Below are 71553 nucleotides of genomic sequence, written 5' to 3' on the forward strand. Positions count from 1 at the left end.
GACCTAAACCTTTATATCGATTTTGTTTGATATGCAGAGAAAGCATTTGATACCTTTTATGTTATATGTTGCTGAAGTAGAGTAGATCTTAGCCACCCACGCATTATTTGATTATATAGTTTTTATTGGTATAGTGAATTGTTATTGTATTTATTTTTGGGTTTAGAACTTGATGTAACGATTTTGTTTCTCATGTCTTAAATATGAATTCACAGTTTTGAATAAGTGCAAATAGAAAATTAGTTGGACCGTGCATAGCTAGGGGGATGGGGGAGACACTAGTTAAGTTAAAAATCGTCTTATTTCATTATTTTCATACAGTAAGTCATTATTTATTTTATAAATCGTCTTATTTCTTTTCTAAATTAATTCAATGTTTTTATTCTATGCATAAAAATTAAAATAGCTTTCCAAATATTAAGGTAAAATGATAAAAATAGTGATATAATTTTAAAAATGAATATATTTCTTTCCCTAAATTCATATGCTTTGAGAATTTCGCCCCCGCATAGAACAGAGAAAGAGTGTCGTTTGATCGTAGGCCTTTTATCAGCAACCACTTTGTAACATCCTTGACCAAAGTATATATCTTATTTTATATTTTTATATATTATTTTGTCATTAAAATGACATAACATTTATATGAAATGGCAACAAATATTTTTTGATAATTTAGTATAATTAAACTAACTACATGTAAAATATAAATGTGTATATTAATTTAGAAAGGTAATACACTTATGTTGTAATGTGTCCGGGACTTTTGTCCAATATTTTAATAGGATACATATTTATACATGTGTGTAGTTTATTTTATTTTAAAGTATATATATTAACTTGTTAAGTTATGTAATAGCCTAATAGGACACTTTTTCAAGTTGATATATATGAATTGGAATTAGGTAAGGATGAATAAGTTTATGTTATGGAGGATAATATAAACAGAAAAGAAAATGATAATAAATATAGGGAGGAATATTAGAGAAGGAGGAGGAAAAAAAATATGGTGGAGGGAGCGAAAGAAATGAGTTCGGCAAAGAAAGGAAAAGGAAGAAGGTTCGAGAGTAAGAAAAGCAAAATAAACTTGGGATTTATGGGTTGCAGAATGGGAAGAGGAATTTGAAGTTAAATGATATCTATCATGTAGATGTGTATAAATCACACTTTTAATTTTACATATTTTATGTGATTGATTACTATGTGTTAAATTTGAGTGAATATTTGAATTATATGAGGTAAGCCTGAAATGGGCATGTGTTATTTGATATTAATGGTGTAATATGATGTGGATATGTGATTTGTGCAATGAATATGTTTATCTATAGTATTGGAGTTAATTGATGGACTATATGAATTGTTTGACCTATGGTATAGGAATTATTCGAATCATGGGATTAAAGAGGATATGTGACGGTCTTGATATACAATGACAATGAACCTACGGGTCATATACAATGGCAATAGACCTACGGGTCATATACAATTATAATAGACCTATGGATCAATACAAAGAGCAAAGATGTGACTTCGTGGAAAGGTCAAATAAATAAAAGGGACCTACGGGTCGTATACAATGGAAATCTCGGGCAGATACCAGACCTGATCCGTTGCATAATAATAATAAAGAACAAAGAGGCATATATATGCATATGGATATGATATGTATATGAAATTGTTTATGATATATGTTGTATACATGTGTATGATTATATATATTGTTTTGTAAGAAAATGAAGAAAGAGTGAATCATGTATATTGTTTTGTAAGAAAATGAAGAAATAGTAGCGCAAGAGAGGGGAAAAAGTAGAGATGGTGTTGTTTCTATTTTAGGAAACGATTTTTTTTAGGGACAGAGAATATTAATAAATTATAAATGTATTCGTCCGAGGGGTTGTGGTGTGACACACTTGATCCAATCTCTCACCCACTTTTTCAATAATTAATTAATTTCTATCTCATCCACGTCATCTTCTCATCTTCGACATCATTAATATTCATCTAACCCAACCATATACTCTCTCCGTCCCACGTTACTTTAGGCGTTTCTTTTCGGCACAAGATTAAGAAAGTGATGTTTAGTGAGTTAAATAAAGTAAAATAAAGTGGAGGAGGGAATAAAATAAGAGAGAGAAGAGAGAGTAAAGTAAAAAAAGAATAAAGTATGTGTAATTAGATGTTTTGTTTTTAGCCAAAAAGAGAAATGACTTAAGTAACTTGGAACAACCTAAAGTGGAATATGACTCAAGTAACTTGGGACGGAGAGAGTATTTTTTTATGGTTTATCAAAAACCACCCAACCACACCATTATATATATAATTTTATATTATTTTTCATGATAATATTATTACATGAAATATTTATTATCACAATAAAATTTATATCAAAGAAGAATAATTACACGAAAAATAGTACCACTACTATATTACTCCGTATTTCATTTTTCATACTTTATTCTCTCAGTTATTTTTTTTTCACTCCTCTAGTTTTTTTCTCTCATACTTTACCTTTTACCATTAAATTATTTATATATCAATTTTTTAAATACTTTACCTTTTACCATTAAATTATTTATATATCAATTTTTTAAATGCCTTGTCTAAAAGAAGCATCTAATTTATGATGTCACATAGGGAGTACATTCTAATATAGCGACTCTAATTATGAAGCCACTATATCTAGAATTGTGTTTATTGTTTTAAAAAGATCCCAAGATTCCAATCGAATTTCTTGCATGAATCATCTTCGTCGTTTCTCTTCCTTCAACCTCGTAGCTTGGTCTATTTTCTAAATGTAAATGTAAACGTAAATGTAAATTAAACGTAAACGTAAATGTAAATTAAAAAAAAATAAAAGAAGCTGTTGTTTAGAGCATCTCCAATAACCGGCGTCACCACCGCGACGCCAATTTTTCGCCGACGCCGGTTTGACGCCGAACCATTGGAACCGGCGTCGGCGAAATCGGCGTCAAAATCGGCGTCGCCATGCCGATTCCCGCGCTGACGCCGGTTCCGACGCCGATCCTCACGGGCGCCATTGTGCGTCCCGGATCGGCGCCAAACCGGCGTCGGATTTAAATTTTTTTTTGTTTTTCGAAAACACTATATATACGCGCGTTGAACCTCATTTTCATTCGCACCACTTGTTTTAACGAGTATTCTCTCTACCTTACTTTCTGTTCAAGATCAATTTAAGAAATGAGTAATGCCGGTGGTAGTGGTGGGGATGCGGATGAGTACGAGCGTATGATGAACGAAGAGCTAGATGCCTATACGAGCCGTGAGGTTGATCGATGGATGCAGAGTTATATGCAGCCGGCGGCACCTCGCCCACGAACAGTTGTCCACCGTCGACAAGTGGTGCATCGTGATCATGAAGCTGCACATTAGCGCCTGTTCACAGATTACTTCGGGGTGGGGTACCGCACGATGAAGAAGCCCTCCTCCAGGCACATGCCGACATGCGTCAAACGGAGGCTCATATTCGACTGCAAAAGGATTTAGTTGAAGAGTTGTGGGCGCGGAGGATTGCAAGACGTTAGTTTTTATGTAAATTTATGTAATTTTTTAAATGTAATTTTTTTAATTATTGTACTTTTTTTTTAAAATTAATGTACTTTTAAAATTTTAATATTATTATTCGAATTTTCCGTATTTGTCTCGTAAATTAAATTATGTATGTTGATACGAGTGTAAATTAAATTATATAATTGTTATTAGTGATGTGGATATGTAGTGTGAAGGCTATTTGATGTCCAGTTGATGTGGCAAGCTGATGTGGCAGGAGAATTGTAGTGCTGATGATGTGGCAGTGTGAAGACTATTTGAGGGCTATTTGACATCCTAACCTATTGCAGATGCTCTTATGAGTAGTACATGTATATAGAATCCTTAATTAGTAGTAGAATATAAAATGAAAACTTTGAGACCACGACGTGATATGATATTTAATCCAAAGAGGAAACGTGGGGCCACGGCCACTATTCACGTGCTCGCATCCCTTGTCCAACTCTTGCACGTCATTCCCCCCAATGCCAATTAAACAGATCTCTCTAATTTTAATATGTCTCTCATTTTTTCTATATGGATAGTAAAACTACAATCGACATACTACATAGTTTGATTTTTGTTGTTTATTTACCTTAAGGAGTCGTTTGGTTACTATGTTTCACATAGATTAGGATTCGAAACCATGGTGAATCCTGTGTTTGGTTGCCAAATGAGTTTAGTTCAAAGCCCGTGTTTCCAAGCGAGGCCCGCACTGTTCAGTTGGTTTAGTCAAGATCCGGAACTCACTCCATACCCCCAGATTGAGTCCATCTAACCTCGATTTCTGCAACCAATAATTCAATTTCTTCTCTTTTCCCCATCTTCCTTCTCATTTTAAATTCAGCTTTCCCCTTCTTCCTTCTCATTTCAAATTAAAGCAAAGCTGAATTGACTTCAATGAAGAAGGCCCCTACACCACAAGCTTCCCTGAATCGGAGAAAGAAGAATTGACCAGCAACAGGCGACAACGACGGTCGAGGCGAGGTGCGACGGAGAAATCTACGGTTAGTTTTCATTTTTTTCTCTTGGGTGAATGTTTTGCTTCTCCCTTTGATTTTGTAGCTTCTAACTTCATTACTCTCTCCATCCAAAAAAAGTGAGTGCTGCCAGTTTCTACATTTTGTTGTTTTTTTTTTGTTTTTTTTCGCCTGCATGAATGATACACTTCGTTACAGAAGTGGGATGAAACAAGGTTAAAATTGAATAAATTCACATATGCATAGAACACTTTCCAGTTCTGATGTTGGTATTTGCGATGCCTGATGTGTGTGTACGAAGCAAATCTGTTATTTGTAGTGTGATGCTGTTGCTTTGTGTTTATGTTGTTGTTTTATACAATGGTTGGAACACTTGCGTTATCGCATTTGTAAATGGCACGGAAATGTACTTCCTTCGTTGTTCTTCAGGTACTTACCATAGGTTTGAATAGTGCTATGATTTATGTATCATTTTCCCTTTTTCTATACTTTTATTGGATGAATTGTCTGATAATTCTCAAATCAAATGAAGTAGTGAGGTGTTGAGGTGATAATGAACTCAAAGTCAGTCCTCCGAGTTGATTAGTTTGCCTTGCTATCTGAGTCTTTGGTGTTTGAATAGATAAATGTTGCAAATTCGTTCAGTCAGATATATGGTGGACATGCTTCTCTGATTGTGATGTTCAGATTCAGCTCAACTATGTTTAGAATAATGAATTTTATTTCATTTTTTCTGTGCAGAAAATATCACTCATCGACTTTGTATGTTTATCATTCATGGCACCTCCGTTATCTACCTCTACATCCATTTACCTTATGGTAGAAGACATAATGAATCTTTTCCATATGCAAACTACCATAATCTTGTATTTTTATTTGAGGCAAGGTAGACGCATGCGTAGACGTCATAGGCGGCACTTGATTAGGCATTACTATGTGGTGGGTGAAGATGGAAAAATGTCTAAGAAAGTGGAAAATGAACGTGACAATGGGTCGGGCTCTAGTCAGATGAAGTCGCGCATCCCACCAAAGGTTCCAACGTACTCTTCTGATTCCAATAGCCCCATCATATGGTGGAGGATGCCCTGTAAGCCGCAGATATAAGAGCTGTTGTATGTGGTCTGCGTCTATTTTGCTAGAAGCACAAACTGATGTTGTGTGTCTTGTGTGTCTCGCAGTAACTGAAAATATTGCGTATTATCTTTTTTGATACTTGAATATGTTCAAGTATGTAATATATCGTGTAATCTAGTTGTGGTTAGGGGGGATGTTATGCATGTAATTTCTAGGCTACAATTAAGTAATGAAGATATGAATGTGTAGTAGTTTGGTGACATTTTATCAAACAGATTCTGTGCGTGCATTTTATCAAATAGATTCTGTGCATGAGTGTGTTTCTGGAGCAGTTCTCTTGAGCAGGCCTTGTGCTCGAACAATTCCCGGCCTTTACTCTATCACAATTCCTATATCTACTTTAACTTGGGTAATTTGATTAACTTCATCTCTAGTTTTATGATTTCCAGTTTTATTTGATAGTGCAAAATCAAAAAAATATGAAGGGTTATATGATCGACTATATAGAACCAAGGTCCACAAATTGAATGATTTAGTGTGATAGTACAAATTCACACGAAAATGGAAGGTTGATATGATCAGGTGACATGAAGCATTTTCATGTGAAATTGCACCTGAAATTATAAGGAGTGGGATGGTTCATCAGATAGTATCTCATCCAAAAAACACATGATAATCACCATACCCCTCTGCATCACCAGCGAGTTCTTCTTGCACAAAGTTCTTGTCAGCCTCAGACACACCCTCAGCACCTCCACCTGAAGCCCTGTCCTTCCCGAAGATGTATTTCCAATCATTCCAATATGGCCAAGACTTCCATCGCATGCACCTTGCATTCTTATCTTGCTACATCGAAGTTTCAGTGAGCAGGTATTAGTACAATATGGTATAATTAGAGCCATAAGTGGATTGCATCGACAAATTAGATTAACAAAGATAGGTAGAGGATGTCCTTACTCTAACAATCTGATCCCATTGGTCATCATCACAATGAATTCTGAAATCACCCAGTTCGTTAAAACCAACACCGCTCCTCTCGAGGATCTGGGCAAGTGAGTAGTAGTTCTTCTTCCATGCCGATATCTTAGAAGTGATGTGCGGGCTAACCTTTAGATCAGTGTTGGGGAAGTCCGTCTTCAACCAATGCTCGAGCTTCTTCTGATACCCTGAACGGAATCCATTATCAGATTTCCATCCTTGAGCCACCAACTCCTTCAGTGCACCAATAAGAGCAACATCTTCACGGTCTGACCAACTCCGTCTTGCTCTGTCACACTTGCGGTAGCTGGTTCTTCGATATTGGTTGCTTCCTATAATAGGAGAATAAATATATAACACTTGTTCGAGTAAATTTGTTAACCAGACTGGCACAAAAATTAGTGGGGAATGTGGAGGTGAGCGGGGATGGATGACAACGGACTAACCTTGAGTGCCTTGGCTTAAATTAGCTGAAGGAACTGAAGGTGAAAATTGTCGATTGATGGATCCGCGAATTTCTGATGTGAGTAAATGCTGGTAGAGAATGAAGATTACGACACAAAGAATTTACGTGGTTCGATTTACTGAAGTAAATCTACGTCCACGGGAAGAAGGGAGGGCAAGATTGTATTGCTTGATCTGGGATTACAGCTTACAACACAGACTTGCTATATGGTATTTTATCTCTAGAGAGCTTAACCCTTTTCTATCAGATCTAAGTTCTATTTATACATTGAACTAGGATCGTGGTTTGCAGCCCCACTAACAAGATCGGGGGTGAGCAATAACTGCTCAATAACTGCTTCGTACCACTAAGTAGATCGTGGGTATAGCGGAGGTCGTGGAGGCCTTTCATGAGTCCACTAACTCCTAGTTCGGTCGAATGCTGAGACCGAACTGCTGGACTTTACCGATCAGCTCTTGCCGATCTGAGAGGAGAGCTTGACTGGTCGGCTTTTACCGAGCTGTAGGCTGAGTCCGAACTCTTTGGTCGTGCCGAACTCTTTGGTGCCGAACAGATACTCTTTCTTGGGCTCTGGGCTGATGGGCCGTCACTGTTATTGGGCTTGCCATTAGGGTTTAGTTCGTACCCCATCACTACCCCCCCCGAAAAGCGAAGTGAATCACTTCGGCGAGGTGAGTCACTTCGGCATTCTGGATAATGGTAAGGGGGAGGCTGACGTCAGGGGACGTGCCTTGCGTGTGCCTGCATTAAATGCGACAGTAAAATCCGGCCGTTGAATCCTGAAAAGGTGGGATTCGAAACGACGCAACGATCTCGAAATCTTTCCCGAATCTGATAAATATGCTCTTTCTTCCTCATTTGAACACCTTTGCTGTTGCGTCTTCTATACTCTTTCTCGAGAAATTTTCTTCCGCTTTCAAGAGCTTCTTCAGACTTTCTTCACCTTCAAAAAGTAAGAAAAATGTCTTCTTCTTCTTCGGAGTCGGGTAGCGTTAGGAGAGGCGGTAAGGGGTCTTCTGGCCGGAAAGAGTCCGGGGAGAAGACCGTAGAGTATTTCCATAGTATTTTGAGTAAGGATACTGTGGTATCCCTACCCGAAAAATACTTTTTTCCTGGGGGGAGGGCGGTGGTACCTGACGGTGATCATAGGGCTGACTCCCCGCCGGAGGGGTACGCCACCGTGTACGAGGCCTGCTTAGAATGCGGGCTTCGTTTCCCCCTCCCTTCTGCCTTTATAGATTTACTAGATTTTTTTCAGCTTCCTTTAGGCCAAGTGACTCCGAACTCTTGGAGGCACTTGTCGGCCTTCGCTGCCGAACTCCGTAGGTTAGGAAGGGATTTGTCTTTGAAGGCGATCCTTAAATTCTTTCAATTTAAGAGGAAGGGGTCTTGGTTTTACTTGATCCCTTTACAGCCCTTTAGGGCCTTTTGTAAAACGAAGTGGCCGAAGTGGCAAAATCGCTTCTTCTACTATGATAGGACCGCGGCTCCTAGTTTTCCCTGGAGAGGGCCGGAGTCCGTTATCCGTCATCCTCGGCCTGAACCGTTGGACGAGCTCGATGGCGAGCTCAACAAGATTCCCATAGTTAGGAAACAATACACGGAGTCTGAGCTCGTCAAGGGCGACGTCGTGTTCGACATCTCGTCTTCGGACGAAGAGGCCGAGGGTGAGGATTTCTCTTTATCTTTATGCTCTACTGCTTTAACGAAGAAAATCTGACTTTGCTTTCTTGCTTTTTGGCAGTGTACATGCTGAATAAGGCTAGCCGCAAATCTTCGGAGTCCAAGGAGCCGGAGAGGCCGAAAACCACCAGCTCGGCGTCTGATGCCGAGAGGACTCCGAAAAGGCAAAAAACCTCTTCGGATCCGAAGAAGCCGGAGTCGACTTCGGCAAAGGGGAAGGGGAAGGCCCAGAAGCCCCCGAGAGCGCCAGAGAAAGATGTGGTCTTGGCGCCTCCTTCGGAACATATCTGTGAGCCGTTTTTATGGCCCACGGACTTCGTCGAGGTGAATTCTCTTCTTGATTTTCTGGCCTTGCTTTTTTCCTGTATTTTTTGTGGCCCCTTTGTTGACTTTTTTCTTTATTCATTTTCAGAGGAACGATATGCTCTCCAAGCTCGTCGCCGTCGAACTCTCCAAAGCGTCCAATGACTATGCTGAGATGCAGAGGAAGTTGGCGGCTGCTTGTCATCGGGCCGAACAGGCTGAGGCTAACTTTGAGAAGGCCAGAGCTGCTAGGATTTCGGCCCAGGATGAAGCTCAGTTTGCCAAAAACCAGCTCGTCATCCAGCGGGAGCAGACGAAACGGAGGGATGCTGCTGCCGTGGTTGCCCAAGGGGAGGCTCTCCGTGTTTACACGGAGAAACTCTTTTTGAGCAGCCAGTTCTCGGCCTTTGTCGGTAGTCTGGTAAGGCTAATTGCCGATAAGGGCGAGCAGGGGGCCGACGTCGTGCTGCCTCTGTACAGCCGAGAGATAGCAGCTCGGCTTCAGAATCTGCCGCTCCTTGAGGAGCTCGCTTCATCCTCGGTCCTGCTTTCTGCAGACCGAGTCCGGAGTTGTCGAGCTGATCGGGACGAGAACCTGGAGGCTATCTTTGCCTCCGTGGGACCCGTTTCACCCGCTTCGACTTACAACGGAGAGGGTGAGGCCGAGCCGCTGGAGCTGGAGGCCGAAGTCGAGCGGGCCGGGAATCCGGAGAAGGAAGCCGATCAGGAGGCGGAGGCGAGGCCGGCAGGAGGCGAGGCCGAGGCTGAGGTAGCTCAGGAGAAAGAAGCTGAACCAGACCAAGGAGCCGGAGACGAAGCTGGCGGAGTATGATTTCGTCTCCCTTCTCTTAGTCTAGTTTCTTCCTTGTAAAATGGCCTTGAAGCCCTCCTAGTGTAAAAATTTTCCTTGTGAATGAAAAATTCTCTACACTTGTCTTCGTATAGCTTTTCGTACTCGCCTTTATTCCTGTTGTATTTTACTATCTGCTCGGTACAGCTGCCGAACTAATATAGCTGCTTTGTACTCAAGGAGATGGAGATACTTCACTGGAAACGGCTGTACTCTTCGGCTTTAGACGAAGCTGAGAAAAGAGCTATAGCCGATCAGACGAAGAATGACGAGCTTCTGGCTCGTTTAGTGAAGCTGGAGGCCGATAATAAGGACTTAGAGTCCGATAAGAAGGATCTGGAGGCCGAGCTGAATACGACCATTGCTGAGAGGACTGCGTACGAGGATTACATCCGTGTGCGCGGGGGAGTGACCATATCAGATGTTCAGAGTCGAGTTGACGAACTGTGGGAGGAATATCATGTACTCCGGAGGAACAATGCGCTGGAGAGCTCGGCTTGCCAACAAGTTGTGAAATCATTGCGGCGCTGGGCTTCTCGGTACAACATTGTTCTTTCTCGGCGCCCCTCCATAGAAAGATTCCTTCGGCATATCGTGCCAACAGATGCTCGCACTCCAGATCAAACCTCTGGTTCCCTTGTTCAAAATCCTACTCCCAGTCAACAACGAACTCCGGAACAGCCGGAAACGTCAAGACGAGAACGGGCTCAGGAGCAACCGGAATCGTCAAGACAGGGACGGACTGAAATTCGCCGAGGAGTTGTGACTATGAGCGAGCAAGATCAGCAGATGCTTATTGCAGAGACTCTTCATCGCCGAGGTGTTAGGACTTCTCGGGCTCGGGGAAGAGGCGTTGGGTCGAGGATAGCATCTCGTCGACCTGCTTATTCTTCATCGGCTCGGAACAACCGAACTCGGCTTCCAGAGGATTTTGCAGATAGGTGGCTTAACTTCAGCAACCCTGGACAGTAGAATAGTCCTTTGTAATAGCGTAACGCCATTTTGTAGGGTAGCGGAGTTGTATGCCGAACAAGATTTGAAAAATGAAATTTTGTTTTCGCTTCTAACACTGTATTTACAGCTTAGCGAAAAAATTTCATCGTACTTGTCCTCGGTCTTATGAAGTAAACTTCTTTGACCGGACTTGGTCCTTGGTCTTATGAAGTAAACTTCTTTGACCGGACTTGGTCCTTGGTCTGATGAAATAAACATCTTTGACCGGACTCATCTTTGGTCTGATGAAATAAACATCTTTGACCTGACTCGTCTTCGGTCTGATGAAATAAACATCTTTGACCGGACTCGTATTTGGTCTGATGAAGTAAACATCTTTGACCGGACTCGTCTTCGGTCTGATGAAATAAACATCTTTGACCGGACTCGTCTTTGGTCTGATGAAATAAACATCTTTGACCGGACTCGTCTTTGGTCTGATGAAATAAACATCTTTGACCGGACTCGTCTTTGGTCTGATGAAATAAACATCTTTGACCGGACTCGTCTTTGGTCTGATGAAATAAACATCTTTGACCGGACTCGTCTTTGGTCTGATGAAATAAACATCTTTGACCGAACTTGGTTTGTGTTCTAATTTGGCGATTTTTGTCGCCGGGATCGAACTTTCCCTTGTCCTAATTCGGCGAGTTTTATCGCGTGGATCGGACTTTCCCAGTTAACCGAAGTGGTCTTATGCAGTAAACCTCTTTGACTAGACGTGGTCGTCCCCGGTCTTATGAGGTAAACTTCTTTGACCGAACTTGGTCGTCCTAATTCGGCGAGGTTTATCGCGTGGATCGGACTTTCCCTTATTGCAGTTCGTTTCAGACGAAGTGCTTATTTCTTAAGCCGAATTGTGGTCTTGTATCTTCCTGAGAAGCTTGGACTCACAATCGTTGGCTTATTGCAGTTCGTTTCAGACGAAGTGCTTGTTAAGCTGAATTGCGGTCTTGTATCCTCCTTGGAAGCTTGGACTCACAATCGTTGGCTTATTGCAGTTCGTTTCAGACGGACTGCTTGTTAAGCTGAATTGTGGTCTTATATCCTCCTTAGAAGCTTGGACTCACAATAGTCTTTAATAATCGATCTAAAAAGGGGATCAGTCTTTAAAGAACGATATACCTTGGTACCATTTGTAAGAGACGACAAGCACATAGAGACAAAACACATAGAGAAAAAATGAAAAAGACGAAAGAAAAAAACTTTAAACTTTTTATAAAACGACAAGTAAAAGGTACAAGTAAAAACAAACAAATAAAAACATGTACCCCTATGACCGAACTAGACACAAGACAGACTGACCGGACTTTGTCTCTTACAAGTGGAACTTCTTGAGGTTGGAGACGTGCCATGTTCGGGGTACTTGTTCTCCTGACATGTGAGTCAATTTATAAGACCCTTTGCCGAGGACTTCTGACACCCGATACGGACCCTCCCATGTGGGCTCGAGTTTGCCCAGCTTTTCTGCTCGGCTTACTTCGTTGTTTCTCAAGACGAGATCTCCCACTTGAAATTGAAGCTTTTTCACCCTTTGGTTATAATACCGGGCTACTTGCTCCTTATACTTGGCTGCTTTTATGCACGCCAATTCTCTTCTTTCTTCGGCGAGATCTAATTCTGCTCTCAGTCCGTCGTCATTCATTTCTGAGGAGAAATTTAGAGTTCGGGGACTGGGTACGCCGATCTCTACCGGAATTACGGCTTCAGTGCCGTACACCAGACTATACGGAGTTTCACCGTTGGAGGTTTTGGGTGTAGTTCGGTAGGACCATAGGACTTGAGGGAGATTTTCTACCCATTGTCCTTTGGCTTGTTCTAACCGAGCTTTTAACCCTTTCACCAGAATCCGGTTCGTTACTTCCGTTTGTCCGTTTGCTTGGGGATGGGAGACCGAAGTGAACCGCTGTTGAATGTTCAGCTCTTGGCATCAATTCTTGAAAGTCTTGTCGGTGAACTGAGTCCCATTATCCGAGATGAGGATGTGGGGTATGCCAAATCGGCACACTATGTTCTTCCAGACGAAGTCCAATGCCTTTGAGCTCGTTATCGTAGCTAATGGTTCAGCCTCCACCCACTTCGTGAAGTATTCCACGGCAACGATAAGGAATTTCATTTGCCGAGGAGCTTGAGGAAGTGGTCCCACTATGTCTATGCCCCATTGCATGAAAGGCCAAGGGCTTTGCATAGTGTATAGATCGGTCTGCGGCATCCTTGGGACATTTGCATGAATTTGGCACTTCGTACACTTCTTGACGAGCTGCACTGCCTCTTGTACCATGGTTGGCCAATAATATCCCCATCTCAGAACTTTTTTAGCTAAAGCTCTGGCTCCGATGTGGCTACCGCACGATCCTTCATGAACTTCTCTGAGGATGTAGTCCGTCTCTTCTGGTCCTACGCACCGCAATAACGGCTGGAGGTAAGACTTTCTAAAGAGGACTCCTTCATGAAGTTCGTACCGAAGTGCTCGGCACGTGATCTTCCGAGCTTCTCTCTTATCCTCGGGCAATTGTCCTTGATCCAGATACTGCAAGATCGGCGTCATCCAGTTCGGCGAGCTGGATACTGAATGTACCTCGGCTTCATCAATGCTTCGATGCATTAATTCTTCCGCCTTTGAGCTCGGATCTGAGGCCAACTTACTTAAGGTATCTGCTCGGCTATTTTCCGCTCTAGGAATACGGATTATCCGAAAATAGGAGAAACTTCGGCTGATGCTTTGCGCTTTGTCCAAATACTTCTTCATTCTCTCGTCACGGGCTTCACTTGTACCCAACATGTGATTTACTATGACTTGTGAATCACAATGGACTTTGAGAGATTTGACGAGCAGACTTTGCGCTAACTGGAGTCCGGCCAGGAGGGCTTCGTACTCGGCTTCATTATTAGTAGTGGGGAATAGGAACCGAAGTGAGTAGGCTACCTCGTGTCCGTCGGGAGCGACAAGTAAAATACCAGCTCCACTTCCCATCTTGTTCGAAGCTCCATCTACGAACCCGCTCCAGCAGTCCGGCGGCTCTACTTCGGATTCCAAGGGCTGTGCTAGTTCGGCACTGGCAGAATTCTTCTGTTCGGCAATAACAGGAATTGCTTGATCGAACTTCGCTTCTGCAAGGAAATCTGCCAAGGCTTGTCCCTTGATGGCTTTCCGAGGTAGATATTCAATTGTGTGCTCTCCCAACTCTATAGCCCACTTGGCGATTCTGCCTGATGCTTCTGGTTTGGTCAACACTTGCCGAAGTGGCAGATCAGTTAAGACGCATACCTTGTGAGCATAGAAGTATGGCCGCAGTCTCCTTGCTGCATTTACTAATGCCAGAGCAATCTTTTCCAGAGGTTGATACCTGGTTTCTGGACCTCTTAATGCTCGGCTTGTAAAGTAGATGGGAAGCTGCTTTAGGCCTTCTTCTCGTACAAGCACCGCGCTGATGGTTTGATCCGATGCCGCTAAGTATAAGAATATTACTTCGGCTTCGGTTGGAGCAGAGAGAGTAGGAAGCTCGGCTAGATAACTTTTGAGCTCGTCAAAGGCCTTTTTCTGCTCGGCTCCCCACTCGAACTTTGGTGCCTTTTTCAACACCGTGAAGAACGGCAGTTGCTTTTCGGCTGCTTGGGAAAGGAATCGATTCAGTGCGGCTAGACATCCGGTTAGCCTTTGCACGTCATGTATGGACTTCGGCATTGCCATGTTCTGAACGACTTGAACTTTTGAGGGGTTTGCCTTGAGTCCGTCCTTTGAAACCCAACAACCCAGAAACTTTCCCGAATCTACCAAAAAGGTACACTTTTGGGGATTAAGTTTGAGGTTGGCTTTCTTGAGCACGTTGAGAGTGGACTTGAGGTTGTGCTCGTACTCCGAAGTGCTTTTGCTTTTGACGACTATATCGTCAACATACACTTCGACCTCCTTTCCAATCAGGTGCCGAAAAAGCTTGTCTACCATCCTTTGATAAGTGGCTCCGGCATTCTTTAAACCGAATGGCATCTTTTTATAAGCGAAAATGCCGAAATCAGTAATGAAGGCCGTTTTTGAAGCGTCAATCTCATCCATTAAAACTTGATGGTATCCTTTGTACAGATCAAGAAAACAAAAAATTTCAAAGCCTATCAAAGCTTCTACTTTTTTATCTATGCTCGGAAGGGGATAGCAATCTTTGGGACAGTGCTTATTTAGATCGGTGAAATCTATGCACATCCGCCATCCTCCTTCCTTTTTCTTGATCATGACAGGATTGGCCACCCACGAAGGATACTTCACTTCGAATAACACATCCGCCTTCAATAATTGACGGACTTCGTCATGGATGACTTGACTTCGTTCTGCCGCAAAGAGTCTTTGCTTCTGTTTTATCGGCCGGACTGAAGGATCAATATTTAACCGATGAGTGATTACCTCGGGGGGCACTCCGGTCATGTCCAACGGAGACCATGCAAAGACGTCTTTATACTCCTTGAGGAGCTGGATGGTTTTTTCCCGAAGTAGGGGCGTTCCCGCGAAGCCGATCTTAACCGTTCTGGATGGATCGTCTTCGTACAGCTGAACTGTCATCGAGTTCGGCTCCGGTATGACTTCGGTCATCGCCTCTGACTCCGGCTGCTGTGATTGCTATGCTTGGTGGTGCCGATCTGACTGCTCGGCACTTCTAAGCGCAATTTGCAGACATTCCTTTGCTCTCTTTTGGTCACCTCGGATGACCGCTATCCCTCCTTTAGTAGGGATCTTGATGGTGAGGTGATAAGTGGAGCAAACGGCCCGAACTGCGTTGAGCCAGTCTCTTCCCAGGATGATGTTGTACGGAGACCGAGCTTTCACCACGAAAAACTCAATCATCGTACTGGAGCTAGTAGGCGCTTTCCCCACCGTGATCGGAAGGCTGATAATACCTTCAGGGCGGGTGTCCTCCTGGGCGAAGCTCTTCAGGGGAAGCGGAGCCGGACTGAGCCGAGCTGGGTCCACTTCTAGTTTGTCGAAGCACTCTTTAAAAAGAATGCTGACTGACGCTCCTGTATCCACAAACACCCTGTGGATCAGTTTGTTTGCCACTCCGGCTTGGATGACAATGGCGTCTTGGTGAGGAGAGATGGCCGGGACGGGATCAGCAGCCGAGAACGTAATCACTTCGTCCTGCTTCAGCCTTTTATGCGTTGGCTCCTCTCGATTGGAGCCTCTGCGTTCTGACTTTAGGGACGACTTGGTCTTCCCGGCAGGGAGCGCGTCAATAGTCTGGATTACTCCATCATATTGCGGCTCGTCATCGTCTTCGGGATCCGGCTGCCTTTTCGGATCCTGAGGAGCGCAGTTCGCACCACTCTGCTTTTTATTCTTCTTTGGCTGCTTGCTTCGGTATTTTTTCAATGTCCCTGCCTTCACAAGAACATCGATACCTGCAGCCAAGTTTCTGCACTCCTCAGTATCGTGACCGTGGTCTTGATGGTAGGAGCAGTAGCTATCCTGTGGTCGGCGCGCAGCTGATTTCGTCATCCGCTTTGGCTTTTCGAATAGGTCAGAGTGCAGTTCGAAAATTTCCGCTCTCGGCTTGTTCAGCGGTACGAACTGGGCGGGCGGCTTCTCGGGATTGAGACGAGGTCCCAATCTGTCTTGCACCGGAGCCCTTTGAATTCTTTCAAATGGAGTCCGGCGAGGATGCCCGTGATCGCTATGATCGGGCTTCCTTCTGTCTCCTCGGGTCGATGAGCTGTCTAACGACCGTTTGCGACGGTCTGCCTCATCGGCCCGGGAGTACTGGTCCGCAATGTCCCACATTTCCTGAGCTGTCTGCGGACCGCACTCAACGAGCTTCCTGTAGAGAGCTCCGGGCAGGATTCCATTTTGGAATGCCGAGATGACAAGCAGATCGTTGAGATCGTCTACTTGCAGGCATTCCTTGTGGAATCTTGTCATAAAGTCGCTGATTTTTTCGTCGCGACCTTGACGAATGGAAAGCAGCTGAGCCGAAGTGATTCGGGCTTCCGCTTTCTGAAAAAACCTCCTGTGGAAGGCATCCATTAGATCTCGGTAAGATCTGATGCTGCCCTGGGGGAGGCTATCGAACCACCTTCTCGCGTTCCCGATGAGCAGCTCGGGAAACAGCTTGCACATGTGGACCTCGTTGAGACCCTGGTTCGCCATGTTATATTGATAGCGCCCCAAGAAATCGTGAGGGTCCACGAGCCCGTCGTAAGTCATCGACGGAGTTCGGTAGTTCTGTGGTAGGGGAGTTCGGGTGATGTCGTCCGAGAACGGAGTCTTCAGTGCTCCGTACACGGCGAATCCGATATCTCGTCGGTATGGAGGAGATTGAGTTCTCCTGTGATTCCGGTACCGAGGAAGAACTGGAACATGTGGGGGACGGGGATTCTTTCTCTTGGGAGATGCGACACTACTGCGGTAGTGACTTTCTTGTGCGGAGGGAGAAGGAGAATCCGCCGTTTTCGTCTCCGGCTGCTTTTGGCTTTTTCGCAGGAAGGTTAAAAATTCCTCCTGCTTCGCCTCCAAAAACTGCTTGACAGCCTCATTCAAATCGGGCTGCTGGGAAGACTCAGTGGGACGATTTTTGGAGCGGCTTGTTCCTTCGCCATGAGAACTGGTGGTGGATTTATCCCTAGGCTGTTTTCCAGACCTATGGGATGGATTGGCTTCCTCCTGGTTCTCACGGGCAGGAATACGGGTACTCTGCGATCTGGTATGCATTTTTTGGGCGGAAAAAATGGATCAAAAATTCGCTTTATCACAAATTTTGTTCTCTGTTTCCCACAGACGGCGCCAGTGATGGATCCGCGAATTTCTGATGTGAGTAAATGCTGGTAGAGAATGAAGATTACGACACAAAGAATTTACGTGGTTCGATTTACTGAAGTAAATCTACGTCCACGGGAAGAAGGGAGGGCAAGATTGTATTGCTTGATCTGGGATTACAGCTTACAACACAGACTTGCTATATGGTATTTTATCTCTAGAGAGCTTCACCCTTTTCTATCTGATCTAAGTTCTATTTATACATTGAACTAGGATCGTGGTTTGCAGCCCCACTAACAAGATCGTGGGTGAGCAATAACTGCTCAATAACTGCTTCGTACCACTAAGTAGATCGTGGGTATAGCGGAGGTCGTGGAGGCCTTTCATGAGTCCACTAACTCCTAGTTCGGTCGAATGCTGAGACCGAACTGCTGGACTTTACCGATCAGCTCTTGCCGATCTGAGAGGAGAGCTTGACTGGTCGGCTTTTACCGAGCTGTAGGCTGAGTCCGAACTCTTTGGTCGTGCCGAACTCTTTGGTGCCGAACAGATACTCTTTCTTGGGCTCTGGGCTGATGGGCCGTCACTGTTATTGGGCTTGCCATTAGGGTTTAGTTCGTACCCCATCATCGATGGTCTGCCATTGTCTATGAAAGGACCAAAGCAAATCAGATACATAGATACATAGTAAAACTGTTAGCAATATTTGGCAGTACAATATTGACAGTAACATAAGAGCATTTCGTTCATATTCCTCTCGCATAATAGGGTCTATTTTCGACTACCCAATGGCACGGCAAAATAATATACGATGCAAACAAATCCAACACAACAACAAAATGTAGATAACATCTTGCAACACGAGATGCACAGATGATGATTCACAAAATATCTAAAGCACCTCATTCGTGTAATTAAAGGCGACGACCATCTTCAAAATCTAAAATCTACCACATACCTTATCTATCTGTAGTTTAGGATCGGTAATACTTGCAGTGATTTATTGATGGCCAATCGCCACCGAGCGTTGAGGTCTCCGATGGCGCCAAAGTGTGAAAGCACTCCCGTCCAAATTTCAGCTTGGAGAGGGGAACGAAATGAAATTATTTGGGTTAGGTCTAAAAAAAGGCTGCAATTGTTTATATATGAGTCAATTAGATTGGTGTAAACTCACGTACACAACTCCTACCAAACATCAGATGGGCTTTTTATCTACATGCCAATATAAAACCAAACATTAGTTATGTTACCCCCATCTTGGCCCAAGTTCCCATCTAGTATGATAGGAAAATGTTAACCATCTAGTGAACCAAACGACTCCTAATAATACTGTTTGACAGTTGTATCCGTTACAAGACAATATTTTTCGCAATCTTTTCTAATTTAAATAATAGCCTGAGTTGTCACTTTTTTAAAATCAATTTCCCAACATAATTCAATTATCTGTTCTGTCCCTTTCTTCTCTTCTCACACACAGCTCTCTTCACCTCTACTCCACTGCTTCATTTGCCGGCGACGAAACCCTAATTCAATCACATCCCAACGCCGCGGAGAATTCCTAATTCAATCATGGTGTCGGACGACCCGGCGGTTATCTACCTGCACGGAGATCTGGAGCTCCACGTCCTCGAGGCGCGCTCGCTCCCGAACATGGACCTCTTCTCCGAGCGCCTCCGCCGCTGCTTCGCCCCCTGCGGAACCGCCTCCGACGGCGAAGTCTACGCCAGCGGCGGCAGCAAGGCCAGCAGCCGCCACGACCGGAAGCTCCACCACCACCGGAAGATCATCACCAGCGACCCCTACGTCACCGTCTCCGTCCCCCAGGCCACACTCGCCCGCACGCGCGTGATCTCCAACTCGCAGAACCCTAAGTGGAACGAGCGCTTCCACATCCCCTTAGCCCACCCCTTCGCCAATCTCGAGATCCGAGTGAAGGACAACGACGTCTTCGGCGCCGACACGATGGGGAAGATCCTCATCCCCGCGGAGAAGATCGCCACCGGCGACGAGCTCTGCGAATGGTACCCCCTCATTGGCGCGTCGGAGAAACCGCCCAAACCCGACTCCGCGCTGCAGCTTAAAATGAAATTCACTCCGTGTGATAAAAATCCGCTGTACAAGCACGGCGTCGCCGGCGATCCCAGCCACGGAGGGGTTAGGCACACTTATTTCCCTCTCCGGAAAGGGAGCGCCGTCACTCTGTACCAGGACGCTCATGTGTTTCCAGACAAAATGCCCAAAATCGAGCTAGACGAGGGCTCAATTCGGCAGCACGCCACGTGTTGGGAGGATATATGCTATGCCGTCGCCGAGGCGCACCATTTGATATACATTACCGGATGGTCTGTTTTCCATAAAGTTAGGCTGATTAGAGAGCCCACCAAACCCTTGCCGCGAGGCGGCGACCTGATGCTTGGGGACCTGTTGAAGTATAAGTCTCAGGAAGGAGTTAGAGTTCTGCTCTTGGTTTGGGATGATAAGACTTCGCATGATAAATTCCTCATCAACACGGTATGATTATGATTTCTTCTTCTTAATCTTACTTAATATACTTTCCGTGGTCGTTGGAGATAGGATTATGATTAGGTAGGATACCTTTTTTGAGCGTCTTTTATATTATGCTGCATATCATAAAATATGTCCACTGCAGTAAAGTAATTCAGTTATTTTATTCTTGTATTGATAAAGTCAGCTTAAAATTAATCTCTTTGGGCTGATTTTGCTCTCTACTTTAACTATTTCTGTCGGCATGTTTGCTGTGAGCATCAGCACCAAGTGTATGCTGCTTTGTTTATATTTTTAATGGACTAACTTTTATCATATATCCTTCTAAGCTCATATGTTTAGAATGTGTTGAGTCAACAACCAAGATGTGATTTTTTTTGGAGCGGAAGCTACTATCGAACTGTTAATATCTATCAAATATAACTACTACAACTACAATTATTTTAATGTAGCAGCCAACCAAGACCAGTAAAACATAGAATCCATAAACTTATAATTACTAAATGCATATAATCTATAGTTATTTTTAATTTCCTTTTAACTTCATCAACCTTGGTAACCTTACATGGGAGTTGGAAGACTGAAAATATCCATGCATTACCATATTACCATCAGAGATGTGCGCTTAATGTTTAAGAGCCCTATTTGTACTGTACTTTTTTTCCTTATCATAGTGAATTCTACATATGTACTTCCATGCATGCCTTCTCTTTAAGTACATATGATCCTGAACTGAAACATTAAGCATATTTGCTTCAGCATCACATTCATGCTACTATACACGGCCTGTGCCTGTTTTGACTCCACCTTTTTTAGGTTTCTGTTGTAAAAGTTGGCTCAAAGAGTTGATCTTTTATACAATCTTAATGAAACTTATGCTTTGATCAATAATTCGCTTATATTCTAACTTTCCGATATATGGCATGCTAACTTAGATATATATCTGTATGTGTTGATTCTTTTAATTGTGAGTTTCCTTATCTCTCTTCTGTCTGAATTGTTCTATTAGTGGTAATCAACAGGTAAGCTTCACTTACTAAGATTGAATGACTAATAGTTTGTTGTCTTTGGATGCAGACAGGTGTGATGGCAACTCATGATGAAGAGACAAAGAAGTTTTTTAAGCATTCATCTGTAATTTGTGTTCTGTCACCACGTTATGGGAGCAGTAAACTTAGCTTTATTAAACAGCAGGTAGAGTTTAACATAGCTGCTGTTTCTATCTGGGAGTGTCTTATTAGTCTTTCTTGTGTTTTAAGTTCATATAAATAGGTTAAGTATGATGCAATCAGACCTTGTTCTACTATTTTGAAATACAACCCTAGGGACCGTTTTCTTAGCATGTTTATATCTTTTCTGTAGATAAAAGAAACTATCAGATCGGGCTTTAAAGTTTAAACATGACAAGGGTGCTGAGGAAGCCTTATATGACAGTAAATATATGTAGAAACAACAAATTATGGGAAATTGTGATTAAGATAATCTATTTTGCATTGTCCTCGCTCCTCAGAGACCGTGGAGTGATTTGTTCTTAATTTCCTGCTAATTTTCTGAACCCCGTCTCCAGAAGCTTAGTAGCCTCATTTTCCCACAAGCTTCAATTTCTGCTGAATAACTTTTGTAATCTTGCTCCAGGTAGTTGGAAACGTATTTACACACCATCAGAAATGTGTTCTTGTTGATACTCAAGCACCTGGAAATAATCGAAAAATTACTGCCTTTATAGGAGGTCTTGATCTGTGTGATGGTCGGTATGATACACCTGACCATCGACTGTTTCGTGATCTTGACACTTGTTTTAAGGATGATTTTCATCAGCCTACGTTTCCGGTGAGTAGTGTATGCTTTCGTTGCTTTAATTTTTGATTGACATGAATGTCTGTTTCTTAAGTTGTAGTTTAAACTATGTACTATGATTGTGGAGCCGTGGTGGTGTGCACAAACATTGTGTATTTATATATATTACTTTTGCCTTCTTTATGAGTTCGTATGAGCTCAACTTTCCCAATCAATCCTAAATGGTCTACTATTTGAACTGTAATAGAGTGAAGTGTTTATCTAGATGAAAATAAAACCAAACTATGTGTAGAAAGGAATGAACCGAAAGAGAAGAAAAGGAACTTGCACAAGAACCTTCCCCAAGCATGAACACTGGTCAGGATAACATCAAATTCTAACTCAGCTAACTCAAGTAAAGCATAGAAATAGTCCTACTCGGGCCATGGTAAGGTCCAATAATCTAAAAGTTCGACAGACTTGATAATAAAATTAACTCGAACTTATAAAATAGGACTAATATCTAGCATCTAGAAAGGAATGAACCGAAAGAGAAGAAAAGGAATTTGCAGTCTTGCACAAGAACCTTCCCCAAGCATCAACACTGGTCAGGATGTAATCAAATTCTAACCCAGATAGCTCAAGTAAAACATGGAAATAGTCCTACTCTGCCCCATGCTAAGGTCCAACAATCTAAAAGCCCAACAGACTTGATAATAAAATTAACTCGAACTTATAAAATAGGACTAATATCTAGCATCAGAAATATGCAGTGAGTCTAGTTGGCCTTTGCTAGTTTTCCTGTTGATTCGATATCGTCTCTTCTGTTTTCAGGATAATTAGTTTGACCTTCAGGGTGTTGGTTTTGAGAAGAGAAGAATAAAACCTCATTCATGTGTTTGGTTTGTAGTAGGACAAAGTTGAAGTAAAATGTTAGACTGATTTACCTCATCTTATCACTGAATTAGCATACTACAAATAATTAAATAAGGAGAAACTTACTGGGTTCATGAACCAATGATGATAGTGTGATTCTACTCAGTTAAATCTTGAAAATTGTCAACCTTTCGTTAATCCCTGGAATTTTGGTTACTGCGAAAGCATTGATCATGTTTACTAGAGTCTTTATATAGTTTATACAAGGTATAAGAACATTAGTATTACTTATGGCTGGAGGGACCATAAAGGCATAAACGAGTTAACGAGGTTGTTGGTTCTCGCTGCTACCGCACAAGTTAAGGGATCTCCAGACTTTCCTTTGAATACCTACTTTAATCCCCTCTCTTCAGGTTGTAGCTTAAGCTTGATGAAAATCAATTGTTAGTTGAGCAAATATCAAATGCTGGGGAACATGAGACAGGATACTATTCTGTAGTCTGTATAGTAAGAAATGAAACTCAAAAGCATGAAATAAAGCTCAAGGAAAGAATATAATCTTTTAATAGCTACTGACTGTGAGGCGTGTATGCCATCTGGAAAATTTTTTAGATTTCTTATACAGCAGTCCTTTTGATTCATTTTTTGATATCATGATATGCTGTCTTACGGTCTGCAACACTAGGTTGGTGAATGTTTAAGTAACTTTGCTTTCATCCTTTTTATCATTTTACATACTTAGGCAGGAATGCAAGCTCCAAGGCAGCCATGGCATGATTTGCACTGCAAAATTGATGGACCTGCTGCATATGATGTTCTTATAAATTTCGCCCAACGTTGGCGCAAATCAACCAAGTGGAGAGAATTTAGTATACTGAAGAAAAAGATGTCCAATTGGGATGATGATGCCATGATAAAAATTGAGCGAATATCATGGATATTAAGCCCTGCCCTTACCGTAACTAAGGATGGAACTTACAGGTATTCTCAGGAGGACGATCCCAAGCTATATGTGTCTAGAGAAGAACTCCCTGAAAATTGGCATGTTCAGGTTGGAATCCCCTGGATTGGAAGATTGCAATTTATTGTTTGATAATTTTGGGATGATTGTATTTAGTATTATTTTCTTCTTTAGATATTCAGGTCCATTGATTCAGGCTCACTCAAAGGCTTTCCCAAATTCTATGATGAAGCTGAGGAACAGGTTAAAACACCCTCATACTTTTTTCCTGTGGCATCTTTTCTATATAAACTGCCAAGAGTCTGGGATATGTGCATTATTTACAGAAATAGGAGTATTTCCTTTTCACCCATCATTCATAATGGTTTCTCTTTCCTTTTCCTTTTTGTAAAAAATAATAAACTTTGTTTGATTGCAGAACCTTATTTTCTCCAAGAATATGGTGATTGACAAAAGCATTCAAACAGCATATATTCAGGCAATAAGATCCGCTCAGCATTTTATCTATATCGAAAATCAATACTTTCTTGGTTCTTCATATGCTTGGCCTTCATACAAAGATGCAGGTTAAGATCGATGTCCACATTTTCCTTAGATTAATTTTCTCTCTAGTTTTTACGTACTCCCTCTGTTCCATTAAAAATGAAACGTTTTCCTTTTTGGGTTCTATTAAAAATGAAACGTTTCTAAATATGGAAACAACACTCTCTCTACTTTTTCCTCTCTCTTACTTTACTCTTTCTTCATTCACTCACAAAACAACACTACATAAAATCCCGTGCCGAAAACCAAATGTTTCATATTTAATGGGACGGAGGGAGTAACTTTTGGTTGAATCTGCATTTAATAGACATTTATATGTAATGTGGAACTTTATTTTGTAAGGGTTTCGTGTAGTTTCAGTAGTTCTTCTGCTTCCAGGATAATTTCTCCTGTTTTTCATTCATGTATCAGTCTTGAGGCCACTTTAGTTTGTTGGATCTTGTGTAGGTTTGGAAAAAAATGCATATTATTTTCATACATGCTATCATAATACATAAGCTTCTATCTACTTATTCAATAGTATGATGAATAATATTTTCATTCTTGTGACCAAATGGCAGGGGCTGATCATCTAATCCCTATGGAGTTGGCTATGAAAATTGCTAGTAAAATAAGAGCTAACGAGAGATTCGCCGTGTACATTATTATACCAATGTGGCCCGAGGGAAATCCCAAGGACAATGTTGTGCAAGAAATTTTGTTCTGGCAGGTAATTTGCAGTTTATTTATTGTTGACGAATTGTACTGGGTTCACAAGTATCTTTATTAATATCATGCTCTGTGGATCATTGGTTCAATATGCATTAATTTGTTTCATATGGCAAACATTGATGCTATATTTTGCAGTGTAATAGAGGCTATATTTTTCTGCCTGTTTGCTTTAGTTCAAATAGGAGAAAGGGGAAGGTTTCTAGAAGCACTCAGTGATGTTAGGTTGAGAAGTTACTGTGACTGTTCGATGATTTGTTAGATATTGGTAATAAGTGAGGGTTGGAAATGAAAATATCTATGCATATCTAATTCTTGTAATCCGTAAACTGCAAGATTCATGTACGATAGTCAATAAATAGAACTGCATGTCAGTTTTATTAGTAGTATTATTTCTTTCTAGGCTCTTAAGTTGTATCTTGGCTACAAACTTATGATGTTATCAAGTGAAGTCTTTCAAATTCTCAGATACGAAGATTATAATCTTTAAATGCCTGTGTATACAACAGGGACAAACAATGCAAATGATGTATCAAGTTATTGCAAAAGAGATCAAATCAATGAAACTCGATGCACATCCACTAGACTATTTGAATTTCTACTGCATTGGAAACCGGGAACAGGTTACAGGTCCTGGTGCTGCCTCAGGGGATGCTGCTAAGGTTAGAACGAGATCCATCCTTTCTTGTGTTTAGAATAATGAGATGTATGAATCGACATTATTGTGATATAACAAATTGATCACCCAAATAGAGAGGAATGTGGAGAGCGAATTGTTGTATGTGCCTGAAATACGGTTGCCTGGCATGGAAGTAGTTCTAAGCAGGACAAAATGATCCATACATAGGCTGATTAGAAGAAAATAAACCAGCCTAGTCTATTGGTTATTGATTCCATTGATAGTACCCTTGTTAAGGTTCACTGAAAGAGAATAGTAACCCACTACTTAGTTTTTCTCTGGTTTGAAAATATGAGAAGATTTCTTTACATATTCGCTGATTGATAGAGTTAAAAAAGTGAAACACATAATATAGTACATCTGTATATGCATATTTCTTTAACCTTAGAATGTGCCTTTATATGTGATTCTCCTCCCTCATTCAGATTTCGGAGGCACAAAAGTTTCAGCGGTTCATGATTTATGTGCATGCCAAAGGAATGGTGGTGGATGACGAGTATGTAATAATAGGATCCGCCAATATAAATCAGAGATCAATGGCTGGCTCAAAAGACACAGAGATAGCAATGGGTGGATATCAACCTCATCATACCTGGGCAAAGAAGCAAAATCATCCACACGGCCAGGTTTGTTTTCCTTCGAGAGGTTTTTGCTGCTTTTAGCATCTATATATGGGTTTTCAGATTAGACACTTTCTTATTATTGTCTGATTATCAGCATGCTTTTACAATAATTATCATCTTGCAACTTGATATCATGCAGACATGGTGGTGTGTTAGCCTTGTAGCTTGGTATTTTTTGATGCACCGCAACTTCTAATTCTCACTCAAATATGCAGGTTTATGGATATAGAATGTCGCTATGGGCAGAGCATCTTGGTATGGTCGAAAAAGTTTACAACACGCCAGAGGATTTGGATTGCGTGAAGAGAGTGAACGAGGTTGCTGATGATAATTGGCAGAGATACACGTGCGACGAATTTAAAGAGCTGCAAGGTCATATTCTCAAGTATCCGGTGGCAGTTGATGCAGATGGCAATGTAAATCCGCTGAAAGGACATGAGAACTTCCCTGATGTTGGGGGCAGGGTTCTGGGAGCCCATTCTCCCACCATTCCCGATATCTTGACAACGTGATGCCAACCGTGTGTGTGTTCGGACCTTGAATCAACTGGTGTTTGTGTTTATGTAGAAGTTGATTGTTTGCATTTATTGGATTTGTGTTTGTGTAAATTTATTGTATTCATGTGTGAATATGTATGTATATGGAGAGAGCGGGTGTGTGGTTTATGAGCAAATGAAATGAGATTCAGGGACTAAGGAGTAATCTTAGCTCTTCATTATCTGCAATTTATTGAACTCTTTCTATGCAATTAATCTCGTATTCTAATTAATTATCATATTCTTATGTTGTGTCGACATCAAGTAACATAGTATATTCTTTATTCTTTAGTGTATATGATTTCATCTATGGTTTTATGTTCTTAGTGGACATTGACGTGACATCTATACATACATTTCCAAACTGACATAATTATGTTTCTACTATAAGATAAGAATGTTGTATTTGCCATTTACTAAAACATAAGCAATAAGGATATGGTACTAGACACCACTCTAAAATTGCAACGTTGCATGCAATCTGTGATGCATAGGTAAGTAATTGTGATACATATGCCAGCAACTCAGCATAAGGTTCCAAGCAACAACGATACGATATTAGAGCAGTATGTTGAAAGTTAAATGACAACCTAAGCAAACAATCTGCAAAATATAGGCAAGCAATCAGTGATACATAGACAATCAATTCGACATATGGTTCCAAGCAATTTGCAATACGAAATCACAAATAATCAAACAAGCTACGATACATAGGCAAACAAGCCTGCCACATGGCAGACTAATGTTGAATCTGTTTCTAAATCTAAAGATCCTTATTTGTGGTAGGTTGTCATTTTAGTATATCTCTATGTTACTGGTTACTACTTACTACACGAAGTTGTACAACTACTAATTCGTTAGGGTGTGTTTATTAATCTCTAGAAAGATAATATTATAATAATTATTTAAAGTGAAACCACATTTTTTATGTACTAGCATCTTATTTGTTTTAAAATATACTAGTACTAATTATTTATACCATTCAAGTGTTTGCTTCCTTGCATCTTATAGTATAAAATTATAGCAACACTCTCACTCCTTAAGTAAAATATTATGTTCCTTTCTTAAACGAAAATATATTGTCCGAATTTTACACGACAAGCTTGATTTTTCATTGCGTCGAAACAAACAATATAGTAGAAGATTGTAAATGAAGCTTATCACGTAAAAACCCCAAACCCAATATTTATAAATGCCCTACAAAATATTTACTTTCAAGCATTATTGCCCTACAAACAGGAAATCTCAAGTTACAAATGCAACATTTATACAAAATATTTCTCTATGTTGGAGTAAAATTCTGAGGTTTTATCTTTCCCTTAGGGCACCCACAATGGGGCGCCCGATGGCGTCCATCGTCCTCGGGCGCGGACGATGGCATCATTGTGGGTGCCTGCCATCGGGCGCGGCCGAAGCACACGCCCGATAGATAGTCTGCGGCGTATAGCGCGGACGATAGGCTATCGTCCGCGCCATCGTCCGCTCCATTGTGGGAGAGGCGGACGATGGCGCAGACGATGGCCTATCGTCCGCTCCATCGTCCGCCCCACTGTGGGATCGGCGGACGATGGTCGACGACGATGCCACGTTTTTTTTTATTTTCCTATTTAAACCTCGTTTCTCATTCACTTGTGCATACGAACATATCGCCTCTCTCATTTCGCTCATCTCTCACGATTCTATCTCTCTCGCATACGAAAATGAACCCCGGCGACGACACCAATAGTTCTAGTTCCTCGGAATCAAGCAGTTCGACATCTGAAGCCTTAGATGCAGCCGTTGAAGAGGCCATGTCGGCATGCTTTGTGGAAATGCAGCGCGAGGCGGCGGCGGCGGCAGCGGCCGAGCAGGTCCATAGGCCTATTCGACGTCGGACGTATGTCCCACGCGACCACGCAGCAGCTCACCAACGTCTGGTTGAAGACTATTTTGCCGATCGACCACGGTGGGGACCGACTGTTTTTCGCCACCGATTTAGAATGTCGCGGTAACTTTTTCTCAGCATTGTGCGGACGTTGTCGTCACGTGATGAATACTTCACGTATCGGGAAGACGGCATCGGCAAACCCGGCCTTACACCATTGCAGAAGTGCACGGCTGCAATCCGTCAGTTGGCCTACGACACCACGACGGATATATTCGACGAATACCTCCACGTCGGGGAAACAACAGGCCGCGAGTGCCTGGAGAACTTTTGTAGGGGGCTTGTGGTGGCCTACGACGACACTTATTTGCGCAAACCGACTGTCACTGATTGCCAGGGCCTGATGCAGATGCACAAGACGGTGCACGGCTTTCCTGGGATGCTAGGGAGCATCGACTGTATGCACTGGCAGTGGAAGAATTTTCCGACGGCTTGGAGAGGCCAATTCACTAGTGGATACAAGGGCAGCCACCCGACGATGATCCTCGAAGTCGTCGCTGACCATCGGCTCTGGATCTGGCATGCTTACTTCGGCGTAGCCGGGTCGAACAACGACATTAACGTCCTCAACTCATCCACCCTCTTCGCCGATCAATGTAACGGCAATGGCCCGACCATCGAGTTCACTGCCAACAGGCGCCAATACCACATGAGGTACTACTTGGCCGATGGTATCTACCCACGGCGGCCTATTTTTGTGAAGACGATCAGCTGCCCAATTGGTGAGAAGAGGGTTTTATTTGCGCAGAAGCAGGAGTCGGCGAGGAAGGATGTCGAGCGGGCATTTGGTATGCTTCAAACACGGTGGGCAATTGTGAAAGGGCCGGCTCGTTTCTGGTTCAAGGAAGTCATCACCGATGTCATGTACGCGTGCATAATCATGCACAACATGACAGTCGAGAATGAAGGCGGAAGCATCACCGATTGGAACGAAGATGACAGTGCATCTAGCTCGTCCAGCACGGCGACCGAGCCCCCCGCTAGAGGATTACCCCCGGGCTTCAATGATGTTCTAGTTAGACTGGCCTCAATGTGCAACCAACAAGACCATGCTCAGCTCATGAACGACATGGTTGAAGAAGTGTGGGCCCGTAACCACCGTCGCTGAGTTTGCGTATTTTTTTAATTCGTATTGTAATGTATTAATTTTTATAAATGAAATGAAAATTTTCATAATTTTTGTAGTTATTTAAATATTCAAAAAAAATGCATAAGGCGCGCGCCTTAGGGTGCACCTTAGGGCGCCCCACTGCAGGTGAGGGTTGGAGGATAAAACTGATGACGTGGCGCTTCTTAGGGCGCGCCTTAGGGCGCCCACTGCTAATGACCTTATAAAACTACCAAGCATGATGCATCGATACTGACTTATGATTATATCATCGAACTATAAACCGAACATAAAGCGCTATGCTTGGCAATTGGCATAATTGAGATTTTTTGAAGAATAAGTCATGCACATTTTTAAAAAATACTCCCTCCGTCCCACATAATTTGACTCATTTCACTTTTACCATTTTTGGTAGTGGACCCCACATTCCACTAACTCATTCCTACTCACATTTAATTATAAAACTAACACTCCCTCCGTCCCGGGCTACTCGCTCATTTCCTTTTCGGCTCGGAGATGAAGGAATGAGTGTATAGGAAAGTCAAAAATGACGGCTGTAGGTGAATTTTTTTACTAAAAATGGAAAGAGTGCAAGTAACTTGGGACGCCCAAAAAGGAAATAAGTGCGAGTCGCTCATTTCCTTTTCGGCTCGGAGATTAAGGAATGAGTGTATAGGAAAGTCAAAAATGACGGCTGTAGGTGAAATTTTTTACTAAAAATGGAAAGAGTGCAAGTAACTTGGGACGCCCAAAAAGGAAATAAGTGCGAGTAGTGCGGGACGGAGGGAGTATATAAAAGTAGGACTCACATTCCACTAACTTTTTCAACTCACTTTTCATTACATTTCTTAAAACCCGTGTCCGGTCAAAGTGTCCCAAATTATGTTGGACGGAGGGAGTAATCAAAATGGAGACAAGGATAATTGACTCTAAAATAAAAATAGATAATGCAAAATGATGGGAGTGGGTAGTTTTTTTGGGTTAGGGGAAATAAAAAAGTGTCGTATAGTAATACATCACGCCGACATGACAATGCACATAACTATTACAGGTACTATTTTCGGAGATGGAGACAAATATATTTAAATAAAAATCGACAAATTTTTATACCCTGTTCCTTCATCCACAAAATAATCTCAGTTGTACATAGAGTTTTAATGGTAAATTGACAAAATTAAAAGAAAAAGTAGGTAAAGTATGAGAGAAAGAAGAAAAAGTGGACAAAGTATGAGATAATAACTTTATATTTTATAAATGAGACTATTTTTTGTGGGCATTCTAGAATGATAAAATGTGACTATTTTTCGTAGACGGATGAAGTAAAAAATAACTTGAAAGGTTTGTATCAATCCTTGCATTTAGATTATCAATAAGAAGCGAAAATTATTTTTTTTTTAAATAATCATTACTTCCTCCATCTCATAAGAATATGTACTTTCTAATTTTAGATATTTTTTTTTCTCTTTAATAAAGTAAGACACATATTCCACTAATAATATTTTAATTTCTTTTTCTTTTTATCTCTTTCTTGCTTTATCAATAGAAACTTTGGAAACAGTACGAGGTTTAATCCAAAATTAGTAAAGTAAGAGACAAAAAGAGAAAAAGTGTTTAAAATAACATAAAAGAAGAGAAAAAATAGTGAAATTAATGTTAGTGGATAGTAGGTGCATGTACTAAAATGAAAAGTTTCTATTTTTAGGAAATAAACAAAAAATATATTTTTTTATTTTTTAAAAACAGGGAATATCCATTCATGATTTTGGATATGGAGTATTTAAAAAAGAATACAGTACATACAACTATGGCCTATGGTTAATCAATATCCGACAATATGAGATCAAATAGTAGTACCATTGCATCAATAGCATCGTACCGGTTTGCCAACAAAACAATAATAGTGCTACTAATAAGTAGGAGTAATAAGTAATGAACATTTACATCAGAATGATTTTTTTTTCTAAAAAATTACCAATGTTGGTTTTTTCATTTAACAGTGGTGACTGACTTATTGGTTAGAGAAGAAACGTTTGATTTGCATTTCGTCGTAATTCACATCACTGTCACATGGATGTAAGAAGCTATAAGTGTGCATAATTTAATGAGAATGATCAAGGAAGAACATTACCAACTAAATGTATGACATACTCCATCCGTTAGTAGTGGAATTATTTTGGTACGTTTCATAGTAGTTGATTCATTTACCTTTTTAGTAAAACTCAACACATTTCTTCTCACTTACTCCCTCCTGAAAAGAAGCTGCGGAAGCTATGAAGAAGAAAAGCATGCTAGTGATATGCTTGGAGAGAGCTCTCAATGCTGCATTTTTCATTGCATCAAAATGTAACAAGATACAATACATATATTCTTCATTAGAATGATCTAGAACATTGCACTAATCTACTTTTTATGCTAGACTAAAACATGCTTTACTTTCTTAATCAAAACAAACTCTGCAAACTCTCTCTCTTCTTCATTCCATTGAGCAACACGTCTCTCCAAGTACAATGGTGGTTCTCCACCTTAGCTGGCACCTTTTGCTCACTCACAGCTGCAGCTCGTGTGAGCTCCTTGATTGACTCTTCTCGTGCACCAGCCTTTGTCCTCTCTTTTGTCTTATCTATAACCTTGGCTCGTGTGGAGTTGGTGGCTTGTTTATGTAATAGTCGCGATCTAATTTCTCGAGAATTTTGAAATAAATTCTAGAAATTTAAAGACGAAAGATGAAAGAGTATTCATTTATATTCTTGAGAAAACAAAACATGGTATTTGGAATTTCCAAACTAAGTATAAATTTACAAATGCTTGACCACGAAAGGAAGTACATTAATTATAAGATGGGATTACAATAGAATAACTCTATTACATATGGAGAAAAGAAAAGAGAGGAAACTAGCATTGGCCCTCCCATCTTAGCTTGGGATTTCGGTCCAGTTGTGCCGATGGCCCGATGAGCTGAGTACATCAGGGTAATGAACCGTGTATAGGTCAGCCATTCCCTGCAGATTATAGCCTAAGCAATCAAGGGAAAAACGATTAACACCCTTAGTCGTGTGCCAACGAAACGAACAAGGAAAGGGGGCAACACCACCTTACTTAGAGGGGACCGAGAACCCTACCAAAATGAGAAAAAAGACGAATGCAATAAGTACCTGCAACTAAGCCTGTACCACCCCAGAGCTGCAGACCCGCTGCAAGGCTGCTCACGGCCGACTGTACTATATTGTACACTGCCAAGTCGAGCCAAAGAAAAGAGGGAACAGCCGTTGGAGCGTACACTCCAACCCAACAGCCTTTACCTATCCTTGCACCTGCAGATAACCTCTTTCATTCCAGTTGTGCACCTGCCAAAAGGAGATAAATCCCATGAATGAACCAGGGTACAAGGCAACACTAAGCACCAAAATCGGTTATGGTATCAGAACACAGCCAGGCGAATTGCTGCAGAGGAAACAACCAATACACTGTCCATCAAGGACTACTTTCCACCTAGAGATACCAGCCTTTTATAGGATTTCAGTTAGGCCACAAGTATAAGTAACCTCTCGGCCTCTTCCTCCCTCATCATCACAAATCAATCACAAAACAGTGAGTCAAAGAGAGAGAGGGACCGAGGCAGGGAGAGGAAGTGAGGGAGATCAAGGCCGGAAGTAGGAAAATAGCAGCACAAGTTCAGTGAAGGTAACCTCAAATCCTTCAAGCTCGGCTAACAAATCATACCATCATGAAGTAGAAACCCCACACTTAGTAGCAACCACAATAACACAAGATTTAGACGTGGCATGTTAGGTTCTAGCTACCCTCAATATACACAAATCACAACCAAGAACATGTTGATCATATTCAAGACCCTTGTCTTGAAGAAACGCTAAGATTTCAGAATTTACAATAGGCATACGGTGTGATAACAACAAGTATAAGATTTCTCCATGAATGCTAATCCACCAGCTTCTACTAAACATAAACGAGTAACGATTTAGACACAATGTTGAATAAGAAGAAGAGAGCGTAGCTACGCCAGGCCGGTGGAGCGGCGGAGCTCCAGCAACTGCCGAAAGCCGCTTGAAGAGGCATTTGATCCATAACAAAACTCTGATGGAGTTCCTACAGAGAAGGATGCTGAAGGAGACCTAGGCACTGATTGCACAAGATGAGCTGAAGGATTGAAGAATCCTTGATTATGCTGCTGTGGAGTACATCCTCTTAACTGGACTTGAGGTGGTGTGAAGTTTTGCTCGAACCTATGCCAACATTTTGCTGCAGAATGGCCAGGTTTCTCACACATCTGGCAAACAATTTTGTTATTTCCTCGGCCAAAGCCTCTTCCACCTCTTTCTCCTATCTGAAATCTTCCCCCAAAACCTCTTCCATTTGCTGCTTCAAATCTGTTGTTGTTGAAATTCTGAGACTCTCTCTTCTGTCCTGATTGATGTTGGACAAGATTCAATGATGGCTGAGATCCATCTGAGCTAATGGAATTAGCTCTTGTTGACTCCATTCTTGATTCAAAGCTGAGCAAGAAGGCACTAACATCTCCAAGACTCCAAGGATCTGACCTAGAAGTTACAACACATACTGCAGGATCATAATCCTGCCCAAATCCTCCCAGAATGTGGACTACTTGCTCAGCTTCTGAGATTCTGCAGCCTACTGAACCAAGCAAATCGAAATATGTTCTCATTTTGCCTAGATAATCAGTCATAGACATTCCATCTTTCTTCAAATTTTACATTTGCTGGCGATATTGCATCACCTTAGTTGTGGATCGACTTGCAAAGTTAGTCTCCAGTGCACACCATATGTCTCTGGCAGATCTGGGCCCTACTACCAAGGTTAGAGCATTTTCTGACAATGAAGACAAGAACCATCCAGCCACTCTCCTATCTTGTCTCTGCCAACTTATGTAGGCTGGATTTGAAACCATAGACTCTCCATCTTGATCTGAAATCATTTGTGGAGGGGGATCAGTGTCCCCTGTGATAAATCCTTCAAGGCCATAGCCATACACCGCTACATCAACTTGTTGCTGCCACATGAGGAAATTTCCATCAGTTAGTTTCACTAAGATTGGAGGCAATTGAGAGAAGATTGGTGGCAGTGTTGCCACTGGAATAGTTCCATTGGCTTCAACCATTTTTTAGGAGTGAAAGGCAAGATGAAAAGCAAGAGTAAGAGAGCCAGGATCAAAGAGATCCTGCTCTGATACCATGCAAAGAAGCTGCGGAAGCTATGAAGAAGAAAAGCATGCTAGTGATATGTTTGGAGAGAGCTCTCAATGCTGCATTTTTCATTGCTTCAAAATGTAACTAGATACAATACGTATATTTTTCATTCGAATGATCTATAATATTGCATTAATCTACTTTTTATGCTAGACTAAAACATGCTTTATATTCTTAATCAAAACAAACTCTGCAAGGTCTCTCTCTTCTTCATTCCATTGAGCAACGCGTCTCTTCAAGTACAATGGTTGTCCTCCACCTTAGCTGGCACCTTTTGCTCGCTCACAGCTGCAGCTCGTGTGAGCTCCTTGATTGGCTCTTCTCGTGCACCAGCCTTTGTCCTCTCTTTTGTCTTATCTATCACCTTGGCTCGTGTGGAGTTGGTGGCTTGTTTATCACGTGCATTACACTTTGCTCCCATACACTGATCACCATGGTCAACAACCTCAGCACTGCATGTTGCAGCTTGATCAACTTTGCATGCAGTGGCTTGATGAACTTTGTCATCACAATAATTGTCTCTCTTTTCCATTTCAGTCCGTCCCACAATAATTGTCACACTTCATTTTTATCATAAATAGTAAGTAGATCTCACATTCTACTAACTCAATTCATTCACATTTTATTATAAAACCAATATAAAAAAAATAGGTTCCACATTCCACTAACTAAATTCACTCACATTTTATTATAAAACCAATATAAAAATGGGTCTCACATTCCACAAACTTTTACAACAAACTTTTCTTTAAATTTCTTAATATCCGTGTTCACAGTAAGAGTGACAATTATTGTGGGACGGAAGGAGTACTTTATTATCTCTTAATTCATCCTCACTTAACATAAATTTTTTTTAATCACGTGTTGAAAAGAAACGCATTGGAATAATAGACTAGGTACTCCGGTATAATCCAACATTTGATTATTTCTTTCAAAAAGTGTGCAACTACTCTCAGTGTAAAAAAATGTGCAAACTTCCATTTTCCAAAAAAATGTGTAAAATATGACTAGAACATGGGCATTGCACCAAATATCGATCGAAACGTGGCGAGTGAAATTGTGCTCGAAATGTGGACATCTTCTTCTGACCCCAAAACCATGGAACAAGTCTGGAAAGACATAACCCTCGCCCCCTCCCATCTCCACCTCACCACCGCCGCCGCCGGAAAGAAGAGGTTACAGGGTTTCGACATCACTTCCGCCGACGACCGCCACCATAAGCGCATGATCAAGAACCGCGAGTCTGCTGCTCGCTCCAGAGCTAGAAAGCAGGAAAGTGGAAACCCTCTCTCTCTTTATAGAATTTTATACTCCTACTACTATTAAAAAAAATTAATCTTTGTGAAATTTAAAAGTAATCTTGCAAGAAATTATTTGCAGGCTTATACTACTGAGTTGGAGTTGGAAGTAGCCCATTTGCTTCAAGAGAATGCCATGCTCAGAAAGCAGCAACTACAGGTGTGTGTGTGTGTGTGTGTGTGTGTGTGTGTGTGTGTGTGTGTGAATTTCTATTATGAAAGCAAATCAACAGCAGAAGTTCAATTTTCTTCTCAAAATGGAAATACTTGCCTCTAAATCCCACTTGCTACTGCCTCTTTTGGTACTTATATGTTACATTTTGTATGCCATTTTTAACTGCTCTTCTATTGAGGGAAAGGCTAATGATTTAATTCAACCATTTGTTTCTTGTCAGTTTTATAGAGAAGAAGCAGCTGCTGAGGACCACAAAAGGAAGCCTCTCCATAGAACTTCAACTGCTCCATTTTGATTAAATCACTTCAATTATAGTATGTTGTATTTTTATGTCAAGATGTTACAATGGATTTTCTTTGGAGGGTCATTTTTCTCTTTTGTTGGAATCCATAACCAAGATATGAATATATCTTACTTTTTCAATGCTACCTGCAACTGTTGCTGCCTTTTTTTGCTGGAAAGGAGAGTGGTTTATTGATTGCAGCAGAGGCTTGTATTCTCAATCCACTTCTCTTCATCATTTTTAACCACTATTTTTATTAATTTGATTAGTCCATTAATTGTAATCTTTACCCCTTTCATATCACTAATTTCCACATTTTTAATTTCTTCCAGACTTCTTTCACTAAAATAATTCCTCATTTTCACTCCAACTTATTTATTTTATTAAAATTAAATTAATTATATGAACAAATTATAATGAAAATAAGGAAGTATTCTAGTAAAGAAGTCTGGAATAAAGAAAATAAATTATAGTACTGTATGATTGATATGACACTGTCAGAGTGAAACACTATAAAAGAAAATAGAGTGAACCGCACCAAATGACCCTAACTTTTCGCTGTGTAACGGCAGAGGCCTCTAACAAAATATGTAATCACAAATCGTGTATTTTCGGACCATAATACCCTCAGGGCTTGGAAGGGCAAAACCGGCCTTTTGTATGGCCGCCACTGCTGCATGGACTGTTGATGGGACATACGAAAAGATTTGATGTGACTGCAAAGCATGGTTCTTGTCCCCTATTATTTTCAAACTCTCGGACCTGCATTGTAATTTCCAATTTTGTAGCCATTTCGCCAAAACAATTAGGCGGTAGTTTCTCTTTCATTTTTCCCTCCAATCCACTTTAACTGCATCATTTTCGTCTGCATAACCGTATCTCACCACAATTTTCTACTAATTCTTGGAAAACGCCGCTGCCTTTCACGCCATTTTCATCAATGCCTCCAAAACGGAGACGAAGTTCCGGCCGTAGTTCTTCAAGGGGCAAAAAGAAGCCGCCAACGCCATCTTCTGCGTCACCATCACCTCCGGCATCACCTGGATACGGTAGAAGGGGTCGACCGGAGATAATCGACGTAGACCCAGAAATGTGGAGCCTTCGCGATCCTCGGTTGGATTTCTTTGTTCCGGAAGACGAATATAGTAAGTTTAAATTTAAAATTCCAAGCAAGCGATTTTGACTGTGATTTAGGGCTCCGAAAATTGGCTGTTTTGTGAAATTGTTTTGATGTCGTCGCGTTTGGGAAATTAGGACTTTATATGTGAAATTGTTTGGTTTAATTTTGGAAGTTTTCTAATTCTATACAAACCCCCTAACAGGGGACCATGTCGGGATGTTTTCTGTCGCTTTTCATCACGGAGGGTCAATCTTCGAAATCAATGGACAGAAGAAGTATGTTGGGGGCAATTGACATTCTTCGACTATTGTTGGATTCGCCAATTCGAGCTCTTAGATCTTTTCGCAATGGTGTTGCGGTTGGGGTACAATAGGAAAACCATAAGTGAGTTCTATTACGTTCATCCAATGTACAGTTATGGTTGTATGGGCGTGGACATAGGAGGTCCATTGCTGCCCATTACAGACGATCCACATCGGGCCCCTTTTCTCGAAGTCGCGGCTACTAGCACAAAGCTTGTTCACATTTATCTCGTGGAGCTAACAGAGGCGGCCGCCTTGCTCAAGAAGCGGAGGAGCTTCTAAAATTTGTGAACGCTTGTAAAAAAACCACTGTGGTCATTGAAGAGCTTGACGAACCAGACCCAATTGTGCCGAAGAGTAAGAGTAAACTGAAAAGGAAGAAACATCAGCACGAGGAGCAGAGGAAATCATCGGCACCATTATTGATGCTTGAGTGGTACCCCAGGGATATCGAGTTTGAAGAGTATTTGACCAAAAGCTTAGAAGACAAACGTCGTGAATGGAAGAGGGAAAAGGATGCAGCAAGTAAGAATTTGATGGATGCATTTGCATCATGTAGTGCAGAACAAACAGAAGCTGTTGTGGTGGAGGTTGAAGAGAATGATGCAGTCGATGGAGTTATTGGACAAGGAGATGTCCATGAATGCGAAGATGGAGATGAGATTGAGGTAGAAGATGGAGATGAAGGTAGCAAAGGTGAACACGTTAAACAACATGAGGTTGAGGTTTAAGCAGTTATAGACCATGCAGAGGTTAGTACACCACTGTGGAATATGTTTGTGATTTATTGTTTATGTTTGGTATTCATATGTGATTCATCTTTTGGTCAGATTCTCCTGCATGAAGATGAAGCAATTGTAGACCCTGATAGCGTGGCAGAGGTTAGTGCACACCTTTTGTAATATAGTTGTGATTTATGCTTGTATGTATGGTGTTCATTTGTGATTTTATGTTAAATTAGATGGGGCAATCTATTCATAGTGAAGATGTTCAGCATGTTGACGATAGTGTGTACAACCCGACCCTGGATTTTTCAGTCGAACTGCAATGTCAACTGCAGGCGGAAGTTCCCATTATAGAGGAGATTCCGGATGAATTGCTAATGCCCGGACTTGAACGTGATGTGGAACAAGCTGGACAGGAAGTGCATGATGGGCCTGAAGTGCATGTTGGACCGGAAGTGCAAGCTGGACCCGAGGTACAAGTTATTCCGGAAGTACATGATGTTCCGGGAGTAGAACCTCAAGAGGAGGTATACATTCCATCGTTTGAGTACGTTCCGGACGGCTGCCATCTACATAACGAGGGACCGCCGACTGATGATGAAGATGATGAGATGGACCATTTTATCTCGTTGGCACACATGTGCCGAGATGAGCAGCTTTTCACCTCATACTACGAATCCATTCTCCAACAACAGGCGAGACAGGAGCCAGAGAATGCAGACCAGCCGGGTCAAGGCGAAGCCCAGCCAGTTGAAGGCGAAAACCAGCCGGGTCAAGGTGGAGTTAAGAAGCCCAACATGACAGACAACCCACTTTTCGAGGAAGAAGCTGTGGATGAGTTACAAGATGTTGATGACCTCGAGGATTTGGAGGGTTTGGAGGGTTTGAAGAAGAGCGGCATAAAGTTTACCCCGTTCAAGCTCGAGAGTAATGAGCTTCCGGTGTGGAAGCCGGGTGATGTTTTTAAGCATAGGGATTTCTTCTATGACGTGTTGAGACAGTACGCAATAACGACAGAGTGAACACGACATAGATATGTTATAACAGTAGAAAAATTACAATACATAAGAACAAGATAGTGATTTTTAACCGTCGGAGAGTTTTTGCCGTTTTACCAATTGTTAGCGCCAAATCGTCACACTCTTCAGTTTTCATGCCCAGTTGTAACTTCAAGGTTTCAACCTCCTCAGTTTTCATGCACAATTTCTCCTGCAGAACACCTTCAAGTACCGATTTGGCTCGAACTTCAGATTTGAATTGGTCTCGCTAAAGTTTCACTCTCTGAAAGTAACTGTCTTGACTTGGGGATAGACTCGCATCAACCCATCGAAAAAACTTGCAATCATCTTCCTGCATAATACTTCCTCATTAATCTTTATGCCAAGAAAATTAATGGAAAAAGGACCAAAATACATGGTTTTAACCTTCCATATTGGGCAGCGATAGTAACGTCTACCCGGGTTAGCAGCCGTCCTAGATGTCACAAGCTCAGCATCAAGATCGTGATTACATTTCACAATTTCGGGACGAGGCCAATTCCAATTGAAGCTTGAGCCGAAAGATTGAGAAGAAGAAGAAGACATTGCAACACGACCTGAATTCAATTTGACAATATAAAATTCAAATCAGCAATGCAAGAATTCAACACGGCCTGAATTCAATTTCGTCGAAAAGATAGCACATAGCACAAAAACTAAAATTTCCGCCCAACTGTAAACTTCAACCAAAAACAGCAAAATTTTCCACATGCCCCGACTGTAACCCTACAACCATTAAATTCGACCAAGAATTGTAAATTAGTTTTTCAGATGCTAACCCTACAACAAAAAAATCAACCACCAATTGCAAAATAAAATTCCAGCTGAAATCGCTTAAACCCTTGTGGATACCTTAAATTCAGCGAAATCCAGATGAAAACCCGTAATTTCCAGATGCCGAACCAGATGCCGAACAAAATATAATCGCCTATTATGTTAGAGAGGGAAATATGAAAAGCGAAAATGAAACGGATAGGGAGGGAAAGGAGAAAGAAAATAGGAGAATTGAATTATGACGACTATACTGTTTGACAAGACAGCCCCTGCACATGCAGACTATGTGCAGGCATAGGGAGCAGGTGTAGTACGTAAAAGGTCTAAACTGCCCTTCAGTCCATTTGGGCATTTTCGTCCGAAAAATGGCAAAATATGCACGTTTTGTGATTACATATTTTGTTAGATCCCTCTGGTGGGATTTTTAAAAGTTAGGGGCCTCTGCCGTTACACAGCGAAAAGTTAGGGCCATTTGGTGCAGTTCACTCAAGAAAATAAATGTAACTAACAAGTAAATCAGATAAATAAAGAAAAGAGGAAAAAAAGAAACAAAAGTCAACATTAGTTGTAACACTTTGATTACTATCTCCTTTATTACACTAAAAACAGATTGTAAATTGACATTCAATTATGGTATAGTTGATGGTTAATATTAGTATAAAATTTGTATCCATAAAGATTAATATGTAGTCTTAAAGTGCTGCAATTAAATTTCAAATACCATCCAGATGACAAGTTAGTTTATTTTTTATAGCTAGATAAACTTAATTAAAAATAATTAAAGTTGGCACAAAATTAATTAAAAATAATTAAAGTTGGCATGTCACATGGCAATTGTACTGCACATCTACACACATATGGCGGCGAGCGGACAGGCTAGCCTATCCCTGGGGCTCGCCGGTCCGCTCGCCGAACCATTACAGCAGGCGAGCGCCAAATCGGCGAGCGCATGCCGATTCCCGAGCGCTAGCCGATGCGCTCGCCGATCGACTGACCGCCATTGCAGGCTCCCGATCGGTGAGCGATCGGCCAGCGGATTTTTTTTATTATTTAATTTTCGAAACACTATATATACGCGATTTGCACGTCATTTTCATTTGCACCACTTGTTTTAAAGAGTATTCTCTCTATCTTAATTTCTGTACAAGAGCAACAACGCTAAATGGAGTACAACAACGAGCCTACTCCAGGGACGAGCGGGTCTCAAACTCTCACGGTACCCGTGGGAGGTGGATGGGGTCCGATGGCCGGTACTACAACATGTACCCTTGGAAGCAGATGATGCCCGGGATGGCATCCGGGGGTAGTATGCCGGGATGGCAGGGGATGCCGGGCGGGCATGGGGTACCGGGGATGCAGATGATGCCGGGGTGGGCACCCGGGATGCAGATGATGTCGTGCTACCCGGGGATGCAGGGGACGCCGTGGGGAGGGGGGTGGGACAACGTCTATCGCCCCAGTTTTGATTTTGTGACTGCTTCTTCGCACACATCGACCGCATCGGAGACGCAGTTCACTGGGTGTGATACTTTCTCCTTAGAGGAGTTGGGGATAGATCTCGGGGATGCGGACACCCCCGTTCAAACGGAGGGAGTAGGGCGGGGTCGGGGCGCGCCAAAGAAGAAGAAAGGGAAGGGCAAGAGGGTGGTCGGCGAGTCATCGCAGCAGGCTGATGACGACAGCCCGGCACGGAGGAAGTGGACGGACGCGGAGAACGTCGCGCTGTCCAAGGCGTGGGTGAGTGTTTGCGATGATCCCCTCGCCTCGAACAATCAGAGGATCGTCAACTTGTGGGCTAAAATAGCAGCAGTCTACAAGGCATTTTGCCCGAAGGGGAGGCCACGCAGTGGGGAGGAGTGTCGGAAGGGGTGGGACCGAATCAGGGCAGGGGTCTCCCGATTTTCGGGCTTGTACACTAACTCCCTCCGCATGCAGACCAGTGGCCAAACTGAGGACGACTGCAGAAGGATAGCGGAGAAAGCCTTCCCCGTGCCCGGGCTTTATAAAGAGTTCACCTACTGGAACTGCTATGAGGTGCTGATGGACTCCGAGAAGTTTCGGGCAGGTGTCGATGCTGGCTGGCCGAAGAAGCAGCGCCTGAACTATACCGGTGATTACAGCGGCGGCAGCGGCGGCGGTTCCCACGACCTCCCCGAGGATGTACAGGAGTTCCCGTTCCCTCCCGCGTTTGCTCGCCGCACTCGCTTGGTTGGTCAAAGGCGGGCGCAACGGGCTCGCCAGGCCTCCCAGGAGGTCCAGTCGGCATCCCCCCTGTTGGCGGGTCGACAGCCGAGCTTCTCTTCTTCGCGCGTCAACTAACGCGAGCTCAGATGTACAAAATCTTAGCTGAATGGAGGGCGGCAACTGACCCCGAGGAGAAGAGTTTTCTTCACGCAATGCTCGTGAGTATGCGGGCCGATTTGAATCCCACCGCGGAACAGGTGGGGGACTCAGACGCGGGCTCAGATGCCGTAGATTTGGGGGTCCCGGATAGCGGCGGCGACGGCGAGGAGTGAGGCGGAGGCGGGGGGCTCGTGTGTGGCGGAGGAGTTTTTTTTAGATTAATGTAATTTTTTTAAATTAATGTACTTTTTTTAATTAATGTACTTTTTTAATTTTCAATATTATTATTGAGTTTTCTCGTATCTGTGTCGTAAATTTAATTCCGTATTTTGTGTGATTGTTAATTATTTGTTTTTATAATTTTGTTTATTGTGGCTAGGCTATGTCTGACCTATTGATTGTCCAGTTGCTTGTCCTAATGATTTGACTGGTTGAGTTTTTAGTGCTGATGATGTGGCAGGAGGAGTTTGTGGCTAGGCTATGGCTGAGCTATGATTGGGCTATTTCTATTGGAGATGCTCTAATAATGGAAGCGATGGTCCATTTAATATGTTGATACATGATATGTGCTCTACAACGGTAATATGTGACACATGCTTTACAATAATACGTGCTCTACAACAGTAATATGTGACACATGCTTTACAATAATGCATATGTGAATATGCATTGTCTTACAATAGGCCAAAATAAGAGATGTGTATTGTTCGATACCGATGGCGTATATGACAAATGCTCTCATCGGGCTACTTATATGTGACTGTGTACCAGTGTGCACAGTTTGATAGTTAAATAGCTCTGTCAAATCGGGTACCCGCAGATACCCGATCCGAAAATTATGGGTACCCGATCCCGAATTTCCCAAAATCTCATACTCGATACCCGATCCGAGGATTATTTCGGGTACCCAGTCCCAATTTTGGATTTTTATTTTTTTATTAGGAGTATTTTTTAAAAGAAAACTAACTACAAACTTTTAGAAATACAACTTGTAGTTCGAATTTTGATACAAACTTGAAGTAGTTCGAATTTAAGAGAGAAAAAAACTAACTACAAACTACTAAAATTTTTTTGAAATAAAAAATTCATAAGTCATAACATCCATCATTCATCCATAATAAACATCACAATTCATACATTTACCCTAAATGTGACTTAAGACTGAAAGATTTTGGGAGTACATTTAATTATTTAATTTTAAAAATAATAGAATAAATAAATAATTTATTAAATTTTAAAATAAAATTAAAAAATCGGGTAATTCGGGTAGTTTGGGTATACCCGATCGGATATCGGGTACCAATAATCCAAAAATCCTATACCCGAACCCGATCCCGAAACCCGAAAAATCGGGTATCGGATATCCAATTACCCGATATTTTGGGTTTGAATATCGGGTATCCAATACTCAATATCCATTTTGACACCCTTAGTTAAATATGTTATCTATTGATATTTTAAAGATTTTATGTGCTTCAAAATTATTCAAATTGAGTATATATTGTGTTAATTGATGAAATTAAGTATTAATAAAGTTTATACTAGGAGTATGTTATATTTGTACTATATGACAATATCGTTTTGATTGACAACTAGCATATTATCATTGAAAATTAAAAATATTAATATGATTATTCTTATTGTATCATTTGACAATAATTATTTAGAGGAATGATATGAATTGGTATAATGATTGATATCAGATTTTGAGATGAAATAACTAGATATTCTACTACATTCTAGATTCTAATTGATTGTTCGGTGTTGGTGATATCGATTGAAGTTTTATGAATTGGATTATGGAATGCAATTATACTACGGCTATGTTTGGTTGACATTAAAGTAAAGTTGGCAAGGAAAATGATTTCTGGGAAAATGAATCCCGAAAATATGATTCCTAGTAATTTTACTTTCATGTGTTTGAAAAATATCAAGATTTTAAATTTATATTTAATTTAAACATCAAACTAAAAATATACTTATTATATTTTTTATTTATAAAAAAATAGAAATATAAATTTTTAATAAATTATTAATTACAAAGTAATAATAATTATATTATTATATTTACAGTTTAAATATGAATTATCCATCATAATATATACTAATATAATTGTAATTATAATTACATAGAGTATTATACTCATTTATTATTATAATAAATATTATTATTATTATTATTATATTATTATTTACAGATATTATAATTGAATAAAATTTATAATTTAAAATTTACTACGACTTTATTGATTAATTATTAATTTATAAAATATAATTATTATTATTTATTATACTATTTATATAATATAATTATATTTTAATTATTTAATAAATTAATATTCTAAAATATTATAAAATATAGTTATAATTATGATAATTTTAATTGTAATTATTTATTATACTGAAATTAAGTATAATTTATAATTTTAAATTATTTTTAAAACATTGTAATTTATAATGATAATAATAAAACTATACTCCCCCCGCCCCCAATTAAGTTGAAACTTAACTTTTGGGTACGGGGATTAAGAAATTGTGTTGAAAAGTAAAAGAGGAGAATAAAGTAGGAAAGATAAAGAGAGTGTAAAGTAGATAATAAAATAAAGTAAGAGTGATTGAATGTTTTGTTTTTTTGTTAAAAATGGAAATGACTCAACTTAGTTTGGACATCTCAATAAGAAATACGACTCAACTTAGTTGAGACGGAGGAAGTACTATATTGCATTAAATATGTAAGAATACTAAAACTGGGAAATAGAATATCTAAGAAAAGTTTGGATTCAGAATTCTTGAAAGTTGCACTAACTTTCCTTGTTCTCGGGATTCTGATTACTTTCTCAGTTTGATTAAAAACCAAAACAATCACATAAATTTAAAATTTAAGGAATCAGATTACTTTCCCAGACAGAATCCTGACAATCAAACATGGCGTACAAACTTTTTGAAGCTTATCCTCTAATTTCTATTTCTCTCTTTTGCAGAGTAAGCAAAGTATCTCACATGTCTAAGTCACTACCTCTTTTACTAATAAAGTCAAAATGTTAATCGTAGCATGCTTAAGTGATTGAATGGAGTATTTTAATGTGGTGAAACAAGAGATGGGGCGATAAGCAATAGCTGATGGGTTGAAGCTGAATGTGTCAAGGGTGATGAAGAAACGTTATATACTGATAAATTCTTCACGTGGCTTCTACATCTTTACAAGTTAAAGAAATAGGAGTAATTTCTAAGTGGCTTTTTTTATATTCATGCAACAAATCAATCAGGGTTGGGTAAGTTGAAGAACACATTTTGTGTGCAGCAATGAGGATCAGTGACGGAATCAGAAATTTTAAAAAGCTGAGACTAAAATTTAACGAAAGCATAGCACAACATTCTTGCTATATGCAGAAGAGGCTAGTCTTTATCCCGACGTATCCATGATTATATTCGAAGTATATATTTATTCATTTTTGTATGAACATAAATACATACGAATTATAAGGATATACACAATTTAAAAGTTTCATTTATTTTATTTTTTTTCATTTTAGTTAGTGACCTCACACTCTATTAAATTCCTATACTCATGTTCTCCTATAATATAAAAAGTGGGATCTATATTTCAATAACTTTTTCCACTACTTTCTTTCACATTTTTTAAATCGTGGATAAATGAAGTATTATTAAAGTACTCCTTCTGTTCCCTTATAACTGATCAGGCGAACTTTTTGGCACGAAATTTAAGAAAATGAATGTTGAGTGTGTTAAATAAATAGATAAAAAAGTAAGAAAGAGAAAAATGTAGAGAGAATAAAATAAAAAAGTGAATAAAGTAGAGAGAGTAGCTCAACTGGTTGAGAAGGGAGGCAAGGATACCGCGTCATCCTAGAGGTCGCGTGTTTGACCCCTGGGAGGCGCATCTTGGGGATTAATTTCCCTGGGGCCTAGTGGATTCACTGGTGACTCCAAAGCTTCGGGAGGTCGGGAGGTGATTAAGCCTGTACCCGTGCCTGGACCCAGGAGCTGGGGGAGGTGAAAAATCTTGGACCCGTTCCTGCGGGGCTGGTGGACCCATTGGGTCCCACTTTGACAACGAAGCGCAACTTGGTAAGACGCTTCACCTCCGACCGTTAGGCCGGGGGTCCGAGTCACTTCGGGGGGTAGGTGGGGAACCACCGTCGATCCTCCTTAAAAAAGAAAAAAAAAGTAAGAATGAGAAAAAGTTACTCCTATATATGAAAATAACTCAATTATGAGGGAACTTCTCGAAATGAAAAAATGATTCAACTGTGAGGGGAAAAGAGGGGGGTACTATTTTATATATAAACTTAATACTAATAAATTACTATAGTACAAGAAATTTATGGAGTATTAAGAAGCAAAATTTTGAGTTATTAAAAAAATTATCTTAAAATCTTAAGAAATAGTAGTAATAAACGATATAATACGTACATTAAGAATTAGTGTAAATGTAAAAAATATTGAATAGTATTATTAAATTCCTAATCAAATGAATCCCAATGTTTACGGATTCCAATTCTGCCTCCTAACACTCACTCTTCTGCCCCAATTCTCCTCAACTACTCCCCTTTGTAAAATGGCGGACGGCACCGGCAAAGCCTTAGCTGGTTCCGTCAGTGGTGAGGATGATTAGAAGATCTCAAACAAATTAGAAATCGTCTAGGCATTTTGAGGATGGTGGCAGCAAGTGGCAATCAATATTAATTCAGATTTTAACTGATTCAAGTTTAATCAAATAAATTGGCATTTTATATTAATATTATTCAATATCTAGTGAATAAAGTTAACTTTTTAATTATTGGTCAAATCTATATTAGCGGTTAAAATTAACGGCTGCGATAAAAAGGTCTAATTTGAGAATAACTAAACCTTAGGGGTGTTATTGCAATTTACATTTCTTCAAAGCCGGGAAATGGAATAAAGCTCAACGAGAACCTTCTACTCCAATTCCCACCAGAGTTTTCTTCATTCGCTTTTCTCAATCCCTTGAATTTGCTCAATCCATTTCCCCCAATTTTTACATTAGATTTTGTTAGGGTTTCAGCAAATCACATCGCCTCCCAAGAATAAGAAAGGATCAAGATGCAGCCCCAATCCGGCACCACCTCTTCACCTCGTTACAACCAATATTATCAGCCCACCGATCTTCCGCCCTTCAATCCCGATCCCGCCGCCGCGTATGCCTCCGCGCCTCCTGTCATGACCTCGCCGCCCGATTACTCTTACCCCTCCAACTATACTCCTAATCATCAATTGTATAATCAGAATCAGCCCCCTGTGAATTATGATTACCACCAACAAAACCATTATCCGTATGATCCATCGCCTTATTTGTATGGCCCTTCTGATGTTCCGTATCATGCGAATTCGTACGAGGGCAACCTGAACTATGGCGGGGATCAGAGGAGTTATGATGATGGAGTTTACAAGTATAATGGGGGGCCGGTGGAGGCTCCTTATGGTGGGAAAGGAGGACGATCATCGGACACCGCCGGAGGCGAAGGTGCGGTCTTGTTTGATGATTATGGAAGGCCGATTACTGTTCCTGGAGGTAAAGTACTGAATAAATATGGGAATTCTTCGCCGAGGGCTGTGAAGGCGGTGCCAAAGATGGAGGATTCGGAGGATGTTAAGAGTGGCGTTCAGAAGTTCCGTGTTAAGTTACTGTCGGAAGGCTATGGTCAGACTGATATGGATTTACTTTGTCAGGTTGGTAATATAGTTATCTGCTGATTCTAGTTTTGCTTGTTAAACACAATCTGATCGGTTTGGTTTTTTCATGATTATTACTATATCTGGAAAGGAATGCGATTTTTAAATTTCTAGTTCATTTAGTGCTGCATAATTTTGAAATGGTAGCAGCAGCTATCTGTCTTTAATCTAGTTGAATATCAGTACAAAACAGAGATTATTCATTCCACGGCATGCACACCCCTTTTTCGTTGTGATTTTCTATGGTTAATTTCTTGCATTTGAGTTGTTTTAGGTTGGGCTTGATGGAATACGATTCTTGGATCCAGCAACCAGTCGAATGCTGAAAATATACCCACTTGACACGGTTACCAGATGTGATGTAAGTTCTCACTGCTGCATATGAGAGTCAAGTGCATTTTGTAATTATGCTATTATTTTTATCTGGAAATTTTATTAGCATAATCTTTTATCCAGGTGTTGGATTCACATATCTTTGCATTTTGGGCCAAATCCAGTGTTGAGCCTGAATCAAGACGGATTAGGCTCAAGTCAAATAGCTATACCACAAATAATATCCTGGATATAGTGACAGCAGCAAGCATACAGGTTAGGAGATGTTCCATATCTTATAATTCTGCTGTTGATGCACTTGCTAGTTGCTACAAATTCTTCAATCCTTGTTTTCTTGGCTTGCTAGTAACAGTGATGAACTATTTATGTTGTAGTCCTAGCTCTGTGATGGATTTATGTTGTGACTACACCTTTAACTCACTTTGTCACCTTCCTTAATGTAAAATAATATATGTCTTGATTCGGATGTTGATGTTGAGACTTCTGGAGTAAACTATTCTGGTGCTGTCCATTCAGTTACATACTGGCTTTCTAAGCTTCCTAACAACTCAAAAACGGGAAACTCCATGGTAGAAAGTGGTAGTACTAATGATCTCCAGGGGCTCTTCATTTCATTTTTAGTATTAGCATATGTCAACTTAGCAACTCAGATTATTCCACTATGTTGACCATGCATAAAGCAGTAGAGTGTATGTGTGATATTTATGGATCAACTCTTGTCATAATATGTTGCTGTTTACCTGTAATCCTGTATGATTATTAACTTATATGAGATTCAATCTTCCTTTCATATGCAGTCCAAGGAGATAGGTTCAAGCAGCACTCCATCAGATGTAGTTAAGGATACTGACCAATCATCAGAAAAGAAGAAAGGATTTATTGATTGGAGGAACTTGATAAAGCCAATGAACGAGGAGAAGGATCACTGGGTTAGATTAACATTTCTTAGATATTTTGTCACCCTTCTAAAAAGTACTATAAGGATAAAATTGTCCTGTGCGTTTGTGACTTATGGTTCTATATCCGACGTATAGGTCCCAGATGAAGCAGTAGTAAAGTGCACAGCTTGCGCAGCAGATTTTAATGCTTTTAATCGGAAGGTATGTTTTTAGCTGACTGGTTGCATGTGTCTAATTGTCACCGCCATTATGCGAAGCATGCAGGATAACTGATTAATTTTTGCAGCTTTTGGTTTCCATAGTTATAACCAAAAAATTATAACGAGATTGTGGAAGAGGAAGAGATGTCATGAATTTTTATTAGTCATAAAAAACGTTCAATAGGAGACATCAAATATAGTTCATGTGTTGATCTCTAGTATGATAGTAATGGTTAGGTTGCAGACTGGTTCTGGTAAATTAATAAAGATCTATCAGCATTTGGCCTCCTTTCGATTTCAGAGCAAGTCGCAAAATGATTCCAGATTTTTATTTTCAATTGAGAGGCACGAATTTTATTCCAATCTTATTGTCGATTTCTCTGCTTCTAGGCATAAGAAACTACATGCAACACCAAATGGCACAATATGATATACTACTCCTTCCGTCCCAGTTAAGATGACCCCTTTCGTTTTTCGCATGTGTTTTGTAAAAATCATAATAAATAGTTAAATTGAATGGAAAGTAAATTAAGAGAGAGAATAATATGGAAGAGACTCTCTTGTACATTATTCTCTCTCTTACTTTACTTTTACTCCACTTTAACTATTTATTATGATTTTTCCAAAATATGTGTGAAAAACGAAAGGGGTATCTTAAATGGGACAGAGTGAGTACTATAATTCCTAGGAATCTGCATCTCACCCTAATATAAATATTTCTGACATTTCTTTCCTGTTACTGTCTGCTAGTGCTATTGTTATCAGAATTCATGCAATTAGTACTTTTTCTCATCCTTGTTATTTGGTGTTATGTCAATTAATCTCATCAGCATCACTGCCGAAACTGTGGGGATATTTTCTGTGACAAGTGCACACAAGGGAGAATTGCACTCACTGCAGATGAGAATGCTCAACCAGTTCGAGTTTGTGATCGATGCATGGTATGTAGTATGTACCATTTTTACCAAGGTTCTTTTATTTTCTGGGGAGAAATAAACTGTTTCTGGAGGCATAAAATATAGACATACCTTCATTTGAGCAATGAGTTTCCATTGCTTTACCTTTCAGCAGTAATTTGGCATGTCTCTTCATTAATAGGGATGATTCTTAGTTGGTAGATCCTGGGAAACCTAGTATGTATGTAACATGAAACAAGCATCTGATGAATATACATGACAGAATATGTTGGTGCATTATTGATGATTATGGTTGACTATAACTGATAGATGTTCTTTTTAGCTTTATCCTTGTCAGAATATTTTGTGTTCTCTGTAATGCTGGATGGTGGATGTTTCTCTAGATTTTAGCCTCTTTTGAATCAACTTAGTCCGTTGTGGCCCTAACTGAAAAAATATATGATTGGAAACCTGTCATGGCTGTGTTGTCTGCATATGGCTGATTTAGGTTATCTGTTGATACTAGCAAGTTCCTGTTTGTACATTCTAGTTTACCCTTTCTCTGCCTTTCTCTGATCAATTGGAATTTTGTTATATCCTGCTTTTTGGCTGAAGCAAATCTAAGTTCCTAACTATATTGGCATATATCTGCTGACAGAAAGTTGCATGATATGGATATCTTCTCATGTAGTTGTCATACTCTCCTTTTATTTGCAGGCAGAGGTAACTCAAAGACTCAGCAATAAGGTAGCACCTGGTAGAGCTGCTGGGCTGCAGAGCCATGAAGACCTTGCTAGAAAACTTCAGGTACTGCAAATAAATAAATTGAGCCAGAATTTGCTTACAATAATTAAGGCATGAAGATATGCAGACCCATGATTGGCTAAACCCAATCACATATTTTGTAAGTTCAGTACTTGTTGTTTCGATGAAATAGTTAGGTTCTTTTTCGAAGTTTACCATTTCAGACATCCACTTGCTATTGATGTTACAGTCTTAATTTACTGCAGTGGATCAGTATTATGCAGACCCATGATTGGCTAAACCCAATCACAAATTTTGTAAATTTAGTGCCTGTTGTTTCGATGAAATAGTTAGGTTCTTTTCTGAACTTGCTACTGTTTTTCCATCTCAGACATCCACTTGCTATTGATGTACGGTCTAAATTTACTGCAATGGATGGAAATTTTTGTTGCATTTGTAAATATCATTCATAGGATATGATAGATATTTAAGATTTCTGATTTGCCATCTGGTTAATGTTCTGTTACAGGAGGAGATGGAGAAAAACCGCAAAACAGGTAATTATGCAAACTGAAATGTTTGCTTATTCACAGTCTTATTATAATGAGTCTGTTTTATAAGCAAAGTTATATTTGTAGGAGCAAAATCTGAAGCCTCTAGCAGGAGAATGAGAGAAGTTGAATGTCCAACGTGCACAGTCCACTTACAGGTTCTCGACTCCTTTGAATAATAACCTTTTACGGAGTTATTCATCACGAAAAAACTGATTGAAACTCTTGGGAATTTCGAATGTAGGTTCAGGTTCCAGCATCTGGTTCTGAAACCATAGAATGCAGTGTTTGCCAGCACCCGTTCCTTGTCAGCGCCCATTGATATGAAACATTAGACGCCGCTGCTGCTGAAGAAGCCTACTACTATACTAATCATAGGTGAGATAATATTTTGTTTGTGAACATGTGTACAGAAGAATGGCTTGAATTATGCAATCAGTGAAACATTGTTGTAAATGATAATATTTCCTAGCCTGCTGATTTGTAAAAAGCAGGAGGTGCTCTGTTTTATTGTTAGGGATGAAATATTACCATTTAATCTGTTGAAAACATCATTTATTACAGAAATATCTTCCTGAGGGTGAAGTTCCATAAAGCGTTACAAACAGCCTCTATACATCTTTCTGAATGTTTAAAGTTTCATTAATAATATAAGTACTATTTTTCTTTTGTAAATTTAATTAAGAATCGATAGATTATATCAAAATGTATTTAACCTTTAACATTCCTTAAGTAATTCTTAATCACCCCTGATTATAATTAATTACTTAAAAAAGTTTGCAGGACGACCACGAGCATACATTTTTTTACTAATTTAATTCAATGGGGTCTAAAGATAATGATATACACTTTTTTAGATAATAATTTGATTAATGAACTTTAATGAATACTATGACGAAATTAAGCAATCAACATAATCATTCAATTTGACTTTTCCCACAAACCAAACTGTCCTCATCACAGAAAAGATCATGTCTTATTTTTATATTCAAACATCTATAAAAATTACTCCGTAGTCATTTACTATCATAATAAATATTAGCACTCCATCTAACAACACTAACCTTTAATATATCATTTTATTTACATTTTATATACTTTATTCTGTCATTTTTAATACTTGCAATATTTATTAAACATTAGTAGTATATTACTAATACCATCCTTAAATTAAGATCATATCTCAATTCTTATATACTCCCTTCGTTCCATAGTAGTAGAGTCATTTTGCCATTTTGGTATGTTCCATATTAGTTGAGTCAATTTCCTTTTTAGTAAAAGTCAACATTTTTCTTCTCACGTATTTCTCTCTCTCTTACTTTATTCTCTCAACGTTTTCATCTCTTATGTTTTATTACTATTTTTTTATTTATTACATTACATATTTTTTTCTTAATCTCCGTGCCGAAAAGAAATGTTTCTATTACTATGGAAATGATGTAGTATTAAACAATAGATATTACTAATACCATACTAACTAACTTTTTAAAAAAGTTATGGCGCATTGTATTAACTAGTTCTTTTTGGGAACAAATTATAGTAGTAGTATTAATTATATCATAATACATTCTCTAGTCGGGAGAACGAGAAAGTTGTAAGACCAGCAGCTAATAACGTCAATTTTGGAATAATAATAATAATAATAATAATAATAATAATAATAATAATAATAATAATAATAATAATAATAATAATAATAATAATAATAACAATAATAATAATAATAACAATAATAATAATAATAATAATAATAATAATAATAATAATAATAATAATAATAATAATAATAATAATAATAATAATAATAATAATCGTTTTTCTATTTTGAGTTTTTATGTTTTACAGTTATCATGAATTCTGGGTTTTGCTGGTAACAAGTTAAATACTAATGCAACTTAAGACATAATCACATAAACCGATAACCATTTTTCCAAAAAGGACAAATTTTAACACCATTTTACACAATATTAGTAAAAAAAAATTGATAACAAATGAAAAATAACAAACCTAAATACGAGCTTTTCATATCACCATTAATACCTGCGTTAGTATAAAGAAAAAGGTACTACTCCTATACTGTTAACGGAAAAAAAAACAAAAGAAAAAGAAATACTAGTAATCTGGCGAGAGTATATTCTGGTGCGGTCACGGGATGCCCACTACACTCATACCGAACTGCTTCCCGACAAATCACACCGCAGAGGCCGGGAATTTCATTCAGAGACAAACCACCCTCACTCCCTTGACCTTCCCTTCCTCTCTCATACACACACACTCGCTACACTACACGAAGTCACAAACATGTGTATACACACACTGATGCTTATTGCTGTGTTGTCTGCATACACATCTCTGCTCACTTTTACTTCTCTTATGTCCTTTTCCTCTCAGTCACACTGAGCATCAAGATTCTGCCTTCACAATGCGCCACACCTGCTTCTTTTTTTCTCCCTCCATCTACATCCATTGTTTGACCCATAATGCTACGCTATTTCTTCAATCTTTCTAATAACTCTTCAATCTCCCTCGATTCCATCGATCTTTAAAGGTGGGTTTTCTAGATTTTGATCTTGCTAAAGTGATAAACAATCTGTTTTTTTTTTTTATTTCTTTTCTCGTTTTGACCCTTTTCCTTTGTCAGAAAAAATAAAGCGGGTTAATGGGATTTCTCATTTCTCCCTTTTAAAATTCATTTTTATGGGGTGCTTCTCTTCTTGAGAATGTGTGTTTAAATTATTGGAAATTGTTATCTTAATCGCCTCTTTTGGGCTTTGCTGCAGCCAGAATCAACATTTCGGAGTGAAAGCTGCATAAAGATATGATTTTTACCAATGGGAAGTAAATTCAGCTGAAATTGAACTCAATTCTTGAGAGTTTGAGGGTAAAAACGCTGAAAATTAAGAAATTTTCAGCGATCTGCGTCATTCTTGGGGTTGGTAATTATTATCTGAGGTTGAAAGACATTTTTTTGAAGTATATCATTATCAAAGAATGTCTACATGGGAGCAGTTTGGGGGGATCGCAAACATAGCCCAACTAGCCGGATTAGATGCGGTGATGCTGATTGGGATGATAGTGAAGTCTGCAAACACGGCAAGAATGCACAAGCAGAACTGCAGGAAGTTTGCTCGGCACCTCAAGCTGATTGGGAACTTGTTGGAGTCTCTCAAGATTTCGGAGATGAAGAGGTATCCAGAAACACGCGAGCCGTTGGAGCAGCTCGAGGATGCATTAAGGAGGTCCTACATTTTGGTTAACAGTTGCCAGGATAGGAGCTATTTCTACCTGCTGGCTATGGGGTGGAACATTGTCTATCAGTTCAGGAAGGCTCAGAGTGAGATTGATCAATATTTGAAGATCATACCCCTCATCACCCTCGTTGATAATGCTCGTGTTCGGGTATTAGTTCCCCTTTTCATATGAATTGTGCATTCATTTATTTGATCACTAACATGAAACTGCTGTTATGACTGTTTCTGTTTTGTTACGGTGTGGATTTTATGCTGCATTTGTGTAGTTATATCGATGAAAAGCGCTGGGCAGTCTCTGGTAATAATGTGGGGTAAAACCTTTGATGGGTGATTTTTGGGAATTTACTATGTGATTTGGTCCCTTTTCTTGGTTAATTGTGTTGTATGATGGTGTCGTGTATAACTCTTTGATAGCGATAGTTAGTTTTATTTCACTGTCGTTGTTTTCTGGTCCGACCCTTTATCACCAAACTTTCTGATGCAAAATTGTTGCTGCATTTGGAAATCCAACAGTTGTTTAAGGTTGATATGTCACTTTGAGAAACAGATGTCTTCCCAACAACTTTTGTTAGGTAGTTTTTAAGGCACCGGATATTATTTATGTTACAATCTGGCATTAATTGGTAGTCGACTCTGAGGAGAGAAAGTATCCTACTACTATTTATAAATATATTGCGATATGCTTATAGTACTAAATTTGTTGTGTCTATTGACTGACTAAAATTATTCTTGGAGTAAATACCACCTATACCAATGGCTGATTAACATAATATATGGGGTATCTCTGTATATCATGATGCGACAGCGTGATACTTTGATCGACGGCATTTGATGTCTATTTGATCTTATAAATGTTGGTTGGTTGATGTGGCGTGTTTCAATTTCTTATACTTCTAGGAACGAGTTGAAATGATCGAAATGGACCAACATGAGTATACACTTGACGAAGAGGATAGAAAGGTTCAAACTGTGATTCTCAAGCGCGGTCAATCACAACACGATGCCATTGTCTTGAAGAAAAACCTTTCCTGTTCCTACCCAAACATGCCTGTTGATGAGGCCATACGGAAGGAAAGCCAGAAGCTTCAAATAGAACTGCAACATTCACAAGCGAATTTGGATGTTGGCCAGTGTGAAGTGATCCAGCATCTGCTTGAAGTTACTGAAACTGTTGCAGCAACTTCTCTGCCAGATAAAAGTTCGTTTAAGAAAGAATTGAAGGTGGAGAAGGCTTATACAGATGCCAACAGTGAGAAGGAACATAGCTACTCTAATAACAGTGAAAAACCAGCACCTTCAAGGTTGCTTTTTTTGTCCTCACAAAAACAAGTTCTTTGGATTCTGTCTGTGATTATGTCTCTGTGGAAATACACATATATTGCCTGGTTCTTTTAGCCATAAAACCATCATTCATGTTCCCAAGATATGGCATTAATTTGCTTTTCAGTATGCATTAAAGTTCGACAATTTTACCTGTATTTTTGTTCCTGTTTACAGGAACACATCTTCCGTTTCCTCGACGCATGAGTTGCTGTCATCTAAAGGTTCACCTGGCGAATGGCATTCAGATTTACTCGGCTGCTGTTCAGAACCTCTGCTTTGTACGTACCTCCTCATCCACTTGCTCTTTTATATGGTAGTATAATGTGTTTTGTTTTTGCAGTTTTGCTCATTGCTTAATCCTTATAGAATCAATAGTGTATTGTATATGTATAGCAATTTAAGTAAATAAAGTAATTGTATAATTTAAGGTCTGAAATTTTTAGGAAACTATGCTTTATCTCATTCTTTTGGAATGATCATAATGACAGAAATGCAACAGTGTAATTCTTATTTTCCTAGTACCTCTGCACCTGTAAGGACGAAGATATCAGTTTTTCACCAGATAGGGTTAATCAACCAAACCTGTTTGCCACGAAGGAGATTGTCCTCTTCGACTCTATTAAAATTGAGTTATAATAAGAAGGGGGGTCATGCGAATGAGTTTTAAAACCTATTTGTAAATTCATGTGTCGTTACTTGGCAGAGTATTTGAGGTATAACTGAGTTGGCTGCACGAGATATGTGGTGCTCTTTCATATGTTAATATTCCCATTTCTTATTTTCACTAAAAAGTTTTTGCTTCAGAGAGCTATGTATAATCATGCTTGTTCTAGTATGTATGCTAAGTTTAACTTTTGAAATCTGCAGGCATGAAAACCTTATTTTTTCCTTGTGGCACATTGTCAAGAATTGCTTCAGTGGCAGCTAATAGAGACATATGTAAGTTGCTCATATCGATCTGCAATTATTGCATCTATTTCCTAATGTGTGTGGATTTTAATTTGGGCAAGCATCCCATTTTAGGATGCAACAACATAGAAGCCGATACAATCTTAACTATACACTTGACTAGTCGAGTTTGTCACCATTCTGGTTAAATTTCAAAAGGTTTCTGCTGCCTTGTGGTCACATGGTTTTGCTGGAATGATTTGAAGGAAGGAATTAAAACCCACGGTATCCTTCAATAACAACCTAAAATCTAATCTCAAATAATTATACTGCTAGTTTGGGATGCCCTTTCTTCATCCTAACACTGTAACACCGAACATTTTAGTATACTAACGATGATTGCACCAAGATGACTGTGATTCATTTTGTTAAAGTACTTTTTAAAATGATTTTGCTATATTTAAATGTAAATGTTAAAAAGAGATTCAATGGACAAGGTAACTGATATGGGTAAGTGTGCCAAGACAACTCGAATCTCGACTTGATCTTGATTCCATAATAAATTAGTGGAGCTTGAACTGATTACACCTCCAACTAACTGATTTGACCAGTCTTCCCATCTTTAAACTCACAGATGATAATTCTAGTTGCTAATGTGATTTGTTGGCTTCAGTTCCCGCCTTTCTGTAATAATGCTTTCGATCTGCAGCTGCTGCAGAGACATGCAACGACCTGCTGGCGTATTCTTTAATATTGTCATGCTGCTGCTATACTTGTTGCATCAGAAGGAAACTTCGCAAAATGCTCAACATCAAGGTAACTGCTCTCTAGCCTACCATCACGATTTATTATGACTGTTTCTTAGAATTCAACACTTAATCCGACTATAAAGTTCGAAACATTAGACAATGAGCTCTTTGAGCAGCAGGAAGGGGCTTAAGCCCCCGCCAATTTTTAAAATATTTTTTCATATATTTTTTTAAATCCTTGGTTTCTTGTTTTTCTTTTTTGTAAATTGGTTTATCAACATTTTGAAGGCAAAATTCAGAAAATCTAGCTCTTTGCAATGATTTTTTCCTTTCTATCTACATCCCTATTATCACAGAACTGCATGCATTTTTGCAAATATGCAGGGAGGCTTCGTTGATGATTTTCTCTCGCATCTAATGTGCTGCTGCTGCGCCCTCGTCCAAGAATGGCGAGAAGTGGAGGCTCGTGAAATCAAAGGTAGAAAAATCACTGATCAAGAATTTAGGAAACATAGCAGACTCATCTTTAAGATTAGATCAAACTTAAGTAACATGATCATTGATCAAAATCTGCAGGTTTCGAGAAGACTGAAACAAATCCACCGGCTATACAATACATAGAATACTAGACGAAAAGGGCTAAGTTTTTCGATCATGTGTGTGTGTGAAGGCAAAAACTTGTATGGATTAGAACCTCTTATTGTACAGGTAATTGGAATTTGCAGACAAATATTGTAGCTCTTCATCTTCTTCTTCTTCTAGTTGAGCTTGTTTTCACCATTCTGTACAGTGCTAGTTTGGTAGCGCCGTATAACCATTAATTTTTATGATCCTTTTAGCTCATGGAATTGTTGCTACAACAAATTTTTTGTTCCATTTTTTTCACAAAGCTGGAACTAATCACAGAGCCCATTTTTCCCAACTTTTTTTTTATATATTAGTCAATTTTAGGTGATTTTCTTTTGTATTTTAAAGTTTATAACTTGTAAATAAACAAAGTTTCGAATAATACTAGTATGATATTAATTTTTTGCATTAGATCATAAAGATTTACGATAAGTTCATCCGCCATTGAATTTGGATATATTGGAAGAAGCGAATTTCAGGGAATTTTGTACATTGACTGGTAGCCCTGAAAAGACACTGTTCACCATCTGTATCCTCTGTCTCGACCCCCCGGTAAAAAACAGGCGGGTTTCACACTCCCATATACTATTATCTTTGTGTGCAGTGTAATAACTCAATCAGGGGGGAAAGGCCCGCTCGTTTCTCCATTCTGCTGAAAACAAAATATTCTCCCATTTTTTCCCTCCAATTTGAAGCAGCTGTTGCCCACGTCTCCCTTTTGCTGCTCGTTTATTCAACTGACGATGACTCCGCCTGATTTCTAAATGTCCACCAAGTGTTTGTAGCTAACGGAAATGCAGCATCTCCGGCAGATCCACCGCTGGAATCGACGGACAGCCAAGCATCTCTACCGAATCCCCCAATTTTGCGCCGGTTTTGTAGTGAAATTACGGCCAGTATATCAGAGCGCAGACGCCTCGGTGGTGTTGCAGAAGTACACCGGGATGCTCAAACTCTCGCAAATATCAAACGCGTAATTGCAGAAGAAATCGAGAACTACATCTCTAATGTTTGATTTCAGCGAGATTTGAGCTAGGGCTTGTCAGAAATTGGTTTGTTGAGGCGAGGGGTTTCGAAGAAGAGCTCGATGGGGGTGAGATTGGGGCTAAATTCCACGAATGTACGTCATGGGGGAAGTTATCCGCCATTTGTACCCGGAAAAAAAAACATTTCCAGTGATGGGAAAGACGCGTGAGGCTCTCGCGTGTATCCATATTAAACACGCGTTAAGCTCATGCGTGTTTGAATTAAACACGCGTTACTCTCATGCGTGTTTTAATTAAACACGCGATTCTCTCATGCGTGTTTGAATTAAACACGTGATAAGCTGATGCGTGTTTGAATGAATGAAAAAACGAAGCTTCTGCCCTCTTCCTTCACTCCCAGCGCTCCCCCTCTCTGCACGGTGAAAATCGGCGTAAGCGTCATCTAGCCGACGAAAATCGAAGTGAATCCGACATATAGCTGCTCTCATTCCTCTTTTAAGTGTTGTTAGGTAAGTTTTTACCCTTAATTTCGATTTTAGTAGGTTATAGATTTAGGGTTCATGATTTGAAATTTATTGTTGAATCATTGAATTGGTCAATTATTGAAATTGGTGTTTATTATTGTTGAATTATTGAAATTGGTTTCGAATGTTTGGTGTTGGGATGAATTTGTGATGAATTTGGTGTTGAATTGTGATGAAAGACATATTGGGATGAATTTGGTGTTGAAATTGGGATGAATTTGGTGTTGAAATTTGTGATGAATTTGGTGTTGAAATTGGGATGAATTTGTGATGAATTTGGTGTCGAATGTTGTTAATTGTTGATTGATAAGGCTAATTTCATGCATGGGTCTAGGGATTTAATTCGTGATTTTACTAGGACTAACGCACGTTTTAAGCCAGGTGTGTGAAGGAATTCGCCAGGTCCAGGAAAGAAGACCAAAAAATCACAAGGTCGAGGAACTGGCGATTTAGTGAACAATTATGAAGAGAATTGCTCGACGGAGGAAGCTCCAGAGTTGAAGGGTAGAATAGGGATTTCTACGAAGACTCAAGGGCTATGTCCGCATCTATAAAAGGCAGAAGCATGCAAGCTGGAGGGATCTTCTCGGGGGAGACCTCACCACAGCCTGTTGCTTAGTTCACTTTCCCACACACACACTTGATACTAGTTTTGAGGAGATCTCAGTTCGCACGTTCGGGTTTCATCTTAGCTTCCGATATGGTGTAACACCGCTCTTGTTAGGAGCGAAGAAACAATTTATTTTCCGCTTTCCGCATTTTACTTACTCTGCCGAGCTTCGTTGTTCGAAGCTCGGTTCGCTGTTTTCACCGAATAGTTTCTGGTTTAAATGCAAGTTTGATTTTCCGTTATGGCGATTGTGTTGATTTCTGGTTTGATCGTTTCGCTTATTGAGATTTTGGAGTTTTAAATTGTCTGAGTTGGATGCGTTTCGCAGCTGTTTACTGAGTTATTGTAGGTTAATGGTCAGATCCGGGAGATTGGAGTTGGATTGTGGAAGAATTTTGGTTGGATTTGCTGGATTTGTTGGTTGTTGGGTTCGGATGTCTTGGATCCGGGTTATGGCGATTGTGTTGATTTCTGGTTTGATCGTTTCGCTTATTGAGATTTTGGAGTTTTAAATTGTCTGAGTTGGATGCGTTTCGCAGCTGTTTACTGAGTTATTGTAGGTTAATGGTCAGATCCGGGAGATTGGAGTTGGATTGTGGAAGAATTTTGGTTGGATTTGCTGGATTTGTTGGTTGTTGGGTTCGGATGTCTGGATCCGGAGTGATCAATTATTCTTACGTGAATCTGAGTAGTTTCCGATCTGATTTTCATGCTTAGTTTACGTGTTTTAACTTCATTCCGTCTCGTGTACTCAGATCTTAATGTTTTTTTCGATTGCACAAGATAACACACCAAATCTCTAATATTCTCTTCGAATCTCGTCTTTTTGCTCTGTTTTGTTCATCTGCAATTTAATTCGGTGAGGATGCATTTTTCTGGGCGAGCTAGTCGTCAGAGTTTGTTAATCTGCATGTTCTTTCCGGACTTGGCCATTATTTGGAATTATTGGTTCCCACTTTCAGTCATATTCTGTGTTATGTGCTATATTAGGTAGTTTTGTTTACACTGTCTAGGAATTGGTTATGTTTCTTGTTGTCGAAGTCTGAATTACAAGTTTAACATGTCCTAGTCTATCATTACTTTTCTGCCTAGGTCTAGAGTTAGTTTAAATTCTCAACCCTTATTGCTTTGCGTGGCATCGCCATTTGTCGTCCAAAGTCCCTCTGAGCACTCCTTTGCAGTCAATCTCTGTGGGATCGACCCCCTTCCTATACAATTCATAGTATTCTGGTTGAGGATTTATATTTGTTTTGAGGGGAGTCGATGTGTGTCCAACGACCAACACTTTATGTTCTCTTAAGTTCCTATACCTTGTGGCTCAGTGGATTTAAGGAGCGTGGTGTCCTTGACCAGCGCTTGCAGTGATACTATTTCTGTGCACACGTGTTAAAATATCCTCGTTTCAAATGGCGCCGTTGCCGGGGATGGATGGCGTACTTTGTGTTAGTGGCCTAGAGTTTTTGGTGTGAATAATTTTAATTTAACTTTTTCGTTCCGTTTTCTTTGTAGTATGAGCAGGACTCTTCCACGAAGTAACTCGTCTGGTTGGAAATACGTCAGTTCGTTTGAAGATCAAGGATCCAGCCTCCACCGTGACTACCAGATCAGGTTCACGACGGGAGAATCGTTCCCGACTGAGTTTTTGAGTGAGAATCCTTGGAATCTTCAGGACGAACAGATCCGGAGTCCCCACCATAATCGGAAACAGAGTCAGAACGGGGAGGAGAGAAGTTGAGATGGTCACACGTAGCGACCCGATCCAGAAATAGGGTCACTACGCTTCAATCTCGATGGAGAGCCAGCACACGCAATAGTGATGAACCCACGTCAGAGATCTCTTGAGATCACAACGAATGTGTTAGGTGTCTTGCCAACATTCTGGGCGAAGAGTGATGCCCGTACGAGTTTTTGAACAGTTTAGCAAGTATGTGGCTTCAAAAGAGCCTAATGATGGGCTACAAGAGACATCGCTTGCGCGGCGCTTCCTTTCTACTCTAAGGGGAGCATACATGGTTTGTTGAGATTCCCCGGATTCCTATCCGCACCTGGAAGGACTTAATTGGAGTTCCTAGATTACTTCTTTCCATCCAACGACGAACGCTCTGAAGAGGAGATAGTGGAATGCCAAGCAGGATTACGATGGAGTCATTGGCTCAATCACTGGTCAAGGTTCAAGGGATTGCTGGACCATGCCCTAATCATCGGATGATAGAGGCAGAGACCTACTCTCTGTTTTGAAGGGCACCTCCCGAGTCTAAGGATTTGATGAACGCCTCGAGCGGGGAATTTTACAAGAAAGAGATGAAGTGAGGGCAAGAGAGATTTTGGAAGATTAATCGACGCCAGAGGCCGTATGACAGTACGAGGAATGCTGTGATAAGAGGCTCTGTGTGCATTGAGGGAGCAGGAGGATGACAAAGTTGAGCAAGGATTGATAGACTGGAGAAAGCCTTGTCTGATGCTATCGAACAAACTAATACAGCCGCACCAAAGGAACGGCTAATTGTTAGGTCCAGTAATACTCAACTCCGCATATTACGGACCTCATGAGGTTATTACGCAGTCCCAGGCGAACCGCGATGGGAAGTTTGAATCCTGATGGACGTTGGAACCAAGGAAAGACACGAGATGCACCCTGGAGGAATCACCCGAACTTTAGATGGTCTGAAAACGATGCAAACCAGCCACACCCCAACTGAGTATACAGTCCGCACCGCAGCCCAGAGCAGGGAACTGGAGAAATCTGAGGGGCATGCGAACTTTGGGAACAACGTAATCAAGGGATCACTCGACCTGGGGGAACAAGAATCAAAATTATCAATGGAATTCTTATGTACCACCACCCACAGGAATTTCCAAGCACCTACCCCGGTCCAATGAAGTAAATTTCAACAACAATCCTAGGTCAAGGGCACATTCGCCATCAAGGAGTGGAACAAAACCAAAATATAGGCCAGGCCCTAGGCAAGCCAAGCTCTATAACCAATGAACCTTGATGAATGGTTCACAACCCTCGTTAGTTTCCCATCAGCACCTATCATAACAATTTCCGTCGAACAATGATGTGGTCCACAAGCTTCAGGATGCGCAGCAATTAACATAAGGCGCAAGTGGATATGTTGGCCAAAAAAAAAAAAAAAAAAACATTTGTCCTCAAATAGCTACTTCCTTGAGTTATATGCTGGGGAAACGAGGGCAAGATTCCTGCATCGGTAAGACCACCTGACAAAGCCATATTAGCCCGATCACGCTGAGATCCTTGGAGGAGTACGAAGGCCGGTCCATGAGGTAACATAGAGGTCACACCCCCATTAAGGATAAGGAAACAGAGGAAAAAACCCTGAAGCTAGAACTCGTTGAAAGCAACCCTGCATTTAGATATGAACTTCAGGCATGAGATTAGAGAAACGGCGGTCCCAGACAATCGACCATTTTTCCTGATCCAGAACCGGAATTGGTAGAGAAAAAAGGAGTCGATGAATCTTCAGCAGGTGAATGTTCCGGAACCGGAAACGACCAAAAGCCTTCCCAAACCGAGGATAGGCAAAGAAAAAGAAGGATTAGCCAGTGGAATCTTATGGATATTTGCGGAAACTGGAGATAAATCTACCCTTCTTACAGGCTTTGAAAATGCCATTTTTCAGCAATTCATCAAAAGTTTATAGGTGGGAAGGCTCGACCTAGGGAAAATCTTGATAGGCGAGAATGTGTCCGCGTTAATTCGAAGCCGGAGATGCCTTCGAAATGGCAATGACCCAGGTATGTTCACCTTGCCTATTTCCATCGGCGATGTAAAATGAGCATGCCTATGTGTGACTTGGGAGCATCCATAATGTGTTACCCTGTTCCATATACAAGAGGTTAGTGGGAGTAGGTATGGGGATACGAAGGTTGTGATCCAATTGGCGGACAGTCCATGCATCTGCCCTGAAGAGTTCTCGAGAACGGTACTAGTCAAGGTACACCACTTCCCTGTACCGGCTGACTTCCATGTGATTAAGAATGAGCGATAAATGAGTCCTGTAGAGTCTGGCGGAGTATATATTGGGGAGACCTTTCCTGCGAACTGCTAGACTATCATTGATGTCTTTGATGGTACTATCTGTCTCGATTACAATGGGGATAAATATCATCAGCATAGATGATGCATGAAGAAGCCCTTGATGTTGAAATTTGCCATTCTGTAGATTCATTAACCCCTTGGTCAGGATACCTCGAGACTGATTAATGCAGGGACCGATTGAGAACCAAGAGATGAGTCATGCTGTGGGATAGGGAGGTGGCCAGTTGGTGGTCCAAGCAATGAATACGAGCAAGTGCAGTGAAGAGGCGAGCAGAAGCAATTCTGATTTTGCGCCCATCCCGAGCTAGCCAGATCGAGGGTAGACACTGTTATGGGGCAAGCAAGGAGTTTTCCTGATCGACTAATGGGATGACGACTGGCAGCAGAAAGAACCCCTGCCCCAGGAAAAATGTCCCAGAAGGAGGAAACACTTACGCCAGGCCTAAGTGCTTACCTTGGGCGAATGAGACTTTTCCGGTGATTATCAACAGCAACTTGATCTAGGAACAGTAAGAAGGAGCTTCTGAATGGTCATCCGAAGTAACAAGAACGCTATTGGTTGGACACTTTCGACTTGGTAGGGATTAGCCCTGATCTTTGCATGCATCACATTCGATTAAATGAAGGAGCGAAACCCTGCAGAGACCCTCAACGCAAATTGAATCCCAATATGAGGGAAGAGGTATTGAAGGAGGTATTGAAGTTGTTATCCCTAGGAATCATTTATTCCATACCAGACAGTGAATGGTTAGCCCAGTACACTGGTAACACCAAAAAGTCGTGGAATCCAGGTTTGTCAAGAACGACCAGAATGAGTTGGTACCTGCCAGCAGTCACCGTTGGAGATGTGCAATTGACGACGAAAATTGAATTAGGTTCACACTCAAGAAGACCATTTATCCCCTTCCGTTCATTGACCAGAATTGCTGGAGAGATTCTCCCCCCGCAGGCAACAATATTTTCTGTTTCTTGGACGTATATCGTGTGTATTTCCAAATTTACGTGGACCCGAGACCATGAAAGACAACTTTCCCGTTCCGTGCGGAACGTCTGCATATCGGGGGGGGGGATGCCGTTTGCCTTGCAATGCACCAGGCACTTTTCAACGATGTATGATTAGTATTTTCTCAGACCTGCGGAAAATTGCATCGATGATCTTTTATGTACTAACTTCACTGTATACGGGGATTTCCTTTGCTTTCATGTCCTGGCGAGCTTGATGTATGCGAGAAAGATGTCAAGAGAAGCACTTGGTTTTGAATTTCGAGAAATGCCACTTCATGGTCCCTGAAGGAATTGTCCTGGGGCTGTATATCGAAAGGGCATACAGGTGGACTTCAAGCAAAAGGGCGTGATCCAAACTGCCCCACCCGAAAATCAAAAGGAAGTGCGGGATTCCTAGGTCACGCAGGATTCTACAGGAGATTTATAAAGGATTTGCCAATTGGCTCAGCCCTCACGCATCTGTTGCATAACGATGTTAGTTTGTTTTTAATTAGGGGTGCATAGGCTTTTTCAGCCTGCGGAAGACAGATTAGTATCTGCCCCCCATCATCAAGAGCACCTGATTGGGGGTTTGTCCGTTTGAAATCATGTGCGATGCGATTGACTATGCAGTATGGGCGGTGCTAGGTCAAAGAGTTGACGGAAAAAGTTACGTGATTTTCTATGCGTCACAAAACGCTAAGATCAAGCCAGAAAAATTACGACACCACGGAGAAGGAAATGTTGGCGTCGTTACTCTTTTGAAAATTCCGACCATATCTGCTCCGGGTCGAGGGTGATAGTCTTCACAGATCACGCGGCGATAAAGTACTTACTGGCAAAGAATGAGTCTAGCCAGGTTGATCCGATGGTTGTCTGTTACAGAGTTTAACTGGAAGTTCCCGAGACAAGAATGTGGACGGAGAACAAGGTGGCTGATCACTGACCGCATTTTCCAAGTGAGACGGATGAAGCAATACCGATGTCGTTCCCGGAAGAACATCTTTATTCTTTTTAACGATTCTCCTAGAACCTATATTGGAAAAGTAATGGCAGCAACAGGTCCAGGAATCTGAAAAAAGGAAATGCCAGGCGAATGGCAGAGCCATGGTTCGCTGTATCTACAAATTACTTGGTCACTAGAGAATTGCCGCAGTTCCGACGAAATTTCCCGGGCCCAGAAGATGAAATAAAAGTGAAGCCAAATACTACTTTTGTACGATCCGATTTGTGAAAATGGAGCTGACCAGTAATTAGGAGATGCATTCCGAGTGGAAGCAAGGGATTTGCGAATCATTGCCATGCTTTAGCTTGTGGGGGTTCACTTTTGGACCTAGAAGACTGCAAGTAAGTTCTAGACAGTGGGTTTTCTACTGGCCTACATTAATAATGATGCTTCGAATTCCGGCAGAATTGCGAAAGGTGTCAGCAGATTGTAGGATTGCTAGAAGGGACGAAATGCCACCAGTTCCGGTGATTGTTTGTGAGATTTCGATGTTTGGGGTATGGATTTATGTGGTCCATTTCCATCTCATAGGGGATACAGACATACTTGTGGTCGTGGGACTACTTTCGAATGGATAGAGGCAAATCTCGCCCTCCTGCAATCCTGTGGAAGAGCTCAAATTTCCGCGTCCTAACATTTCAACAGGTACGGGATCCTAGGGCTGTCATCTCAGACAAGGAAACTCCATTTTAAGAACGGACAATAAGAGGCTCTCATGAAGAAATACGGAGTCCACCATAGGTTGTCTACCCTTATCATCCTCAGTCCAACTGCCAGGCAAAATTCAAATAGGGAGAGAAAGGCCATTCTCGAAAAACTTGACCCCGTCTAGAGGATTGGAGTAATAGACTGTAGTGAGGTCATTATGGGCTTATAGGACACTTATAAGACACCTATTGGTATGTCACATATAGGTTGTATTCCGGAAAATGTGCCACTTACCCGTGGGATCGAACACAGAGAACTGGGCGGTCAAAGAGATCGAACATGAATCCGCATGCTTGTGAGAAGAGAGGAGATGCAGCTCGGAACTTTGAAGAGTTACGGCGTGAGTCTATGATCTGCCATTGGTATACTGAAAACTAGCTTTGGCATGTTAAAAATCTCCGGGTCAAGGAACTCAGGGTAGGACAGAAGTCCTTTGGTTTCAATCCAAGCTCGTTAATGCCTGGAAAGTTAAAGTCTAAATGGATTGGTCCTTACGTCATCATGGGACTCGAGCAAAGGAGCAGTTAAATCCCGGGAAGTGCACCAAATTCCATACCTTTTCTTGTCAATTGGACATAGGATAAAGGTCTTTAGGGATAGCTCAGTTTTGCGTGTAGTGGACGAAGTGCCACTACGCTCACTCTTTGATACACCTCAACCAGTCTATTAAGGAAGTGTTTTTACATATCTCTGGGTCTGTACTTAAAGTTTTGACATACCCTGATCCAGTAAATTTTGAACACTTACAACAATTTTTAAATATTAATTGCTTTTCTTTAAATCAGAAAAATCCAACAAATAAAAATTTTTTTATTCTTCCAAATATTTTCGAAACACCGACCATCGGGAATGTTTTTTGATGCTGTCATATCCTAGACCCGGGGAGTTTGGCGTTTCATATTTGTTTTTTAGTTGATGTTTTCTTTTAGTGTGTTTTGGCATAAGGAATTTACTTAGCAAGGAAGGTGGGGTTAAAAAAAGAGTTTTTGGAGGGAGTTGGCACCGGTCCGAATTCAAAGAGGCACTTATGGGAGGTGTACGGTCGCAGCGTCACCACCTCAACCCCTGCAAAAGAACTGTCCTCTCCATGCCTACCCTATGATCGGTGTTTGGCCTTCTTATTTTCTCATTACTCAGTCTTCTCCAAATATTCTCTCTCCCAAATCAAAAACCCCAATTTCAATCTCTCTCTAACTCCTAATCTGAAAATTTCGCGCCAAGTTCTTTTTTCAAATTTTCTGTCAAATACCATGGATACCAACAAGGAACCAGCAGCGCTCTGGATCCGCCGAGAGATTGGCGGCGGAGTTCTGCATGAGCTATTTCAGAAGTTCGGAGGGGCCGATCAAAGCGTGCAATCGTTCGCGATGTTTGCAATGTACAACCCATCCAGCCGTTCCAACACACCATTGGGGAGAGTGCACAAACCGGAGTTTCGGACCACCCACTGCTGTACAAGAAACCTCACCTAGGCTGCTACCATTAATTCCCTAAGAAACCACCTCTGCCCAGGACCAGTCCCAAAACCGCCACCAGGCCGGAGGACGATGCCCCAGTTCCCCGCCGTTCCATGATCACCCATGCGGAGATTCGCGAAGTAAGACGATCTGGCCGCGGACTGACGTGATTGGCCGTAAGTTAACCCAGGTTATGTTCGATTCTCAAGGAAACCCTTGTTTTAAAGTTGGAGGTTATGTGTGTTCAAGGGAGTAACCTTGATATTTCAGCTGTGAATTTGGGTGGAGAGTGTTTGTTGTGGTGGTAGATGCTCTTGTTGCGGTAGTTGAGTACACCGCTATTACTGTTAGTAGGGTTGAGGGGGAAACCCCTGTTCTGAGTGCGTCTGTTGAGAGGGATGCCGTTGTTGATGATGATGATGTTTCAAGTGGGCGGAGAAGCCCTAAATTCCTGAGAAGATGTAGGAAGGAAACCCTAGACGTTATTTGGGGCGATGAGCCCAATTACTGAGGAAATGTTGATGCGGTAAGGACTCCGCGAAAAATCTTGGCACTGAAGCAAACTGAAGGAAATCTTACGGGTTAGAAACCGTTATATCACGGGGGCAACCCCATTTTTAGCAGAGGAAATGGAGCACTCGATTCTGAGGTGCTCAAGAACTGTCGATGCAGGACTCAAATGATAGTGGATTTACGGAGGTCTCTTGAGGAGGCCGATTCGCATCTTAATCTAAGGGAAACAAGGAGACGGACACGTCGGAGTATTCTTGAGACATTGACGTATCCTTGCCAACAAAGGAAAAGGATACGCTGGACCTAAGCGACAGCCGTGTCTGCGCAAAGACTCCTCCAGGCCGAGTGGGAAGGGAGATGACGAAGAGGGGCGCCGCTCGGGGGCTAAGAGAGTAAAGGGAAACAAATTGGCCTTCCTCCTCGACCGAGAAGGAGAGTGGGAAATCTACTGATCCCCACTTCCTCACCCGCAAGGTACCAGACGCCACAGAGCCCGATAATCCTGCCAGGTCCAGTGTCATAGGAGGAGCAGACTAGGATGTCTGAACTTTGAGCCGACGTAGATTTGGATTACAAAGAGCTGCTAGACGATCGAAATATTTGACGATCCAAAACTTGTGGCCATATACAAGGAAAATAGTGCGGAGGGAAGGTGGCGAAGTCCGGAAAATGTCCACCCGGCGGAACTCAAACATATTAGCTCTTAACGCATGAGTTCAGGGGGTATAATAGATTCAATCGGTTTTGATTGGTTACTAAAGCACAGCACTTTCGAAGTTCCAGTCGACGCGGCCCGTGATTCTTTTTCCACCTTCCGGTTCAAATCCACCGCCGATTTGGATACGGATTCCATAGCTTTCAGGCTTTTTAATTGAGAACATAGGATGATTATCCGGGAGTGGACCTGCGGATGGGCTTGCTACGAAACAGAGATGATGAGGCCTGTGGAACGACAGAATGGTTGGTCCCGCCGAAGTTGACGCCAGGAATTTCAGGCACAAGGTGCGGGGAGTTCTTGACTCACTCAGAGTGGTCAATTTAAAACAAGTGTTTTCGAAGGCACCCCATATAGAAAATCGGGTCTGCGATTCGCCCAAACTTTTGTTGAGCTACAACTTGATTGGCACTGCCAACAACGCCCTGACGACCGCCGACCTAACTTTACGTGGTTCATGGCACAGAGTACAGTTCAATTGGTTATTGTTAGCCCAAGCCTGCCATCATTGCACCTCCAACCCGTCCAGCATTGTACACTTCCATCTTCTCGGGCGTATTTGCAGCGCACTTTGTAAATTAAATCATCAAGCCTGCCGGTAGTAAAATGTGCTCATCCCCGGAAGTCTTTCAATTTCGACTTTTTTTTCAACAATGGGTGCTGATCGCCCGAGGAAGTAGGTGT

General features: G+C 40.8%; 4 protein-coding genes and 1 long non-coding RNA gene across 5 annotated transcripts; 4 read left to right on the plus strand and 1 right to left on the minus strand.

Moving 5' to 3' along the window:
* Window positions 1-6251: 6251 nt before the first annotated feature.
* Window positions 6252-19115, minus strand: LOC121774255 (uncharacterized protein At2g29880-like). Its single transcript, XM_042171161.1, has 4 exons — window positions 19097-19115; window positions 7022-7093; window positions 6555-6907; window positions 6252-6443 (listed from the first exon to the last, which is right to left on the minus strand). The coding sequence occupies exons 1-4, from the start codon at window positions 19113-19115 to the stop codon at window positions 6252-6254; spliced, it is 636 nt and encodes a 211-aa protein (XP_042027095.1).
* LOC121774899 (phospholipase D delta-like) lies at window positions 19021-27028 on the plus strand. Its single transcript, XM_042171799.1, has 10 exons — window positions 19021-20120; window positions 21192-21308; window positions 21750-21944; window positions 23509-23817; window positions 23902-23970; window positions 24146-24293; window positions 24831-24979; window positions 25488-25640; window positions 26083-26283; window positions 26496-27028. Exons 1-10 carry the CDS (start codon window positions 19179-19181, stop codon window positions 26790-26792), a joined length of 2580 nt encoding a protein of 859 aa, XP_042027733.1. The 5' UTR covers window positions 19021-19178; the 3' UTR covers window positions 26793-27028.
* A 9018-nt stretch (window positions 27029-36046) lies between these two features.
* Window positions 36047-36971, plus strand: LOC121774150. The gene is made up of 2 exons (XR_006044939.1): window positions 36047-36528; window positions 36764-36971. It is a non-coding gene; the product is annotated as an uncharacterized LOC121774150 (long non-coding RNA).
* An 11101-nt stretch (window positions 36972-48072) lies between these two features.
* Window positions 48073-53060, plus strand: LOC121773627 (protein FREE1-like). Its single transcript, XM_042170521.1, has 10 exons — window positions 48073-48839; window positions 49117-49203; window positions 49299-49430; window positions 49973-50104; window positions 50210-50275; window positions 51105-51215; window positions 51888-51977; window positions 52444-52471; window positions 52553-52623; window positions 52710-53060. Exons 1-10 carry the CDS (start codon window positions 48213-48215, stop codon window positions 52785-52787), a joined length of 1422 nt encoding a protein of 473 aa, XP_042026455.1. The 5' UTR covers window positions 48073-48212; the 3' UTR covers window positions 52788-53060.
* Window positions 53061-54597: 1537 nt separating this feature from the next.
* On the plus strand, window positions 54598-59540 carry LOC121773360 (protein MID1-COMPLEMENTING ACTIVITY 1-like). The gene is made up of 8 exons (XM_042170190.1): window positions 54598-55013; window positions 55246-55864; window positions 56614-57017; window positions 57214-57317; window positions 57907-57978; window positions 58637-58743; window positions 59061-59154; window positions 59253-59540. The coding sequence occupies exons 2-8, from the start codon at window positions 55457-55459 to the stop codon at window positions 59303-59305; spliced, it is 1242 nt and encodes a 413-aa protein (XP_042026124.1). The 5' UTR covers window positions 54598-55013; window positions 55246-55456; the 3' UTR covers window positions 59306-59540.
* The last annotated feature ends 12013 nt before the right edge of the window (window positions 59541-71553 follow it).

This window comes from Salvia splendens, chromosome 17 (genome assembly GCF_004379255.2).
Source record: "Salvia splendens isolate huo1 chromosome 17, SspV2, whole genome shotgun sequence".
Taxonomy (NCBI): Eukaryota; Viridiplantae; Streptophyta; class Magnoliopsida; order Lamiales; family Lamiaceae; genus Salvia; species Salvia splendens.

What these genes read in the sequence shown, in the direction of transcription:
- LOC121774255 (XM_042171161.1), bottom strand. An exon ending in TTTAAGCCAAGGCACTCAAG is followed by an intron (nt 6,908 to 7,021) that starts GTTAGTCCGTTG and finishes CTCCTATTATAG; the next exon opens with GAAGCAACCAATATCGAAGA. An exon ending in AATGGGATCAGATTGTTAGA is followed by an intron (nt 6,444 to 6,554) that starts GTAAGGACATCC and finishes ACTTCGATGTAG; the next exon opens with CAAGATAAGAATGCAAGGTG.
- LOC121773627 (XM_042170521.1), top strand. Translation starts at nt 48,213, where the DNA reads ATGCAGCCCCAATCCGGCACCACCTCTTCACCTCGTTACAACCAATAT. An exon ending in TTAATGCTTTTAATCGGAAG is followed by an intron (nt 50,276 to 51,104) that starts GTATGTTTTTAG and finishes TAATCTCATCAG; the next exon opens with CATCACTGCCGAAACTGTGG. An exon ending in GAGTTTGTGATCGATGCATG is followed by an intron (nt 51,216 to 51,887) that starts GTATGTAGTATG and finishes TTTTATTTGCAG; the next exon opens with GCAGAGGTAACTCAAAGACT.
- LOC121774899 (XM_042171799.1), top strand. Translation starts at nt 19,179, where the DNA reads ATGGTGTCGGACGACCCGGCGGTTATCTACCTGCACGGAGATCTGGAG. An exon ending in TTAGCTTTATTAAACAGCAG is followed by an intron (nt 21,309 to 21,749) that starts GTAGAGTTTAAC and finishes ATCTTGCTCCAG; the next exon opens with GTAGTTGGAAACGTATTTAC. An exon ending in CCTCAGGGGATGCTGCTAAG is followed by an intron (nt 25,641 to 26,082) that starts GTTAGAACGAGA and finishes TCCCTCATTCAG; the next exon opens with ATTTCGGAGGCACAAAAGTT.
- LOC121773360 (XM_042170190.1), top strand. Translation starts at nt 55,457, where the DNA reads ATGTCTACATGGGAGCAGTTTGGGGGGATCGCAAACATAGCCCAACTA. An exon ending in TTGATAATGCTCGTGTTCGG is followed by an intron (nt 55,865 to 56,613) that starts GTATTAGTTCCC and finishes TTATACTTCTAG; the next exon opens with GAACGAGTTGAAATGATCGA. An exon ending in GCAAAATGCTCAACATCAAG is followed by an intron (nt 58,744 to 59,060) that starts GTAACTGCTCTC and finishes GCAAATATGCAG; the next exon opens with GGAGGCTTCGTTGATGATTT.